General features: G+C 40.6%; 1 long non-coding RNA gene across 1 annotated transcript; it reads left to right on the top strand.

Annotated features, from left to right (window-relative positions):
• Positions 1–15765: 15765 nt before the first annotated feature.
• Positions 15766–67126, top strand: LOC132711079 (uncharacterized). The gene is made up of 3 exons (XR_009621861.2): positions 15766–15836; positions 66017–66201; positions 66984–67126. It is a non-coding gene; the product is annotated as an uncharacterized LOC132711079 (long non-coding RNA).
• The last annotated feature ends 4963 nt before the right edge of the window (positions 67127–72089 follow it).

Here is a 72089-nt window from a genome sequence, read left to right as displayed (position 1 = left end):
TTCTGTGTGCCTTTGGCGTTTAGTCATGCCGGCCACATGACCATGGAGATGTCTTTGGAAAGTGGTGGTTCTTCGGCTTAGAAACGGCGATGAGCACCGCCCCCTAGAGTCGGGAATGACTAGCACATATGTGCGAGGGGAACCTTTACCTTAAGAACAGGTATTCCAAATTGTAATATATTCATTAAATAAATAACTGGAAACAATTTTATGGATTAATTAATAAAAATGGCTAAATAATGGTTTGAGTGACAGAATAAGGGAATGGGCAAGGGAATTGGTTATAAAGATGAAAATCTGGGGACCAAATACACTTTTATCACAAATACTTCATCTTTGGAGCTATTTAAGTGGTGGAGATATGTAGATGAGTTTGTTATCACTTGAAGAGGTAGTTAAAGGTCATTTCTTTTTTAAAAATACAAGGATTGCTTAAGATCCTTCTATTTTGAGATGCATGTAAATGAGATATTAATATTTTAGAGCAGATATTAATATTTTAGAGCAGGTACATAGTAAAGGACATTCTTCACCAATAGAAGTTTATGGAAACATGATTGCAGTCTACAGGTAGAAATGCATATCTTTCCTATGAATAGATCTCACCATAAATATAAGAGACACAACTGCCAGATGGCCAGTTTTGAAGGATGAGGAGAAACTATTCATCTCTATATTTATTTAGGCAAAAGGATGTCTTGTTGCTAAACAAAAGGGATTTTACCCAAGCCTTTTACAAGATGGAGAGAGAGAGAGAGATAAAGATAGAGAGAGAGGGAGGGAGGGAGAGAGATAGATAGAAAGGGAGGGAGGGAGGGAGAAAGAAAGAGAGAGAAGAATCTAATAAAAAAGTTGCTATAAATTTGTTATAAAATATTAGAATAATATTTCTGAATAGCAGCAATTGGTAAAAATAATTTGGAGCCCCCAAACAGTCCTCATTTCCTATTTTTAAAAGAATGAGATTTTGAAGAGTCCTTGTACATTGAGGCAGTAATTTCTGAACCTTCTATAGTCTCTGCAATTAGTATGGAGCATTTATTTTATTACTTATGTATTAAATTTGTTTGTTGCCTGTTTCAATGCAAGGAGAATGTCATATGTCAATGCTAGAGATTGTAAACATGCATATAAATGATACGGATTTTCTTATCCAATAAACCGAAAGCTCTCCAATATTTTTCAATATGAAATAGAACATATGTGGTATGATTCACATATTGAATATCCAATTTATTTGTGAGCCAATCTTCAAAGCCATTAAATACATACATACATTAGTACCGATGCACTTTTTAAAAAAAAAATCAAGATCAGTCATAACAAATCACATTTGGTTTTGGCTCCACGCTAATGTTAGCATGACGCACGAAGAAGAATCATCACTGTTCAAGAAAAAAGCATTTTGGATTTAAGAGTTTAACAGTTCCAGCAAGTCTAAACAAAGAATTATGAATATCTAAGTTGCTACAGATTTCTGGAAGTCTGGAGACTCATGAAATCAACTCATTAGAGCGAGGAGTTACATCTCATTTGTTTATATAATGAGTGATCGGTAATATTTCCTGCTGGGAATTGTGGGGAATTTGAAGATCTACTATTTTCTCTATTATTGGGGGTGGGGGGGAGTTTAATTCAAATATAATGCAATTTGGAGTTCTCAGCAATTTTAACAGGCATTTTATTCTTCACTTTCTAAAAAAGTCAGCTAGTTATACAAATTCTTCATGGTAGGAGCCTGAGTGGCGTAGGAGGCTAATGCCTCCTACTAAGGCAGCATTTAATATCCAGCTGCCTGCAATTACTGCAAGTTCAATTCTCACCAGGCTCAAGGTCGATTCAGCCTTCCATCCTTTCTAAGGTGGGTAAAATGAGGACCCAGATTATGGGGGCAATAAGCTGACTTTGTATAAATATACAAAAGTATGAAGGCTATTGCTTAGCACATTGTAAGCCACCCTGAGTCTCCGGAGAAGGGCGGCATATAAAAAAAAAATAAATAAAATAAAATAAAAAAAATGGTGGTTCAGGTCTGTCCTGGATGATCTTAGAAGGACACAGTTTGTTGAGATTTTTATCACTTTATTGAATGGTTTCATTTTATATTTTGGCTTTCAAAAACATAATTACTGTTCTATGCATTTATTTATTCCTTTCCAATTTCCCTGAGAAGATTAGCTTTGGTCCTTTTTAAAATTTTATTTAGCTATGATAGTCCTCGATTTAGAACAGTTCATTTAGTGACTGCACTAAAAAAGTGACTTATGACCATTTTTCACACAACCGTTGCAGCATTCCCATGGTCACATGATCAAAATTCATATGCTTGGCAACTGACTCATATTTATGACGGTTGCAGTGTCCTGGAGTCTTGTGATCACTTTTTGAAACTTTCTGACCAGCAAAATCAACAGGGAAGCCAGATTCACTTAACAACCATGTTACTAACTTAACAACTGCATTGATTCACTTAACAAATGTGGCACGAAAAGTTGTAAAATGGGGCAAAATTCACTTAACAAATGTCTTGCTTAGCAATACAAATTTTGGGCTCAATTGTGGTTGCAAGTCAAGGACTACCTGTATAACAAAGGGAATGTAACAAAGTGAAAAAGGAATGGCTTGAAATATTATGTTACGTTTTCATTTCTGTGTTCTGGAATTCTCAGCAACAAGATGCATAGATAAACATACATTGGCTCCTTTTACCATCATTGGTATGGAAACATATTTATATTTATGTATCTTACTCTCTGGTTGATATGCTTCTCCAATACTGCCTGAATTGGGGTAGCTTAGAAACCTCCTCCAAAAGGATGCTGAAATCCATTCTATGAGGACAATAATATCATAAAATAACCGTGCAATAAATAACATCCCAAGTAAAAAGGAACAATTACAACACCACCCTCATCTGTAGAGACTAAATGGAATAAATGGATTTTATAATTAAACTTATCTCTAGCTTGTAACAGGGCTGTAGAACAAATCTGTTCTATTCCATTGGAAACAGATCTGTGTGACCAGAGGTGGGTTTCAGCCGGTTCTGACAAGTTCTGGAGAACCGGTAGTGGAAATTTTTAGTAGTTTGGAGAACTGGTAAATATCACCTCTGACTGGCCCCACCCCCACCTATTCTCTGCCTCCCAAGTCCCAGCTGATTGGGAGGAAATGGAGATTTTGCAGTATCCGTCCCCTGGAGTGGGGTGGGAATGGAGATTTCACAGTATCCTGCCACGCCCACCAAGCCGTGCCATGTCCAACAAGCCACACCCACAGAAACTGGTAGAAAAATTATTTGAAACCCACCACTGTGTGTGACTCACTGCAGGCTTCAAAGTAATCTGAAGACAAAACTAGAGACAAAAACAAAACACAAGTCCCACACCAATCTTTTTTGGTAAAAAAACAACCTTGAAGTCTGAAAGAAGAAAAGATGTTTTGGATAGTAGTGATCAAACAATAATAGCTATGTTTTTTTAAATAAAATGCTTCCATGAGATAAATTATTGGAACAAGAGGAAATTAAGGTAATCAAGAAGGGTATTAGGAAAACTAGTTGTAAATGTTTCTCAAGAAACAGCAATGGCAATAGCACTTACACTTATATACTGCTTCACAGTACTTTACAGCCCTCTCTAAGCAGTTTACAGAGTCAGCCTATTGCCCCCAACAATCTGGGTCCTCATATTACCAACCTCGGAAGGATGGAAGGCTAAAGTCAATCTTGAGCCGGCCAGGATCGAACTCCTGGCAGTGAGCAGAATCTGCCTGCAATAGATATTCAAATTAGAGAAAGACATGTACAAGGGCACAGTTTGAGGCTCCAGGGGAAGTTAAATAAGGGGGCAGAACATTATCCTATGAACGTGGACATAAAAAGAACACTTTCCTACTGATTCATCCATCAGCTTTATTTTTACAGTTATGTAAAATTGCTAAATTTAAGGAGCCATCACATCTATGGTAAATTTTCTTGACAGAAACCTATTGCCCAAACTATTTGGCATCACTGAATTAGTTTAAAGGCAATCCTCCAAGAGAGTTCTTGTAAGGGTATGTGAGAATGATCTTGGGAGGCAAGAGAGAGAGCCGCAGACTGGACAAACACCATATAAAATGTACTTTAGCCCACAAAAGGAGGGATACAATAGGAGATTTACAATAAAAATGGAGCTAGTATTCCTGGTTGTCATTCTTGTCTTGTTCTGTCCCCTCCCATGAGTGGCCTTGCAGAGGCTCAAATAGCCCGGCAGTAACAAACGCAGGCTAGAGAGACTGAAGCTGACCCTTTAATAAATAGTTCTCTTTCAAAGCGTATATCAGTCCAATAGTTACCGGGCAATGTTCCAAAGGTCTTGGCAGACAGCCAGCAGGCTAATGCAGGAATGCAGACTCTTGTCAAAAAACTCCAAACTAACAGTTGTAACTCCACTGCATCCAAAACGCCAACAAATTGTTCACCACGCCTTTCCAGCCCAGTCACACTCTTATACTTCGTAGGGTGTGGCCCTACGTCTCCTGACCACACCTCTTAGGACGTGGCAGTAGCTGTTCTCTACGATGTCTCCTATGTCTCTCTCTTGCATCCAATAGGGGCTCCCCCTTGTCGTTACCAGCCTCTGTTTCTTCCTCAATTTGGCTGGGGTCCATAGGCACGTCAGCAACTGTCAGTTCTTGCTGACTCACCAGTGAAGACGGCCCCTCTGGCACATAGCTCGTGACAGCTTCCTCCTCCTCCATATCATTCTCCAAATCAGCATGCGAAGATAAATCAGCCTCTGGGGCCGGGGTCACAACAGGACTACCTTGCAGGGTTAACATTGGTACATTAAAACTGCAGGACTGCCCAACACCCCGTGAACCTGAAAATTCATTCTGAGCAAATATGTATAAGACAGTGATGCCGAGATGTTCAAACTAAATAAATAATCAATATTGTCACTGAAAATAGAAAATACAAATAGGGAAAATAGTAGCATATATATTAACAGATAATAGAATTGATTATAATTAAAAATACGCTAAATTTAGTAGGTGGAAGTTTAGGATTAGATAATCTAATTATATTATTAATATTAACAGTGTGTTAAAGTATATTATGAACTTGAACTTTTAAGGATTAGAAATTGTGGGGATTTTGAGATATACTAACATAATCATCCCAGGATTGATTAAATTTTGTTAATATTTGGCTTTATTAGTAGTCCTAGACATTTGGGATATTGAAATTATGGTGGAATAATGAGTCATTTTTAAAATATTAAATATTAGTAACTTAGTAGGGGATAACAAATACATGGCACAAAGAAACGTTGTTTATGTTTAAATGAATTAATGGAAAAAATGTTAAAGAATTATAAAGACAGAATGGTACCTTTGAACTTGGAAGATCAGGATTATTTGTATTACTACTGTTAGCATTGTTTAAAAAAGATTTGACCCAGTCAATACATTGTCCACAAAATATGTGTGTATTATATTAAAAATAAAAAAACACACAAAAAAAGATGTTCAAACTAAATAAATAATCAGTATTGTCACTCAAAATCCTTAAATCCCTGCAACGTGTTAGGAGGATACATTTGCCTCTTAAGATAGTATTCATTTTCCTACTTGAGGGCTGGCATTTGGTACTTTAAAAATAAGAATGCATGCCCAATACTGATGGAAAGAAAAACAAGATTTGAATGCTGTATATTGTTGGGTTTCATTGTAAATAATACTTAAAATTCTATTAGCCTTATTCACAGACATGCACTGAGGCAACTTTTATTGTTTTTGTAATGATATCGCATTTCTTCTGTTTTTCTTTCTCTTAGTACTGTATTTGGCTTAAGAAAACTGAACGCTAGCTCCTTAAAGTTATCATTTGGTTAATTCCTTTCCTCCAAACTTTAAAAAAAAAAAAATCACTTCTGGGTCTATTGTTTCAAAAAGTCAAGGGTCTGAAATGAAATCTTATCAACATCAAGTATTCCCTTCTCACATGCATTTAACATACACTCAAAAAATTAAAATAATTTTTGAGAGGCTTTCCTCCACAGTCTGTTTAAGTAGTTTGGTATTAGTCTACTGTTTTGTATTTCTGTGTTATTTTTTTTAAGAGCCATACATCAAATTCAGTGCTGCTGGAATTTTTCCCAGGGGAAGTTGTGATACATATGAGAGAAAATATGGATTTAATTTTATTTTTCTTATTATGAGTTCATTTTGGGCCCTAGACATTTGCCTCTTGTTTCAAGCAGACTTATCTAGCATTTGGATTCCTGGAATTGTTTTTCTCAGAATTTTAATCTGGCCTTTTTGAACTCCGTAAGATTCTTTTTGATTGTGAGATTTGCCATCCATTACTGTTCTATATATATTTTAGTCTATTAAGTCAATGATGAAAATGATGGTGAAATTTATTTTCACATGGAGTTGGAACCATTCTGATTCCAGCAACTGCATGCAATTTCTTCAGTTCATATGGTTAATTTTTCTACAAATGTGACCTTTTATATGTGGCCATTTTTCACCGGGGGCTCCAAATGCTTCAAATCTTTCAAAGTACTTTGCAGACTTGATGGTTTTCGTGATGCTTCTGGGGTTGTTACGGATTATATGCAATGTTCCCTTTTATATGTGGAGAATGCTAAAGGGGTCATAGTAATGGGATGGACTCTCTGACCCTGAAATGAGTAGCCAGCAATGACTTTGATCACCTCATTAAACCCTCTGTCCATAGGAGCTTTCTTGGTGATATCAAGGTTAAACTAGCGTGGGGCCTCATCAGTCTTCTCAGCTCTCAATGTCTTGAATGTCATCCGCCAGAAGCATTAACTAGCTTGCTTCCTCTCTCTCTCTCTCTCTTGTGCTAATGAAATGTTGCATTTCTATGATGGCTCTACAACACAGCTGGGAGTCAACTTAGTTGTCCACACTCTGAATGAAAGCTCCAGGCTGGCCTGTCCAGTCTATACTCTTGAGTTAAACTCATCCTTAACTTTGACATAATAAAGTGGGTTTGTTAGTCTCAACAATGAATGAATAGGATCTAGAGTGACAATTTATACTTTGGCAATTATTGCTTTAAAGAATATGGGTTGGGAATGACAAAAATAGAAATAAAAACTGGTTTTGCAGTTATCAACCAGTTGTGGATGTTTCCTTTATCCAATATTTCATTAAGCTGTTTAGCTATATTGGATTTAAGCCAATAGTGGGTTTCAAATCCCAGCGCTACCAGTTCGCTATTGGTAGCGTGCACGGACACACGCACTTGCTTTGCAAGTGTGCGATGCTTCTGCGCATGCACTGAGCATTTTTGATGACATCTGGGTGGATGAGCGGAGCCTCCCGCCACTGCCGCTACCAGTTCACCCGAACTGAGGCGAACCGGGAGCAACCCACCGCTGATTTAAGCTAGTTAGATATTTAAGCCAAAACCCATATTGTCTTATTTTTCAGTCCAAACTGTTCAGTTCAGCTTGTGTCCACTTAATAATCCAGCAATGTATCATATCACAGGTATGGCCCAGCTAGTGATGGCTTTGAAGGTATTTCCACCATTCAATTTTGTCTGTAGCAGTTTTCTCACTCTTTTGATGTACTAATCACATTTTAACTTGTCTGTGCATGACGTTATCCAACTATAAAATGCCCAGATACTCAGTAGTGTCAATGTTCCCTGACCAACTTGGCACCTAAACCAAAATTAGTGATGAAGTCCTTCCCACAATGGGTCAAGTTTGTCCACCAACTATGGCAATTTTTCTGCAATCCCACCACACCTCAGAATCAAAGGTATCCAGTTTTCATCAACTGTAAGAGAAAAAAAATGGGCATTTTAAGTCTTCTTTTTCTTTTTTCTTTTGTGCCTTCGTGTCAGTGTTGACTCATGGCAACTGCCTGGACAAGACTTTGCAGTTTTATTGGTAAGGTTTTGGGAGTGGTTTGCCTTTGTCTGCTTATCAGGGCTGAGAGAAAATGATTGGCCCAAGGTCACCCAGCTGACTAAGGTAGGACGAGAACTCATGGACTCCCAGTCTCTAGTGTGGTGCTTTAATCATTACACCAAACTGGTTCTATATCTAAAGTCTGGTATCCACAAATATAATTTTTTTAAAAAATTCCTTTTCAAACAGTTTTTGAATTTTTTTAGGATTTCTGTAGGACAATTTCTCCAGGACCTCTTTTTGGGCAGGTTTGTGGCTGGAAAGACATTATTTGAGATTTGGCTATCTATGGTGTGACAAAATTAAGATCAATATAAATTTTCAAAATCATTTTGTTAGGGTTTGGAATATATACAAAGTATATGAGGGTTTAAAATATATACAAAGTAAGATGATTCCTAAATTTCCTTTATTGTAACCCCAAGAAGAGACATTTAAAAGAGAAATGATTGCTGCTCAGACTTGGTTGACCTATGCTGATTTATTGACTTTTTCTGAAGGAGAATATAAATTAAAAACCAGAAAAGAACTAGAAATGGAAGGTCAATGGCTTGCTTACACTCAGTTGACAGATTCAAGTTGGACAAGAAGAATTTTCTTTTTATAAATGAGAAAACTGACTTTGAATTAGATTTATGCATTAATGGTGACCATGTTATTGCTAAGATGTATAAACTTTTATTCAAAATGAATATGGAAGATGAATATGTTAAAGATCGTATGATTAAATGGGCAAAAACTTTGAAAATAATATAATGCTTGATCAATGGGAAAATATGTGGAGTGAAAGACTGAAATTTACATTGAATTATAACTTGAAAGAGAACTTTTATAAGCTGATGTATCATTGGTAACAGCTGATAAATTGTCAAATATAAATTGGAAATATAATCAATATGGAAGTCCTTTTTAACGTCTTCGGTGGACAAGTAAGAAAGCTAAGACATATTGGGATCATTTTAATTCAAATAATTCTTAATTTAAATGTACAATGGAAATGGGAGTTTTTCTTTTAGGTGTGATAGATACAAAAAAATAGGACTTTGTTTTTATATATGACCACAGCAGGAAGACTTTTGTATGCACCATGAACAAAGGACTTATAAATTCACACAATGGATGAATGGATGCTGAAGTTAGTGGAGATGGTGAAATTGATTGCTTTGGTTAAAGACAAGACTTTTTCTAGTGTTGTTTCCATTTGGAAACCCCTTTTGACTATTAGAATTGTTCATGATGATAGAAGCACTGTGTATTATGGTTAATTTTAAAGCAAAACATTAATGTATTTTATACTTGTATCTGTACCAAAGAAATTTGAAAGGTAACTCTATTTTTATTTCCTTTTCTTTGCCTGCATCCCCAATTTTGCTTTTCCCCTAACCCTAGAGATCAGCAGATCAACATCGATTTATAATATGAAATAAAGTATTCACAGAAGCAGAATTGGAAGAACTGCAAAGATCTACCTAGGACAAAGAAATCAAAGTCTTGTCAGAAGTATCTAAGACAGTAGAGGCAAACTAGGAGGAGTTAACAGTAGAAGAATCTGGCATAACTCTTGAATCATTTTCATTCCCAGATAGCACCCTCTCCTCTGCCTTCTTTTCAGAAAAACAAACAAACAAATCCCTTTAGCTGCAAAAGAAGAATTGAAACAAAGAATAACTGAGCATCTAGAACAGCACAGAAACAACAGAATAAGGTTGCCTGCATTGAAGCTTGTTACAAAAAACTGCTAGCACCAGTATTAAAAGATGCCAATAGTATAACATCAAATATAAGCACCAGGTCTCTGCAAGAATAAAAAAAAACAATTTATGTACAGTACAAAATCAGCAAGTGATAAAAAGAGCCAAACAGTGCATCACCAAAATGGAACACCTGCCCTAACTGATCAGATAGTTAAGAGTGGCAGCAGGAAGTTTGCATCTTCAGACTTGCAAGATTCTGTTGCTGTAGACTTACAGGAAAATAAATTTGGCTTGTCTAGTCATGTTTCCTGTCTGATTTACCCAGGAGGGCTGACATTAGTCTTGCGAGTACAGGTACAGATTTTCCATTGTGACTTTTAACTATCTGATCCAGTGGTGGGTTTCACATTTTTTTACTACCGGTTCTGTGGGTGTGGCTTGGTGGGCGTGGCATGGCTTGGTGGGTGTGGCAGGGGAAGGATACTGCAAAATCCCGATCAGCTGGGACTCGGGAGGCAGAGAATAGATGGGGGTGGGGACAGTCAGAATTTTTACTAACGGTTCTCTGAACTACTCAGAATTTCTGCTACTGGTTCTCCAGAACTGGTCAGAACCTGCTGAAACCCACCTCTGACCTGATCAATTAGAATAGGTCCCCCCTAAGTTTCTTTCTCTGATCATGGACTCCTTGGAGGGGGTCTATGACGATTCACCACATCCAACTTGCCACAGCCCACTTTTCGTAGCCAACTTGCTGCAGGACAATTTGCCATGGCCAACTCACTGCGAGACAATTCGCTGTGGGTCAAGAGTGACCCTATTATCAAAGAAATGGTGGAATAGAATAATTAAAGAAAGGATGCAAAAGGAGGAACAGAATTAGATGTGAATGGCAAAAATGATTTAAAAAAATATTTTGAATAATTAAATTGAATTGTTAAATTATCTTGTGGTGAGTTGTTCTGCAGTGAGTTGGTTGTGGCAAGTTGTCCCAGGGTGAGGTGGCCATGACAAGTTGGCCATGGCAAGTTGGCCTTGGTGAGTTAGTCACAACAAGTTGACTGTGGCACGTTGTTCCATTCCGCCTTGGCTGTTCTTTCCTCTATTTGCCTATGAAGATTCTCAGTCATCCAGGTCATGGTTGTCCCAAAGGTGCTTTTTCAAGAGGCAACTGGACTTTCTGGTTTTTCTTTGAATTCTTTGTTTCATTTCTCATCCAAGAAGCTTCTTCAGCTCTGTTTCAGCTTCAGCTCAGAGCTGAAGAAGCTTCTTGGATGAGAAGCGAAACGTCTTCAAAGAAAAACCAGAAAGTCCAGTTGCCTCTTGAAAAAAGCACCTTTGAGTCCTTCCTCTATTGACTGATTGTTTCCTAGGCAGCCAAGGTCCCCCAAGGTCATCCATACAGTCAATTACCACTATGATAGTCTGCTATCAGGAAGAGAAGATGAGAATTCCCTATAAACAACAAAGAGGAAAAAAGAGATTGGCTCCATTAATTATTGAGCAACTCAAAATGCCACTAACAGAACTAAAAGCAGCAATAAAGGGATCTTAAAGTACATTGATATTGCTGTGCCTGATTTAAGGTTCTGAAAGTAATCAGTGATACACTCATTTCCAATAGCTAGTGCCAATCAACAACTTGATTTATATATTTTAGACAGAAGATTTGAAACCAACCACCTCCTCCTTCCCTCTCCCTCTCCTTTCAGCTAGGGCAGTGTTTCTCAACCTTGGCAACTTTAAGATGTGCGCACTTCAACTCCCAGGATTTTCCAACTCATAAAATATTTCATAGTTTTCATAGGAGGGAGCCTGAGCTAAAATATCAAGTGAAACTTATGGGGCTTGCTTATAGTTCAAAATAGTAGCATTTTTCCAAGAACATCTGTTTGGGGGTAAGATCTGATCTGTATGCATGATTAACAATGCTCCTTGCCAAACCAATTTTTCTTAATGTTACTGCAGCCGTCTCTCATTTTTTAAAACAAAATATTGCATTTAGTTGATAGGTCTAAATAGTTAGGAAAAAGTACAATTCTTATAATCAGAGCCACCCGTTTTATGCTATTATTTGCAAAAGACAACAAATCATCATTACCCCATCTAGTTATCCTAGCAGTGACTGTGGAGCACTGACTGAAATTTCACTCAGTTTTTCTAGATAGTTTAAATATATACATATGCATATATACACAAATATATACAGAGAGGACAAATTTGTCATGGGTTTCCCATTTTTCAAAACTGTCAAGTCTGCTTTTCCTCTGTTTCTCATTTTTCATTCACTTAACTTGTGATATTTTTTTTAAAAAAATGCATCAAAGCGAAGAAACATTTTGGTGTATATTTTTTTTGGAAAATACTTTGTAATTTTGCCAAATGCAAATAAGTTTGTAAACAATTCCCTCCAGTGTAATGGTTTTTATTTTTACTCTGAATATATGCATTTTTGTACATGCTTTCCCACAAAGTAAGTTCCTTCATTCAATTTCGTAAACTACAAGGCTACAGCAAAGAAAGAACCCATTTTAGGATGTCAGGTCTACTCCCTAATTATGTAAGATTCCAGATTTAATAATCCCTGACAGATCACAGCCTAATCCCTTGAACGAACATCTAGTGAAGGGGAGCCCATGACCTCTCTGAATAATTGGTTCCATTGTTGAATGTCTCAGACTATTCAAAAAATTCTTCTAACACTCAGTCAGAATTTACCTTCTTGATATTTAAATCCATCATTCTGTGCCCTGCACTCTGGAACAATGAGATCTAATCTTGTGTTGTTGTGCAACATCCTTTCAGGTATTTGAAGCAGAGATGCATTTCAGCAGGTTCTGACCAGTTCTGGAGAACCAGTAGTGGAAATTTTGAGTAGTTCAGAGAACCAGTAAATACCACCTCTGACTGGCCCCACCCTATCTATTCTCTGCCTCCTGAGTCCCAGCTGATCAGGAGGAAATCGGGATTTTGCAGTAATCGTCCCCTGGATTGGGGAGGGAATGGAGATTTTACAGTATCCTTCTCCTGCCACGCCCACCAAGCCACGTCCACAGAACCGGTAGTAAAAAAATTTGAAACCCACCATTGATTTGAAGGCTGCTATCATATCAACCCCCATCCGAATCTTTAGTCTCTTTAGGGTTTAGCAGTAAATCCTGATCTCTGAATCTTTATCAGTTTGTCTGACTCCTTCAAATGCTATGACCAGAAGTTGATACATTATTCAAGATAGAGTGTGACTCTCAGAATAAAATGAAAGTATTTCCTTTTGGGATTTGGTTTTTATGCTTCTGCTGATGTAGCCTAAACATTAAAATTGTATACTTTTGAATGTATTGTTGTTTTATTAGGTTAGGAATGTTTATTCGGCATGATTTTAATGTTTTTATGTGTAAGCCACCCAAAGTCGCTTTGAAATGAAATGGAAGGCAAATAAATTTAATCAATAAAAATAATAATTGCTAGTTTGGGACTCAAATCATATTGCTGATTTGCATTAATTTTGCAACCAACTATTTCAAGATACTTTTCACAACTACAGTATTATTGCCAAGCCAGGTATCACCATTCCTATTCCCGTGCATTTGGGTTTTATTTCCTAAGTAAAGAATTTGGCATTTATTTCTTAAATTGCACATGGTTATTTTCAGATCAATTATGGAACCTATCCAGATAGTTTCATTTCCCCCTCTTTCTTCTAAGGTATTAGATATTCCATTCAACTTTCTCACTTGCAACTCACAATTTTCTTTTTTTTCTTTTTTACATTATTTTTTCTTTTTTATTCATAAAAATTCTTTCTCTGTGTTGTTAATGTTCAGAATATTAGTTACAGATTGCACTTTTTTCAGTATGATGTTCAATGAAGCTGCATATCCCCTTAATTGACAGGCCATCTAGTCTACATTTAACTAGCTTGTTAATCAGAATATTATGGAGGACTTTGGTCAAATATAACACTTAGGATTTGACAGTTGATCTATAAACACCCAAGGCATTATAGTCATGACTGAGCAGAAATGCTAAAAAGGTTAGATTTGTAAATAAAAGTTATAGAAGATACAAGAGTTGTTATTGTTATATATATTTGTTGTGTATAGAAGTGTTTAACTGAGGATCTCTAAATGTTGAATAATATTCAGTTTATTCAGTATGGATAGAAACTTCTCTCCCCCCCTCCATTTTCTTTCTTTTGAGCAAAGGTAATTGATGTGTTCTCTGGTAAATGGAATCTTTTCAACACACCCACAACTCTCAAAGTGGGGGAAAAAAACCCACACAGAATTGCTGGGAAAGCTTTAGCTGCTTCAGCATAAACTGAAGCCCGCCTAAATCCTGCAATAGCAAGGTTAATGCAATCAGCCACTGATAGTGCGTATCTATAAGCAAGGCCTCCATCAGGCAGCCATATCTTTTCTAGTTCCTTTCTGTCTTTTTTGCTCTTGACAGAGAGCCACCATTCCTCACCCACTAAGCAGGCTCTATCCTGATTCAACAGCTTGGAAAATTCATCCCTTAGGTTCCTTTCTGTCTTTCTAAAGAATAATATTTCTGGAAACTTTGATGCTCCAAAGTACCCTTTCCTGGTGAATGGCGCCATTTGAGCTACGTAAGGAGCCACAATGAGTAATCTGTATGGTACATGTATGCAACTTTGAAAAAAGTAAATATCCTGAATTGGTTTAAAATGAAAAACATATTTGTTCAGATGGGGGGAAAAAAGAAAAAGTGAGGGGAGAAAGGAGCCTACTACTGAGATTTATTTACTAGAAGACTGTGTATAAACTGTACTCAGTCCTGTGCCATCTATGAATTATACCACTTCATTAGCCATTGCTGAGAAAACCTCCATTTGATCTGAAACATTTTCTTCCTATTCATTCTGTATTTATCACTTCATGGATTGACTTGAAAGTGAGACTAGTTTTTCCTCCACTAATTTATTTTTAAAGTGTGTCCTAAATTGACTGACAGTACAATAAAGGAGGGAGATTAGTTCCTGACTATCTTCCTTCTTTTAGGATATCGCCTTACATTCACGATCATTTTCCTTTCCGGTAAATATTGTAAATTTTCTTATCTCTCTAAGAAACTGCTGCGAACAATTTGTTAGTGTGGGTGTTTGCTGTGTTACGATAGTATTGACGATGTTTATTTTTTACAACATTTATATTTAGTAAGTGTTACCTAAATTATATGTTTTAATATAAGATGGTTTTACATGTTTTTATCCCTTGTTTGTTGAAAAATGAAATACATACTGCTTTACAGTGGGCAACTTTTTGCTGTGCCTTAGAGACAGACTAAATGCTTATCTATTGGATTTTAAGCATGATAGATTTTAAAAAAACCTGGCTAGCTTACAATGTTAAAATAATATGCATTTTTAAAAAATCCCTCAGACAAAGCTTCACAAATAATATCCAAACAATGGCTCCACAAACCTAACTCCTGGTCTGGGAACGCCAGTAAGGTCTTGTGATAGCATAGGAGTCATACAGTATGTATCTTTGCAAAGATGTTCTTACAGATAGCAGGTATTATGACAGAGAAGGCATGGTGAAAGGACATGGAGTGACAAGTTCATCTGTGCAGTCCAAAGTTGAGGTGCACAATTGGGTATCGTTAACATTCTGATGATACCAAACCCTGAATAATGGTCAATCTTACCCAGTGATTTCATTTAGATGTTAAACAGGAAGGAGAAGGCTGTTAATCCTGAAGCATTCCACAGGTGAAGAGTAACCTTACCCCATTTTCAATACTGACTGGAATTAGTTATTTAGGATGGGGCAAATTACCGCAGCACAATGGCCCCCATCCTAGCCCTTGCAATTTGTCCAGAAGGATTCCATATTGGATAGTATTGAAGAGTTCTGAGGGATCAAGGATAACAAAAATGCATGCACCATGCCTATCCTGGTTTTACTAAAAGTCATCAAGAAGCTCAGTACTGAACTGTGTCTTGGACTGGAATGGATCCAGATTATTCACTTCCTCCAAACCCCTCTGCAACTGATTTCCGACCACCTTCTCAGCAACTTTTTTTTCACAGGAAGACTGAAGACTGAACAGTAACTGTCCAGGATGGAAGGGTTCAGTAATGGCCTCTTGAGATGGAAACATACCACTGCCTCCTTCAGGGTAGTGAGACCATTCCTTCCTCCAAAAAGGATTACATCATTACATGGACACAACTGTAAGTAACCTCTTGAACTGACTTGACAACACAGGAGGCACCTGGCTGAACCTATACTTCACAAGACCTTGTTCATCAGGAGTGTTGTGTTATGCCCAATGGTACCAATATGGAGACTTCCCTTGGCACATACCCAGATTATTGACATATCAAGATTCTTTTAACTTTAAAAACAAATCATGGTCATATGAAGAACAAAATGTCTACTTCTAATATCCTTTCATTTCCAAGAATATGTCTAGGCCCCAAGCAAGCCAAGACTCTTGAAAAATTAAAATTATTCGCTAAAACCTAGAATATTATTTGGAAATGTGCTTGCCTGCTGTGAAAAAAAAAACAGACCAAAAGAAGGTGGAAATATAGTATCATCCATGAAAAATCAGAATCATATTTCAGTTCTGGTTCAGATGGCTTATTGCTCAACCCTATACACAAGAATCTGGTCAACTAACTGTCAGCACTGAATTGGCACTAGATAGGATTTAATGGAATATGGGGGGGGGAGGGGGGCTGGTTTTGGAGCGTTTTTGACCATGTAACAATTCTAGTCTGAGTTCTCCCTTGAGTCTGCCTCCAGACTCCTGCCTGTTCTTCTCTACACATTTGTTGTTGTTCAGTCACTAAGTTATGCCTGGCTCTTCACAACCCTTTGGACCACTGCACACAAGGCCCTCCTGCCCTGCACTCTCTCTTGGAGTCTGCCCAAACTCTTGTACACTGCATCAATGGCATTATTTAACCATCTCATCTTCTGCCATTCCCTTCTCCTTTTGCCTTCAATCTTTCCCAACATCAGGGTCTTTTCCAATGAGCCTTCTCTTCTCATTTGTGACCAAAGTATTTGAGCTTAAGCTTCAGTATCTGTTGTCAGTGTTGGAAGCCATATTAGGCTTCATGCTTCCATACTGCCACCTTCTCATGTGTGGGAAAGTAGGAGAGGGGATTTAGTAGAGGGATTGTCTTTAGACATAATAGCATTCTTCCTGTCGGTCAAGGTCAGGGCGATCCTACATCTGGAGAAGGAGTGGTCGGAGTGAGGTCTCAAGATGGCACAGCGGTTGATTGGAGCATTTGATTGTCTGAGGAGTGAGGGAATGGTTTTGGGGGTTTTGATTTACTGAGGGAAAACCCGGACCTCTCAGATTTAGGTTTTCCCAGATGTGCCAGTTTATCTATTCTAGTAAATAGAACTTTGAAAAATGCTTGATTCAGAGTTTTTACTTGGAGTTGGGTTTTTTTCTGGAACGCTGACATCTGTCTTCCAAAGAATAGTCAAGGATGATTTCATTTAGGATTGATTAATTTGATCTCCTTGCAGTCCAAGAGTCTTCTCCAACATCATAATTCGAAAGCATCTCCCACACATAGGGAAGTGTAACAACAGGGCGGGGGAAGGAGGTACATAAGGAATGGAGATCAATCTCTCAGTTAGCCTTCTGATGAATGGGAGGTTTAATTGACCATTTCCACCATGAGAACATTCTTGTGTGTGGGCAGATCCTCTCAGGAAACATTCTATGAGACATGTTCTCAAACAATCATCTCTAATGCTAGTCTAAATGGGGAAACTCTGGGGAAATGTTAACTCATCTCTTTGTACCTTGATCCTCAACTGGATTGGGGCCCTTAGTCTAGAGTTCCTAGAATAGGAACATCTGCAACCTTTTTGAGGATGTAGTTAGAATTAAGACAAAGATTTTGATTTACATTAATTGCATACAGGAAATTGATTATTTCTTATACTTAGATGTCATCATCAGAAGTAAAATTTGATGGCAATTTTGGGGTAGGATTTTTGAAATCATACTGTATGTAGTTTGGAGAAACTACATAAAATCCTGAGAAGACTTTCATCACCATCACTACCGCCACTAAGAGCAACAGTAGTACCCATGAAATTTAATATGTAGTTTGTAGCTAGCCTTCCTTTTGCTTCCTCTCTGATATATATGTTACATATTTTGTGGAAGCAGGGGAATTCATAATTGTAAAATGCTGCTCATGAAAGCTTTGAAAATGGATGAATGCTGATTCTCCGTTTCAGAAGGTATACTTATCCTGTGTCATCTTCTTCTTTTCTTTAATAATTGAAAGCCTTTCTACCTGTCAAGCTCTTCACTGGATAAGGAGCCTAACAGGACTCAGAGAGTGATGAACTCAGATTAATTTAATGGATGGAAGACCTCCATAACCCTTTTTTATGTCTTTCCAGCCTAAGGATATAATTTTTCCATCATTTTAGGCTCTTCCCTAGTTTCCACAGTTTCCCAAATGTACAGGAATATCACGCTTCCAGAAATTGTCAGGGCCTCTTTCAGGTCAGAATCAGCAGCAAGGAGTGACAGAACTAAAGAATTACTCTTCCATTAATTTCAATTCAGCAGAAACAGGGATATGAACAACAGTTCTTATACAGAGAATTAATTAATTAATTAATGTATTTATTTATGTATTTATTTATTTAAATTTTTATACCAACCTTCTCCGGAAGAACTCAGGGCGGTGCACAGCCAACACTAAAACACACATATACAAAAATTTTTAAAACAGTTTAAAAATATATTAAATAATTTGGCCCCAGTCTTATTATAAAACTAAAACAACCATTAAAATTCATGTTTAGGCCAGCCCAGCTTGTTGGAACAATAAGGTCTTGAGGGCACGGCGTAGGTCAGGGATCATCTGTATCTCGGGGGCAATTCATTCCAGAGGGCAGGTGCCCCCACAGAGAAGGCTCTCCCCCTGGGGGTCACCAGTCGACATTGTTTGACCGATGGCACCCTGAGGAGTCCCTCTCTGTGGGAGTGTATTGGCCGGTGGGAGGCTATTGGTAGCAGAAGGCGGTCTCATAAGTACACAGGTCCTAAGCCATGGAGCGCTTTAAAGATGGTAACCAACATCTTGAATCGCACCTGGAAGACCACTGGGAGCCAGTGCAGCTTGCGCAGGAGAGGTGTTACATGGGTGCGCCGTGTTGGTACCATAATCACCTGCGCAGTCACATTCTGGACCAGTTGGAGCCTCCGAGTGCTCTTCAAGGGGAGCCCCATGTAGGGAGCATTACAGTAGTCCAGATGGGAGGTGATGAGGGCATGAGTGACCGTGCGCAAGGAGTCCCAGTCCAGAAAGGGACGCAACTGATAGATCAGGCAAACCTGATAAAAAGCCCCCCTGGCCACAGCCATCACATGATCTTCTAGAGACAGCCGTGCATCCAGGAGGACACCTAAGTTGCGAGCCCTCTCTGAGGGGGCCAAAATCTCATCCCCAATAGTCAGCGATGGAACCAGCTGGCTATACCGGGATGCCGGAAACCACAGCCACTCAGTCTTGGAGGGGTTGAGTCTGAGCTTGTTTCTCCCCATCCAGATCCGCACGGCCTCCAGGACATCATGTCAAGGGCATCACTGGGGTGATCCAGGGTGGAGATGTACAGCTGAGTATCATCAGCGTACTGATGGAACTTCACCCCAAAACCATGGATGATCTCGCCCAGCGGCTTCACATAAATGTTGAACAGGAGGGGCGAGAGGATCGACCCTTGCGGCACCCCACAAACAAGGCGCCTCGAGGTCGACCTCTGTCCCCTGCCAACACAAACTGCGTGTGGTCAGAGAGGAAGGAGGAGAACCACTGCAACATGGTGCCCCCCACTCCTAACCCCTCCAACCAGCGCAGCATGATACCATGGTCGATGGTATCAAAAGCCGCTGAGAGGTCTAATAGGACCAGGACAGAGGAACAACCCCTGTCCCGAGCCCTCCAGAGATCATCAACCAATGCGACCAATGCCGTTTCTGTGCTGTACCCCGGCCTGAAGCCCAACTGGTACGGGTCTAGATAGACAGCTTCATCCAGGTACTGGGGAAGTTGTTGCGTCACCACACTCTCAACAACTTTCACCACAAAGCGAAGATTGGAGACTGGATGATAGTTCTCTAATACTGCCGGGTCCAGGGAAGGCTTCTTGAGGAGGGGCCTCACCACTGCCTCTTTCAAGGCGGAGGGGAAGCAACCCTCACTCAAAGAAGAGTTAATAATCACCTGAAGCCAGCCTCGTGTGACCGCCCGGGAGGCCAGTACCAACCAGGAGGGACACAGGTCCAATAAACGTGGCAGTGCTAAGCCTACCCAGAATCCTGTCCACATCCTCGGGAGTCACAAGGTCAAACTCCTCCCAGATAATCATCTCAAGACCCACCTCCATCACCCCCCCTGAATCTACCCAGTCGGAGTCCAAGCCTTCCCGAATATGAGCGATTTTGTCATGGAGGTATTGCACAAAATCCTCAGCCCTACCCTGCAAGGGGTCTTCCCGCACTCCCAAATGAAGTAGGGAGCGGGTCATTCTAAACAGGGTGGCTGGGCAGTTATCTGCAGCTGCAATAAGAGCGGAAAAAAAATTAGATTTTGCCACTCTTATCGCCACTAGGTAGATCTTAATATGAGACCTCACCAGTGTTCGGTCAGATTCGGAATGACTGGCCCTCCAATCGCTCTCCCATCCGGTATTAACCCATCCGGTAGGTTCTTGCACTGAGCTCTCCAAGGTACCCACCATGTTTCGTTCTGCTAGAGCAGCTCATTATGAGTACAATCCTTAGCGGCTTCTTGAGGTCTCTAACAAGGCCAGGCCAGGTCAATTCCTTTGAAGCATCAGGCAAGATTTCCTTCTCATTTAGGTCTCGTTAGGTGTCATTTATTTAACAAGTTGATTAGAATTAAATGAATTCTGTGTAACCTGGGTTATGTTGTCCACTTCATCATCATCTCTTTATAAACATAAAATTGAGCAGAAGGTTGACTGAGATTTATTAATTACAAAGCAGGATAGGATTAGATTATTTGACAATGAACAGCAGCAAGAAAGCTCTCTTTGCTTAAATTTTAGTGCTAAAACTAAGGAAGTTGATTTAAGCTCAAGTACTTGTAAAATGACTATGATCTTCTTTCTGGTTTGATTCTCTATTTAAAATAATTGCCCAGGGCCATAGCTCTTTCTTTCTTTCTTTCTTTCTTTCTTTCTTTCTTTCTTTCTTTCTTTCTTTCTTTCTTTCTTTCTTTCTTTCTTTCTTTTTTCTCTCTCTCTTTCTCTCTCTCTCCAACAATCATTTAACTATAAATTTCCATTCAGACATACACATCAACAATTTAAATGGGGAAACTGTGGGGAGGATCATTTAAGTTGCCATTGCCTTTGTCCTGCCTCCATGCTTTTAAATGGAGATTTGAAAGACAGCTAATTATATTCAGGCTTTTTGAATACAGTTATAACTGACAATCTGACCCAGGACCTTATTTTATTTGGGTTCTGGGTCATATGCTGAGCTGCACTTGTGTTCAAGCCAAAGCTAGTACTGTGTAGCTGGAGAGAGGTGAGGATGGGTTAATTGCATTCCCATTCTCTCCCTACTCCCAACTTTTGAGTGTACTATGCATTCAGATGAACCTCTAAACAGGGTTTTGGATATGCCTTTCTTCTAGTTGGTGTTCTTAAGTTTCAAGTCACCATGAGCTTGAAATCATCATCATCACCATACCACCACAGTTGCTGTTGCTGCTGCTGCTGCTCTTTTTCTTCTTCTTCTTCTTCTTCTTCTTCTTCTTCTTCTTCTTCTTCTTCTTCTTCTTCTTCTTCTTCTTCTTCTTCTTCTTCTTCTTCTTCTTCTTCTTCTTCTTCTTCCTCCTCCTCCTCCTCCTCCTCCTCCTCCTCCTCCTCCTCCTCCTCCTCCTCCTCCTCCTCCTCCTCCTCCTCCTCCTCCCCCTCCTCCTGTTCTGAGCTCAACACAAAAAAGTCCTGCACAAAATGTTCAGTTGATGACTATTTGTATGTAGAACCAAGAAGCACTTACTGTTCTGGATGTTCTTCTGGAAAATTCCCATGTCTCACCTAAAATTCCCAAGTCAAAATATTTTGGAAGAAAACAGAATGTTCTGATATCCCACAGAGCATTATATCTTTTGAACCATCACTATTAGATGGTTTCAAGTATTCTCTGTTCTGGTAGAACTCAAAATGTTTCAAGTGTTCCACCCTAAAGAACAATGGAAGCTGAAAACCAGCCCTTGCGCTGCACTTTTCATTGACGTTGAGTGCCACCTATCATTTGAACTACAGAAAAATTGGCCAAAGGATTATTAGGAACAACAATAAAGAAAAAACAAAACAGCAAATAGTGGAAGTAATTCTGACTGCTTTTTGTATTTTCTGACTGCAAACACAGCCATAGAACAGAACCCAACAGTAATTCTATCTATAATATATATGCATGCTATACTCTAGTTGGCAGTCTGCCTGAAAAAAATCTTAACACAGAGAGAACAACTGACAGGAGCAACAACATTACATTACAACCTAATGGCTATAATTTCCTTATAACAAGGAGCAAGCAGCAATAACTTCCTGTGCGGTAGCATCTTTTTCTCAGGACCCAAACAATTATCCATCTCTGAACATGTGCTTAACTGATTCTGTTATCACTGTTTCTCCCAACCCATCTTTTTCTAACCAATGGCAGGTAAGATGGAACCTGTACCTATTAGTCTCCCACAGAGACAAAGATGAACACAACTGGGAGGTATATCATTACTGTAGCCCAGGAAAGAATATTAATAGAAGATATATGACAGTTTCTAAATGAACAAAATGACAATTCAGAATTATCCCAGGTCAAATCCCAGACTTTCCACGCTGTCTTATAGCACTGCCCTTTCAGATGGGAGGAACTGGAGATTTATTTATTTATTTATTTATTTATTTATTTATTTATTTATTTATTTATTTATTTATTTATTTATTTTTATATGCCGCCCTTCTCCGGAGACTCAGGGCGGCTTACAATGCGTTAAGCAATAGCCTTAATACTTTTGTATATTTTTATACAAAGTCAGCTTATTGCCCCCACAAACCGGGTCCTCATTTTACCCACCTTAGAAAGGATGGAAGGCTGAGTCGACCTTGAGCCTGGTGAGAATTGAACTTGCCGTAATTGCAGGCAGCTGGATGTTAAATGCTGCCTTAGTAGGAGGCATTAGCCTCCTATGCCACTCAGGCTCCTAATGAACTCCAAGAGAGTTCCTGTCTTCCCTAACCCTCACAATGTCCATTGCTTACTGTACATTTCTTTGCACTCCTGCTTCCCATTCAGATGAAGTCAACAAAATGAGACAGGAATCTTTTAATCCCTAACAGAACCACGATTACTCAGTGTTTTATTAGCTAATGTATTCTCCAAGTCCCCATGGGTGTTTGTTTATTTTTAATAATAAACTAGACAAACATGACTCCTTGGGGCATTGTTTCAGATATATTTCCTTACCTAACACTCACACAGCCCCTCGCACCTTCCCCAACTTTCACCACACCTCTCTTGTACCCTTGTTCACCCCTCTGCATATGCACACATACAGGCTCAACCAGTGGTGGGATTCAGCCAGTTTGCACCACTTCGGGAGAACCGGTTATTAACTTTCTGAACAGTTCGGAAGAATTCATTAGGGCAGAGAACCAGTTGTTAAATTACTTGAATCCCACCACTGGGCTCAACATTCCCAACCAATGCTGTACCCCCACGCAATCTCCCTGACCCCCCACAGTACTTCTTGTGCATCCCCATCCAATCCTGTGCATTCTCCCTGACTTGTGCAGCACTTCTTGCACTCCTTGGAGATGCCAGGTGGTGCCTGTCCTATACCCATTTCCACCCCTGAACTTATATGGTGTCTCTGCCATAACATGATGCATGGATTGGGTAGGGCAAAGAAGGGTATGATGTGGGTCAGGAAGGATGTGTGTGGGGGAGTATGAGAAGTGCTAAAATGGGTGTGCGTGTGTTCAAGAGGGTATTGTGTAAGAGCTATTGTGTGAGTTGGGAAGAGTGCATGGGTGGGCGTAGAGGTGCTGCATGGGTCAGGGAGAGCATGCATGGGTACAATGCAAGTTGAGAAGGGTGCATGGGGGTTCTGTGCAGGTCAGAAGGGGTGTGTGGGGATGTGCAAGAAGTGCTGCACAGGAAAGGAAGGGTACGCAGGTGTGCAGCACAGGTCAGGAAGGCTGAGTGGGGGTTGCACAAGTGGCTAGTGCCGCATGAGCACAGAAGTTCTGGGAAGGTTGCACAGGTGAGGGAGACTTATCTGAGCAACTACCTGTGTTCCCTGCTGGCTTCCCCATCACCAGTGCTCTCTGCCAGTTCCCCACAAGCAAAGACTTAGTTTGTGGAAAGCTAGCAGTGTTGCAGCAATCAGATCAAACTTCCACTTCCAGCCGACTCCGCACTGACTTGTGGGAAGCTGGCAGGGAGCAATGGAAATTATGATCACCTGGCCACAGCAATGCTGAAGTGGCTACAACTTTCCCAAATCCATTCCTTTGGGAATAATGGGTCCAGCATTCTATAAATTTGAGATACCTTGGTTCAAAAACTGACACACTGTCCACCTAGCTGACCTAGTCTGTTTATACCTAGTCTGTTTACAAACAGACAGACACGGGAGTTCTAGTTTTATATAGACAGCGGGATGTTGAAGAAGTTTAGCCATTGTGGAATGAAATGCTCATGGAATATAGATTTCTCATGCATTTGGAATACTGTAAATATTTCAAGGAACCTTTTGGAAATTCTTAGGTTTTTAGCACAAAAGAAAGAGTATTGTTTAATACTCATCTTTATGTGCTCATCTTTATAACCGTCATTCACATGATTTTTTTTTCATAGGACATGTTATTTATTCATCATCTATATTTTCATATCAATTTGAAGAGTTAATAACTGGAATATAAAGAGGAGAACCCGGCCATAACTATTCCCTCTGATATTGTACTATGGAGCCTAGTGCAGACAGTTTTGAAACCAAAGGAAAAAGACTTATACACAAGAAAGGAACTGGGGCATTTGCATACTTGAGATTCGCTTCAAGACTTGGTTAAATTTTCAGGCAAGTTAAGAATAATGTGATGCTACCAGTGTTATCAGGTCTTTAATGACATGCTATGTATATGCATAGTTAAAAAAAAAAAACTTTGCTTTGTAAGAGGGAGCATTGTGAATTTTCTGCTATATCTGTCACTTTTCCAGCTTTATTTAGCTCCTATCTTTTGCCTGTTGTCTAATCTGAAAAGCATTTAATAAGCCACACTTTTTTTCCCCCAGAGGCTGCTACTGACTTTAGCAAATAGTTTAGCTTTATTACTGTGATAGATGTCTTTTTCAGAATGATTATATATGGACGACTGCTCCTAAAAGAGATTTGGAAAGCAATGGAGGCTCCTTTCACAATGGCATTTTTTACAACTGCTTTGTAAATGGCTGGTGCATTGCTTGTTGTCATCTATAAACTGTCACAGCAGCCTTACAGTAACACTGATCCCTGCCCCACCTTTCCAAGTTTTGTGATAAACGTCCTCATTATATTAGCATTTTGTCAGCCAGCTCCACTGATGCCTTTGTAATTAGAAACAGAGGCTTTCATGCAAATTTCTTGATAATTTCATTCCAGAGGGGTAGCTGTGTTAGTTTCTTACTGCAATACACAAACTGTTCTTTTGACACTTTAAAGCTAGTAGATATGGTGGGATAGAAGGCTTGGCAGACAAGAAACCACTGCATCATATTGGGTTGAGTAGGGGGCTCAAAATAAACCCCCAAAGCTTATTCTACAATAACGTTGTTGCTTTTAAAGATGCCACAAGAATGCCTTCAACAGTGCTATAAGAAACACTAATATTGATACTTTAAAAATATGCACACACATACATGCACACTGTATTAACAAGGTTTTTCTTTAGATTCTTCAAATCGGTGACTTCAAAATATTTGATTTCCCCAGGAGAAGTGGTTAATGTTTCCTGGATTACTGCCATGGACGATTGCAGGTAATCTGTAATCACTCAGCAAACATTAACAATCTCAGTCCCGGCCAGGATTCTTGCATATGAATGATTGCCAATCAGCTTCTGGAACATTTGATAAAATGGGTTTTCTTGATCCATTTCAATATCGTTTCAGTCCTGAATTTGGAGCAAAAGCTGCTTTGGTTCCCCAATGGGAAGACTCATTTCAGGAAAGGAGTGGCAAAAAAACATCCCAGATCTCTCAAAGTCCTTTGATCCCATTTGCAAGAACACTTTTGTACAGTTTAGAGAATAATGGCTATTGACATAAATTGGAATAGGGTGGGTCGGTTTTTTATTTTTATTTGCTTCATGGAATAGGGCTCTTCTGAATTCCATGCTCCTTGTTTTTAAGCATTTTTTATGTATTTATTTAAATATAAATGTCAGTGACAAATTACATGTACATCTATGCACTTCAGAATTGTGCCAATTCATATTACCAAAAAAGACCAGGCAGGGAGGCAGGCAGGCAGGCAGGCAGGCACCCTAAATCGGACTCAGTGATGAATCCTATGTAAACCCAACTGGGAAAAGTGTCATTACCTGGGCCCAGCTTCTCTAGATAGCTGGAGGCACAAACAAACAATACACATCCTGAAGACCTTCCATTGCAAGGCATTATACATATAGGTGGCTTTAAAAATGGTCTGGAGGCTAATTTGGTGTGAAATTGGTTAACTAGAGTGCTGATTGGGACTGGCTTCAATTAGGCCCATGTTTTGCAATGTATCCTGATTTACACTATGTATAATCCATTTGTGTGTGTATATATATATGTTCATGTATATATGTATAGGTATAGGTATATATGCAATTTAATAGGTCTTGATAAAATTTCCATAAAACACTGAGAATAGCATCTATGTGCACAGCTGCCTCTTTATGTTTTTATTCCAAAAATGATTTCTCTCCTCCCTTCAACTCTGTTCCTGAAATTGTAGGAACTAAACTATAAAAGACTGAATTTTGAGCTCCATTAGGCAACCTGGAATTTTGTCATTTCAATACTTTCAGAATCTCACCACCAGTATTCATCATCTCCGCTTTGAATTTATCTTTCACTTCCCACACACAGGCATTTTTATCTGGAATAATCATTATTGGGTAACAGAGGTCATGCTAATTAGCAAAACACTTTTTCTCCATGCACGGAAGATAATGGAGTTTTAATCAAGGAACTGAAAAACATATTATTGCAAGGATTTTCTAGAAGAGTATGCCTCTTCATGCCCGTACATGTAATAGGGGCATTGAGTTCAATCGACTTTATTCCTAGATAAATGGAAAGATGAAGCTATCTCAGAGTGTTTCTACATGTAGTTTCCACTGAATTCAACAGGACTTTACCCTGAGTGGTAAATTTTAAGCTGTATAAATCTGGTCTCTTCTGTTCTTCTTAAGTAAGGCAGTATTCTAGTTTATTGATTGCTTTTAATATTTTTTGAAAGAGTTCCTTTTTTTAAAAAAAATCTGCATCTGTATGCAACTTTCCTTAAAATGAGCATCTTGTGTATGCATGTTGTTAAAATATACAACTTTAATCTGTATTCATTACATAATCATATTATCTCCCCTATGTATATAGCTTCTAATATAAATTCCCCAAATTCCTTTTATAAACATTTCCCTTTCACACATTATCTTAATATAAGCCCTTTTTTATAAATACTTTTATTTTTCTCCTTTTAAAAAATGTATCCATCCGTTATATATTTTTTGCAGTTACTATTTTTTTTTATAAAAAAAAGTAACCAGGCTTAGGACCTGGCTATCTACAAGACCGCATTCTGCCACCGATTGCCTCCCACCGACTGGTACGCTCACAGAGAGGGCCTCCTCAGGGTGCCGTCAGCTAAACAATGTAGACTGGCGACCCCCAGGGGGAGAGCCTTCTCTGTGGGGGCCCCTGCCCTCTGGAATAAATTGCCCCCAGACATACAAAGGATCCCCGACCTCCGCGCCTTCCATCGTGCAGTGTTATTCTGTTATCTCTTTTATTCCAGCAAGCCACTCTGATGGGATAAATGATTTTAATTTGGTTTTAATGGGGTTTTAAAATTGGTTTTAAATGAGAGTTTTAAATTCGGCCTATGATTTAATTATTTTAATCTGCTTTTAAATTCTATTTTGTACACTGTTTTATTATGGCTGTTCACCACCCTGAGTCCTTCGGGAGAAGGGCGGTATATAAATAAAATAAAATAAAATAAAATAAAATAAAATAAAATAAAAAAATAAAAAATAAAAAATAAAAAATAAAAAATAATAAATAAATAAATAAATAAATAAATAAATAAATAAATAAATAAATAAATAAAACTATTTTGGTGGCATAGTAGTGAAGTATATTTTGATAGGGAAATTCAAATGGTAGCCTTCCAATGCTATCATCTATATCATGTCAAGATGTCTTCTGTCCCTAATTTTTAAGGAATTGTATGTCAGGGTTCCAAGTAACACCCCACAATCAAGTAAGACTCCGTGGCAGGCCGTTCTTCAAAGATCCATTTGATTAGAGATGTCATATTGGCACATTTGGGAAAACCCAAATCTGAAAGCTTCCAGGTTTTCCCCACCCAAAAGAAAGTCAAAGTCCCGTCCCCTGCACCCACATGTCCATCACATGGTTCAATCAATCCACTGTCCCAACTGGAGATGCCTCCCAGTCACGTCTCTCCAGGTGCAGGCTGAACGTCCTTGACTCTCAGAGAAAAGAATGTTGTTATGGCTAAATAACTCTACCAACTCCATGCAACCCCCCTCCCACTTTCCCACAGCACTAAGTATGGCAGCCCTGAAGATCCAAAGAAAAAGATGGCCTCCAGGGCTGACATTGCACAGCATAGCATCAGAATAGTTGCTAAGCCAAGAGAAGGCAATATGTCATCTATGCCCACTGTGATACCAAAAATATCATCCTTAGAACTTTCAGTATCAGCAAATCTGTGAAACTTTAGTATATTTATGAGACTTTGACAGAACCCTTGCAAGAGGGTTGCATTTTTTCCTGTTGGCGTTGGGGTTTTTCAAAGGAGTTTTTTTTTTTTAAAAATTGTTTTTAAGAACTCAAAAATCTCCAATTATTTAGGCAAGGTTAAATTGCTAAAAATCTTACATGATTTGGGAATTTTGTGAGATTTCTGATAACATTCAGTTTAAAAAAGGCTGCTAAAAATATGACATCAAGGAAGCTTATGCAATTATATTGTTATACCATGAGTATATTTGGAATGTGTATGTGTGTGTGTGTGTGTATGACATAAGATTAGAAAATGGAGGGCATTTTACTCCTTTCTCTCCCTGCTCCTCTGTATTTGCTTTTTATTTTCCAATTAATACTCAACATTCTCTGGAAACAGTGCAGGTACAGCTCTCACTGGCCTGTTTTTAGTTTGTATTTTAGTTTGGTTTTGCCCACTCAATTTTAAAAAAAATTCTGATACATTCTGAGAGTCCCTAGAACTGTGATGGCGAATCTATGGCAAGCGTGTCGCAGGTGGCACGCATAGCCATATCAGTGGGCACACAAGCTCAGTTCTGGCGTGCATGCACATACTGGCCAGCTGATTTTCGGGCCTTCTAGGCCCACCAGAAGTAGGGAAACAGGCTGTTTCTTGCCTCTGGAAGGCCTCAGGGAGTGGTGGGGAAGGTCTGTTTTTCTCTCTCACCTGGCTTTAGAGCCTTTCTAGGAGTCTGGGGAGGGCAAAAACGGCCTCCCCCCTAAGGCCCTCCGGAGGCCAAAAAAGGCCTGTTTGCCAACTTCCAGTAGGACCAGAAGGCCCATTTTTTTGCTGTTCCAGCCTCCAGAGCCTCTCTAGGAGTCTGGGGAGGGTGAAAATGGCCTTCCCCACCCCCCGGAGGGCATCTGGAGGCTGAAAATGGGCCATTTGCCAACTTCCGGTCCCACTGGAAGTTGGCAAATGGGCCATTTCTGGGGGCCACCGGGGGGGGGGAGGCTAGAAAGGCTCTGGAGGCAGGTGAGAGAGAAAAACAGGCCTACAGGGCCATCGGGTGGCAGGAGCGGGGGGGAGTGGGGGTGCACGCACATGCACAGGGCAGGGCGCATAGAATTATGAGTGTGGGCACATGTGCATGCGACCCCTCTGCCCCCCCCTCCTGGCACGTGATGGCAAAAAGGTTAGCCATCACTGCCCCTAGAACATACTAAGATAACTTTTCAAACTGTCACTTGTTTGGCTTCATTTCGGTTCATGACCAGCATCCTGACTTTCTCAGAAAGTAATAAAGTGAGGATTATCATCTGTTTAGGAAATCTGCCTATATCAACCCTCCCCATATAATCTGACTTTAAGAATGATAATAATCACCCAGACTTCTTAGCTAACACAATATAGGGCCCTGTAGGTATAGAATATTGGGAACTGCTCTATGTCACTTAGATATCATGGAACAACAATTTCTTCAGTAAGGAAAATTATTTGACACTAAAATAATTGCTCATTGCTCATGTGCAATCCCGAAACCCCATTTTTAAGGAATAAAGCAACAAGACACAGACAAAACCACTATACTTGGGGACAGTTCTTTCCCTCACACCATCTATCTGCTGAACACCTCATTCTCACAGTGCTGTCTAATATCTATGTATGTTTACCCAAGTAGTATGGCTGTAGTATTATCATTTATCCTTCTTATTATCTTCTTTATTCCCCCCTCTTCTTGGTATGATGACGGTGATGATGATTAGTGATGATGATGATGATGATGATTCTGTTGCTCTGCATGTACTTCTGCTTTGGAGACAAATTCCTTGTGTGGCCAATCACACTTGGCCAAATGAAGTCTATTCTATTCTATCTATTTAGTTCTGCTCCGTTCTGTTATGTTCCGTTCCGTTCCATTCCATTCCTAGATCCAACTGATTCTAGAGGGGCTTTATTTGATAAATTTGCACAGCATCTCTCTCAGAGAAGTAACACAAGCAAACTGGAAGAAAGGTAAGCGTGTGTGTTATTTGGGATTACTGAGATGCACCTTTACTGATGTTGGACTGGGATTTAGATATATTGGCAAGAAGGTGCTTTATTATGAATTCTGACAGTTATGCTTGTGGCAATGCTTTTCCATAGATGGCTGGCAGATTTAGAAATATGGCTTCCTTCCTGACAAATGCCATTTCCTAGGTGTTTAATGCAGTGATAAAATTTTAAACCTTTAATCCTTCTTTGGTTTTGGCATTCACAACACAGAGTTCACATCTGGTGATCTGACTGTAGAAAATCAGGCATTCACATAGACTGATTGTAGTAAATGAATATCTTAGCATTGCTGCTTGATTCAGTTTTCTCCATGCATTGGTAAAACAAGTTTTTAGGATAAAAGCAACCCATGGGAAGCTTGTTTTATAATAGAGCTTCAAAAATACTACCATGCAGGAATAGATTTTACAGCCACCTTTGCTCAAGAACTTTTAATTTTGAGGGCATCTGATTTCACTGAAAAAAAAAATTGCTGGCCGTGGTGTCTTTAATCAAATGAAGAGAGGAATCTAAATTACTGAGCAAGAAGCAGAGATAAGGACAAGCATGAGGCTACATATTAGGCATAAAATTCCATCTTCCCCTCACGTGTTTTTCAAATATTTATCTTGCTTACTCTACTGACTAGCATGTTAATTAGGTTTAGCCAGCATATTTAACAGAAGAACAAAACCCAAAGAAAATGTTTTCTTTGACATTACGTTTTACAATTATAACAAAACAAAATGTCCTTTTGATCTATTGGGTAGTGTTGCCAATTCCACAACCTATTTCTAAGAGTTGCCTACATAATACATATATTATGCTGGTCGATAATATTTTTGTCCCTTCTACCAGCATAATACATCCCTTTCCTTAAATATAAATCTCACCATCTTCATCATCAGGCAATATGTCCATCAGGCATTGATGGACATAGCCAGTTTTTCTCTTTTCTTCACCTCCTTGGCATGAATATCGACAAGAGGGAGCAGGAGAGGCAGATGACTGTAATTTTTACATTTATTTTTATTTATTTATTTGAATGAATTGGTCACCCAATATATCTGAGTTTATTGGGTGATCAATAAAGTTCCAGTGGACTCACGTTACATGATTAGTATCATTTGTGCAAAATGACATTTTAAAACCACCATGGCTTTTAGTCTATGCCTATGCATTCCACTGATTTTCAAATCATCCCTGTTCTCTCCCCCACTCCCACCCCCAAGATAACAAAACACTCCATCTCTCCTGTGATTGAAAATTGGCAGCTGTTTATATCTTTTTCCCCTATAGTAATCAGTAAGAAACAAAGCCTCGTTTTAACAAGCTAAATACAGTCAGGAGGTCAAATCTGATTCCCTGTTGAAGTGATTCGGGACAAGATTGAGCTGTTCCTGAAGCTCTAGTCTAGCATGTTAACATGAGCCAAAGGGCGTTTTTGTTTTCTGAAATTCTTGTGTTCTGGCTGATTTAGAACTTGCAAGATGGGTACCAAACCGGGAGGCATCAGAACTGAAATAAACAAGACAGTGTTTACGAGAATTGTCCCCATTAATGATTTACAACACCAGGGGGCCTTTCCCAACCTGCTGTGATGAGCCCAAGCAGCTGGGACTGTCTCCAGAGTCCAGGTACAAAGGTGTTTCTTTCATTGAACCATTAATTAGGAAAAGCTAGCTTGTCTAAACAAGAGTTAGTCACAGGAGTTCATTCAAAATGCTAATCAGTCACAGGATTGACCCAGAAATCCTGGTTTTTGCTGATGCAATCCCTGAATTAGATCATACACGTGGCTGTTCCTTCCCAATCTCGCTCAACCTTCAGATTCCATCAGCTCTAACCAGCAGGACCAAAGATGATAAATGCTGGTCGCAGTAACAGCAATAGCACTTAGACTTATATACCGCCCCACAGTGCTTTACAGCACTCTCTGGGCAGTTTACAATGTCAGCATATTGCCCTCGACGATCTTGCTCCTCATTTTGCTGACCTCGGAAGGATGGAAAGCTGAGGCAACCCTGATCCCATCAAGATCGAACGACAGGCTGTGGGCAGAGTTTGCTTGCAGTACTGCACTTTAACCACTGCGTCAACCAGGGCTTATTTGTAAGCAACATTTGGAATCCCACCAATTTGGAATGCATGTGGTGACATGGGCCTCAAAACAAATTTAATCAGTAAGTAAAAACAAACAAACAAACAAACAAATGGAGATCTCACCAATAGTATAGTCGGAACTGTATTCTTTTGGATGTTTCAGTTACCTGGGCTAAAATCAGATTGGAAGGTCCATTTTTTATTATTATTAATGTCAGTGCTTCCATCTCAGTGAACAATAGTGGGGGGAAGAAGCAGGAACTCCCCTGACGGCAATGGATCAATAACATACTTTTGTGTTAGTGGTGTTCTAAATGACATCTTAAAAGGCTTATCTGGACAGCTCTTTCAGAGACCAACCCCTCCCTCCTTCCTCTGCTGGAAGTGACAAACCTGCTTTGAAAGAAGAGTAAACTCTGATTGAGAGTTGGAGCACCAGGATTAACTCAAAAAAAAGGGGGGGGGGAGGGGGGAATGCACCTGTGTGCAGAAAGGAAATTAACCAAGGCTTATGAAGCGAGCAGATTAAAAAGAAAGGATAAGAAGTGGTGAGTGGCTGCTGCAAATCGATACTGCATCTTTTCCTTTGCAGAAAAATTAATACAGTATTTCTTGTTTTGGATTTGAATATATTCAAAGGCAGTGCCTTCAATATCCCTTTGCTTCCCTCTTTCTAGTACCTTTCACACTTTTGGGATCGCAATAGCTCAATGGTTAAAGACATTCAGCTGTTCAGCTGGAAAGCTGACAGCCCTGGTTTGAGACCCAAGCGTCACGCAATGGGGTGAGCTCCCGTACTTGCCCCAGCTCCTGCCCATCTAGCAGTTCAAAAGCATGCAAATGCAAGTACATTAATAGATACCCCTTCAGTGGGAAGATAACAGCTTTCTATGCACTTTGGCTTACAGTCATGCTGGCCATATGACCACAGAAGTGTCTTTAGACAATGCTCCCTCAGCTAAGAAATGGAGATGAGCACCACCCCCTAGAATCAGACATGACTGGACAGCTGGGGAAAACTTTACCTTTACTTTTAGTACCTTTTGCATTACTGTTGGCAAGGAGCTCTTTTGACTCCCTCCTCCCTGCTGAAATCACAATGAGAGGAAGGGAGAGGGACCATTGCCCTGTGACCTCCTCCCACTGATCCCTCACTCCTGTGTCATGTCACATCACCCACTTTAGCCACAGAGACTGCACCCGGCATCTCTTAAAGACACTGATGGAGGACTAAATTGTTTCCATATGGAAAGTCAACGAGGAACTTCCATCGATTTCTCAAGAGAAAGCTTGGCATTTCTCCCCAAAACTCACTTTCTTCTTCTTCTCAGCTTTTTAGTTTCGGCTGCCACATCCTGCCTCTCTTTTTGTTATTAGCATTTCTCTTTCGCTCTCTTTCAATGCACCCGCTTCATGAGGCAAACAGCTGTTCATTTGTTTTGTCAGTAATGGGAAAAAGACTTGAACAGCTGATGACAGGTAATTTGGGCTGATGTCGAAATTCTTATAATAGAAACAGCGTTGAAAGCTATTACTTCATCTTATGCTGACTCTGTATGTGTGATGAGGCTTTCTGAGTAGGAGGAAACAATATCAAATTTGCACTTTGTGAGGTATAGATCAAACAAATGGAACATCTCAAAAGTCAGAAACTTCAAATAGTCAGAGTTGCTCTCGCTGGACACATCGGTTCTTTAACCAGAAGTGTGAGTTTAGGCAGTTTATTTAAGAAGTCAGCCACCTGTCCTGCCTTCCTTATGAACTCCAACAGTGCAATCCCATCTAAAGTCCATAAGAATATCATCAATTGGCATAACATAGCCCAGGAAACAGAAGGAAAGAGCATGCTATGGTTCTGGATTATATATCTGTTAAATTATGGGCGCAAAGAAGGACTGGACACACAAGTTAGCAAATACTTCTTTATTAGCTCCGTAAACTGCAATGCCTAAATCTAGCCCCAGCAGCTCCTTTTATACTAGGAGCTGTCCGCGGTTTCAGCCACTGACATTGCTGTGAATTTCCCGCTTCAATTATCGCCTATTGATTGGCCCGTTCAAATCTGCCACTCAATACTCAACAATATCTACTCAGGATTGGATTATCCCTCTGTCTGTCACCTCATCACATGCCTGATTTTAGTTATTTTTAACATACTCATCCCCAAATCATGCTTCTTTTTTCCCTAATGGTTCATGAACTATTTTGTATGGGCTATAAAAAAAGTAGTTCAGGGGCTACATATGGCCCAAAGGGATTAGGCTGTCCAACCTAATCTATGGTATATAGTTTATTATATTATTTATTTATTAAGCATACCTAATCTATGGTATATAGTTTATTATATTATTTATTTATTAAGCATACACATATTAAACACACCATACTCACATATAGGTGACTCTAGGCAGTTTACAAAATTAAAAAAAAAAACAACACTACCATATAATAAAGACCCACAACCCAAACCACTCCCATGGCAGTAACAACAAAATACAATCAGGCACTTGATTCTTTGTCTCCGTTTGTGGTCCCCAGGCCTGTTGTCAAAATCACGTTTTTAGGGCCTTTAGGAAAAGCACAGAATGGGGGCCAACCATACATGGGGGGGGGAGAAAGTTCTCGTGGGTTCTTTCTATCAACAACCTTTTTAATGTTTGCTGTTAATTATACAGCACATTTACATACACCAATATTCTAAAGTGTCTCAGCAAACTGAGCGAATGATTAGACAAGCTCATTTGGAAGGACTGAAGCCAAGATAACCCGTAACTCGAGAGATCTGAAAGTCTATGAGGGCCGTATTTACCTAGGAAATATCTCAACTGTCAAGTTCATTTGTTTCTTAAAATCAGTGTGCACATATACCCACTTCAGTACATGTCCAGGGCTTCGGTAATAACCCAGCTACAAGATTATCTCAAGCTGTCTTTGACTCTGCAAATAGAACTAATCAGTCCAGCATGCAAATATGAGTCAGCCCGGTTCTGTTCAGATTAATGAAAATCATTTAGATAAATTAATCTCATCCAATTATTTTAAACTGACCCCTTGTTCCCAAGCCAAGGAGTGGAATATAATTAAAACTGCTGAACATACAGAATTTTTCCCAAATGTGTTAAGACTCAGAGAAGGAGCAGAGTGCAGCATAAAATGGAGAGGCTGAAGCAAGGTTATTTGTTGAACATTACCATCTATCTTGGTTTTTCACATACTGGGCAGGCAGATAAAGGAGAAAAAGAAAAAAGCTCTGCTGTTTTTTTAAAAAATGGATCAAAAGAGTAGAGCTATTTCCTTGATGTGAGGAGAAAAGAAATGACGGAACAGGGAAGGTACTCACAAAGTCAGATTAGCCAGCAGAAGCTAAGAAATTTAAGCAGAATGTAAAATACAAAAAAAAAGAAAAAGAAAAAGAAAAAAAAGGGTTGGTACATTTGCAGATGGTTAGAATGTGGCTCTGTATTTTTCAGACTGCATTAGTTTCCTTTCCAATCATTTAGGCCCCAGTTAGGATGATCAGATATCTCCATTTCTCCCTGAGGAAGAGTCAGTAGGCCTGCAATTTGCTAATCATACAGTGGGCAATTTATATTTTTTCAAAGGAGAAAAACCAGCCAAAGTGGGAAAAGTAGATATATTTTTATTTCCTTAATTGGAAGAGTTAAAATGCTTCAGAGTGAATTTCTAAACACTCCAGTCTGTTGGAATGAAGATGATCATCAGACAGATTTCCTGAATGAGGTAGAAAATAGGTGTATTTTGTGGGAAGACCCCCCCCCCTCGAAGAATGAAGTATTTTGAGGAATATTAAAAAGATCTTAAGGGAGGTAGAATACAGCCCCAGTTTCCCTGCCCCAAGCAGAAACTGAGGAGGGCAGCTTTTAGAAATGCAGATTTTGTAATCCATTCAGAAAGAGTGGGTCAAGACAGAAACTCAGATAAGCAACAAACAAATGTTGACAAAATTAGCTCAGACAAACACCTAGGATTTGTATTTCCTCTTTTGCCTATAGAGCCAGCTATGACATAACCCCTACATGACCCCATAGCAGTGATGGGTTGCTACCGGTTCACCCCGGTTCAGGCAAACCAGTAGCAGAGGTGATGGGAGGCTCTGCCTACCGACCCGGACGTCATCAAATATGCTCTGCGCATGCGAGCAAACCGGTAGCAAAGATAAGTGAAATCCACCATTGCCCCATAGGAATCTGACAACAGCTAATAGAATATTAAAGGATATGTTCTTGCACAGGAACAGGAGGCTCAAATACAAAGGTTAAAGAAGGTATAAAAACCCACTTACTCTCAACCTCATTTTGTCAGCTGCCCAGAATTACATGTGATTCTGCTTCATCAATAAACCATCTTTCCAATCAGCCTCCATGTTTCCAGTGTCTTTCTCCCAGATTGGAACTGAACTAGATGGATATTTCTTCCCACAATATATTACATTTGTCCACATTCTAAGCTGCCCAGAGTCATTAAACTGAGTTGGACAACTACAGAAATTTAATGAATGAATAAATGAATGCATTCTGAAGCTCACACAGAACCATCAAGAAGTCTAGCAATTGTATGGCCATTCTGAGGACTGCAGGAAGGCAAAGACCAAAACTGTCAACAAACTAGAATTGTCAGACAACTAGAATTTTCAGATCGCTTTTTTCAATTTGGGGGAAACACAATCATATATTTAAATATTTTGCTGTTCTCTAATAACTGAGGGTGCAGGGCAACCACATGAAGGTGTGCAAGTTGTACACTGCACAAAGGTGCTATGAACAGAATGCCAAATGAACAGAATGCTAATAGACCAGGGCCAAATTGCAGGCTGCCAGGTTGTATTCTGGTTCTTGGCAAAAATCTCAAGAATGTTTATACAACACTGAAAAACAGTTTGGTGTAGTGGTTAAGGTACCAGACTAGAAACTGGGAGAATGTGAGTTCTAGTCCCACCCACTTTCCTGAGGCACAAAGTCACTTGGGTGATCTTGGGCTAGCCTCTCTCTCACAACCCTGGATAACAGGCAAAAGCACACTCCTTCTGAAATTCTGCCAAGGAACTGCAGAGACCAGTCCAGCAATCATCATGAATCAGCAATGACTAGAAGGCACCAACAATAACAAAAAGTCACACTAGACCTGATGGTTAGTGTTGTAGCGTGGGAATAACGAGAGGCACAAGCAAGCTGGTAACAACAGCTCTTTAATTCAGGGTGAGACTTCAGCAAAGGAACACAGGCAACAGCCCTCTTTATATACTTTCCAGGGCAACCGTTAACCAATCACAATTCACAGAGCATTTGAATTTCCCGCACAAAATAGATACATACATAACACCCCTCCACTCCCAGAAGGCACTTATCCTATCTATTTACATATTTACATACAAAATCGCGCAGGTGACCAGGGTGTGTCTTTATTCTGGTTGACCTGCGCAGTTCAGTTGCTGGCGAGGCGTTGAGCCGGTCAGAGGGACCTCCCTCTGGACCTCCTGGCTCCGCCAATGGAACCTCCTGGATTTCTCCAGAGGCGTGGTTATCTCTGGCTGGGAGTGTCAACTCGCTGGGGCGGTGCTGGAACTCTGGCTTGCCAGATAAGTATTCCGGCTTACTCGGGCTTGAGGTAGCTGTGTCAGGAAAACTTTGGAAGTTAGGATTTACTGTGTTGGGGTTTTCGTGCTGTAAACGTCTACGCAATTGGTCTATGTGTCTTCTCCAAATTTTACCATACCCTACATCTACCGTGTATGATTTTGGACCGGTGATTCCTACGATAGTTCCCTCAACCCACAGTGGCCCGTTGGTATAGTTTCTGGCGAATACCGGGGTTCCGATTTGGAATTGTCTTAATCCTCCCCCTTCCCCCTTGTAATTATCAGAGGAGTAATTGGGGTGCAAGCGATCGAGAATGCACCTGAGCTTTCGGCCCATTAATAGCTCGGCTGGGCTGTGCCCTGAGGTAGGGCACGGGGTTGCATGTTGTATCGCTAAGAATTGGTCTATCCTAGCTTGCCAATCACCTGCATTGAGCCGGGATAGTGCTTCCTTGGCCGTTCTTACAAATCTCTCTGCAAGGCCATTCGAAGCCGGATGAAAAGGAGCAGATAATGCGTGTCGTATGCCTAACTCGGCCAGGTAGCCCTCGAATTGGGTCGCAGTGAATTGGGGCCCATTATCCGATACCAGGGTGTCTGGCAACCCGTGAGTTGCAAAAAGTTTCCTGAGGACTTTAATTACGGCCTCAGAAGTTGTTGAGGGCATCAAGGCAATCTCTAGCCATTTAGAAAAGGCATCTACAATAATAAGGAAGTTCTGGCCGTGGAACGGGCCTGCAAAATCAATATGAATCCTCCTCCATGGTCCTTTTGGTTTTTCCCATTCCCTAATGGGAGCAATAGGGGGATCTGGGCGGGACTCCTGGCAGGGCCTGCACTTCCCCACCCACTCAGTGACGTCTTGGTCGAGATGTGGCCACCACACATAGCTTCGAGCTAGGCCTTTCATGCGAACAATACCAGGGTGTCCCTCGTGCAGCATTTCCAAAACTCTATGCCTTAACCGGGAAGGAATGACAACCCTGTCTCCCCACAACAAACAACCCCCCAACATAGACAGTTCATTTTTTTTTGTTGAAAAACAGTTGAAAATCCCCACTGTCCACCTTGGTAGGCCAACCCCACATTACCCAGCCCGTTACAGTGCGCAACACAGAGTCCCTGGCAGAAGCCTTTGCCACCTTGCTAGAAGAAATGGGGCCCAGGGACACAATGTCAATGAGTAAAACAGGGGCTTCCGGAGTCGGGTTCTCTAACAACTCAGGCAAGGGGCATCAGCTGATGGCGTCAGCATGGCCCAGAGTTCAGCCCAGTCGGTGAAGCAGTCTGTATGAATAGGCAGCCAGGAAAATGGACCATCTGGTCATCTGTGGGGAGAGAGCAGCCGGGGTCGGCTTGTCGCCAGCCAAAAGTCCCAAAAGAGGCTGGTGGTCCGTGATAAGTTCAAAGGTCCAGCCAAACAAATACTCGTGAAATTTTTTGACCCCAGCTACAGCCGCTAATACCTCCCTGTCCAGCTGGCTGTAATTTCTTTCGGCACTAGATAAAGTGTGAGAGTAATAGGCAATGGGCGCCTCCAACCCATTTGGTAGTCTATGGCTCAACACAGCGCCCACGCCAAAGGGGGACGCGTCGCAAACAAGTACTAGAGGCAGTTCTGAGTTGTATTGAATGAGGAAGCTGTCCTTGGACAGAAGTTTTTTAACTGCTCTAAACGCAGCCACTTCTGATTTGCCCCACACCCAGGGAACATTTTTTCCTAGGAGCCTGTGCAGTGGCTCCGCAATGGTGGCTTTGTCTTTTAAAAACATAGTGTAGAAATTAAGAAGTCCCAAGAAAGCCTGCAGTTCGGACTTCGATTTGGGGGTGGGCGCATTCTGAATGGCCCTGACTTTGCTTTCCGTGGGGTGAATGCCTGTGCCATCGATTCGGTAGCCCAAAAATTCCACGGTGGGAACCGCTATTTTGCATTTGGACTTTTTAAGTTTAAGTCCCGCCTCTCTGAATCTGGTTAGGACTTGTCTAACCCTATCCCCAAGCTGTGTTTCATCCTGGCCACTAATGAGGACGTTGTCGAAATAAGGGACGACTCCTGGGAGGCCTTGTAGAAGGCGCTCCATGGTGCTCTGGAAGAGCCCTGGGGCGATGATAACCCCAAACTGTAGTCTAGTGCATTTAAACGCACCTCTGTGAGTTACTATGGTCTGCGATTCTGCCGTAGCGTCATCTACTGGCAGCTGTTGGTACTCCTGCGCAAGGTCTAATTTGGTGAACAGCTTGCCAGGCCGCAGGGAGTGTAGTAGATGGTGGACGATCGGAACGGGATAGGCACTCTGCTGCAACGCCTTATTGATCGTTCATTTATAGTCAGCGCAGACTCTAATTGATCCATCCGATTTAACTGGCGTGACTATTGGGGTTTCCCACTTAGCGTGATCTACGGGAACTAACACCCTTTGTTTGATTAGCTTGTCGAGCTCTGCATCAATTTTTGGCTTTAAAGGAAATGGAACCCGTCTTGCTTTTAGTCTGATTTGGGCCATGTTGGGGTCTAAATTAAAAGATATAGGGGTCCCCACATACTTGCTTAGTGTCTCCTCAAAAACGTCCCGAAATTCGTGAAGGAGGGTTTCTTTGAGCGATGGCCCGCTGATGCTGTGGATGCCCGTGAAGCCCATGCCGAGGGCTCGGAACCACGCCATGCCCAGGAGACTTGGTAGCAGCTTGCTGACGATGGTCAGGGGAAGCTCTCTCTGGAACTTGCCATAGGTGATCCGAAACGTACCTACGCCCTCCACAGGAACTCGGTTTCCTTGGTAGTCGAGGAGGCGAACTCTTTGTCATGACAGCTGGGTTTTCTGGATCTTTGGCAGGAGCTCTTTGAGTGTAGTCCAGGACATGATGGACAGGGTAGACCCGGTGTTGATTTCCATTTCGCATGGTCTCCCTTCGATTTCTACTTTCGTGTAGACTTTCTCATCGTCGGTTGAGCTGGCTTGGCCGATTCTCATGCTGTAGGTCTCCTGCTTTTGAATCTTGCGCCATTTTCTCGCGCCGTCACCTTTGGTTGGCTGTTTTGAATGTGCCGGTTCTAGTTGGTCGCGGTAGTCACGTGGCTTGCGACTACGCGGAAATTGAACTCTACAAACTTGTGCTAGGTGGCCTTTCTTCTCACAACGCCTGCAAATGGCGTCTCGGTATTTGCAGGATTGTCTTTCATGATCCCCGCCACAGCTAGGACAGTTCTCGTGGTGGCGGCTTTGCTCACTCTTTTTCTTTTCCGTGTGGAAGACGTCCTCGTCCGACTCTTCCTCCGTGCTGGTATGCGCCTCCTCTCTGTGAACGGGGGCTCTTTTAAGGCCATCTTTACTTGGTAGTGGCCGTTGTAGTGCTTCAGAAGCCTTCGTGTGCTCTGGCTTCGTCGAGCGCGCCAGCTAATGTTAGATCTGGCTTCGCCAGAAGGCGCCTCTGTAAACGAGTGTCTCTAACGCCACAAATCAATTGCTCGAGTAGCGCATCGTCAAGATCTCGGTAGTCTCAATGCGTTGCGGCTTTTCGAAGTGTGGCCACATATGAGCTGACCGGTTCTCCTTCTCTTTGTACATGTTGCCGGAGCTCGTAGCGCTGTACAAATTTCGAAGGAACTGGAGCGTAGTGGGCTCTCAGGTTTGCTTGAAGGATGTCCCAGGGGACCATCTGGACTGGGGTCGGCTCGCAGAGGGACTCGGCCATCTCGAAGACGTCTGGCCCGCAGTGGCTTAAAAATAGGGCTCTTTTCCAGTTCGCGGAGAGCCCTTGCATCTCGTTTGCTTCCAGGGAACACTCAAACCTGGTTAGATACGATCCCCACTTCTCTTGGGTCGGGTCAAAGGGTTTTGGCGGAACGTAGGCAGACATTGCCGTGTCTCTGTGTTCGCTCGTCACCCTGGCTGAAACTCAGAGCTCCTTTTGATTTGCCTCTTGTAACCTCAATCCCACCTTCGTCGCCAATGTTGTAGTGTGGGAATAATGAGAGGCACAAGCAAGCTAGTGACAACAGCTCTTTAATTCAGGGTGAGACTTCAGCAAAGGAACACAGGCAACAGCCCTCTTTATATACTTTTCAGGGGCAACCGTTAACCAATCACAATTCACAGAACATTTGAATTTCCTGCACAAAATAGATACATACATAACAGTTAGGAATTTTGGAGTAAAATCTGATATATCTGCAGGGTTCCATGTAGTGGTGGGATTCAGCGGGTTCGGGCCAGTTTGGGTGAGCCGGTAGATAAATTGCTGGCTGGCTCTGCCCCTTCCCGCCTCTTCCAAGAGTCCCCACGCACCCCATTTTGTCTCCCAGGTAAGTGCAGGTAGGCCTACTAGGCCCAAAATGGGGCACAGGGGGTGCTGCACCCTCCCGCAGTCCGTTTTCACTCCCAGGAGGCTGCAGGTAGGCCTACTAGGCCCAAAATGGGGCACGGGGGGTGATGTGCCCTCCCATGGCCCGTTTTTGCTCTCAGGAGGCTTTGGGGATGCCTTCTAGGCCCAAAATAGGGCACGGAGGGGGTTATGTTTCCCCCCCACAGCCCATTTTTGCTCCCAGGGGGTGCAGGAGGCCGAGTTTTTCCCAGTATTAGGCTCTTCTCCACTGAGTCCTTCCTTCTCATTAGGTGGCCAAAGTATTTGAGTTTAATCCCAGCATTAATATTACTTTATTTTAAGTCCAGCCTTCTTCTCCTTCTCCTTTTCTGTAAAGATTTTAGTTGTCTGTTTTTTCCACAATTTTTCATTTCTCCCATCAAGCATTTCTGGTCTCAGTTTATCAGTTTATCTAATTATTTTGAGACTCCTTTGTCTCGATCCTTTAAAAAAAGGAAAGAACGAAGCCCAAATTATACATTTGCTGATAATGGTGTCTTTATGCATTTTAGCAAATGACTCACAGATTCTTCCAGTAAAAATAATTGTTGTCTCCAAATAATTTTTGTTTATTTCATAAAAAAACCCAAAAAAAACAGCTCTCTGCTGTACAAGAGTGTTGTATAAGTGGCTTGGTGCAAATGAGCATTTTTAGTCTCCTTCTGTCTCTTTAATTTAGAGCTAAAATTACATTTCTGTGGCTCTCTGCTTCTCCAGTTTAGCAATCCTTGACATTTGTGTCTGCCTTCTGTGCTACTACCCGCCCTTCTCTCTTGTGCACAACCATGTAAAGCCTTCATGCCTAAATGAATATAATTAGAAAATAAATTAGCAGAAATATGGTGGGAAGGAGATGGCAGCTTTTGGAATGGTGCATGCAGCCTGGTAACTTGGTGAAGATGTCTTTGTGGGGAAACATTTAGCATTACCATGGCAAAATTGGCATTTATATCCCAAGGAAAAAATAGTCACATTTCATAAAAAAAGCGGTTGGGGTGTTATATACTGAATATACAAAAGAGGAGACCTTAATACATAAAAAAGATTCAAATGAGATTATTTGTATTGATCAGTTTTTCCTAATCTGGATATGTGGACTTGAACTCCCAAATATTCAAATATGTGGACTTTAATTCCCCAAATCCTCCAACCAGCAAGACAACTGTATTTATTCATCACATTTTTATACCACTATTTTCACCTAAGTGACTCTAGGTTTATGCTGGTATACGCAGATGGTAGCCAGTTTGGAGAATGCCAGTATAAATATGTAGAATTCAAAAGGAAGGAAGGAATATACATATACATAACACACACACACACACACACACACATTCATTCTGTAACTTTTTAAATATCCATCCATCTATCTATCTATCTATCCATCCATCCATCCATCCATCCATCCATCCATCCATCCATCCACCCATCTATAATCTAATTACCATGTATATCATCTATCTGTCATCTATTATTTATCATCTATCTATCTAATCTAGTCTACCTGCTAATCTAGTCTACCTATCTACCTGTCTACCTGCTTATCCAACTCCGATGTTAATTCTTTTTTATTTTAATGGAAATGATTGCAATATTGTGTTATCGCCTTATATAAAACAACTTGCATTGTCAGCTTTGAAACCTGACACCAAGGCAGCTCAACAAAGCCCCACCTTACCCCATTTTTCTTTTTTACTTGAATGATTTTGGATGTTTGATATCAATTATGAAATTGCTAGCTTTGAGCGAGAAAAGCTGTTCTGTTGATCAGCTGGATTTAGACGTGACATTTGAGACAACCTTTAATCCCCTGATGTACTAAACACTGTCACAAGTGACACATTAACAGGAGGGCATCCAATTGCTTAACAGGCAAATGACTAAGTAATAGCCAGATGGCTTCTTTGAATTTTTAATTGTCCCGGGGGGGGGGGGGGAATCAGAACAGAGATTTATTTATTACATGAAGAATTATTTGTATTAAATGTTCTGTCATTGGGTAATGGCTTTGATATGTATGTGCAATCTCTTTGGGATGATAGCTTGACTATAGTGATCCTCTACAGAAGGATTGTTGCCATTGTACTGAGGCATGAAGTTGATGTTTTGCTATCTCTTTGGGGTTGCTTAATAATGCGATTTTAATAAACTGTTGGATACAACCATTCATCGATGCAGGAACTTTGGTCCAATTAAAATGGGATATGGCTATTCTCTCTCTCTCTCACACACACACACACATAAACACACAAACACACACACCTCTCTCTTACTGCCATCAATATGGATTATAGTTAAGCCAGATGCATCAATAGTTTATTTCCTTGCTTATTTATTTATGGTCAATTTTATCCCCATATACGCCTGACAAAGCCAACAGGAGTTCACCATGCAACAATAAATGCTACATACACTACATCAAGTAACAGTTAAAACAGTATCAATAAAATAATAAAATAAAGGCCACACATAGCTTGTGCAACTGAGGAAAACACAGTTCCTGTGCTCCCAGTGAGGAACACCAGACAGGAACCTCTTGGATACATTCTAGACCTAGAATGTAGATCTGTACTTCCTATGTTTCCTTCAGAAGTATCCCCATGTCAAGCACATTATAGTAACTTTTTTGGGAGGTAACTAATTCATGGATCAATGAGGCTAGATCAGGGGTGAAATGTTCCCGGATCGGATCGGATCGCCCTATCCGGTAGCGATCTTGGCCGGTGGTTCAGTGATTCAGTAGCGACGGTGGAGCATAGCTCCGCCCACCCAGCCAGATGTCATTAAGTAGCTTCATATTTCCTTTATATACCATGAGCTAGTATATAAAGAGAATGCCAATGTTTAAATCCTATTACTACAGAAGTGGGTCAACTCTGCTGAAAAAGCAAATTTCCCTTGAATCAAGTTTAACGTCTAGTGGCTTCAATGACAACAGCTTCTTGTGAACATCAACTTCACTTTTGGTGACTTTATTGACACCATGGTACTGGTAGGAAAGAAAATGATTTGCCATTGTTGTCTTCCTGGGGTGTTTTTTCAACTTTTTCCAGTCTAGCTCACAACCTGAAATTCATTGGTGGTTCCTAATAAAATTACTAACCAGACCTGTTTCTGCTTACCATCTAAGGTCACAAAGATCAGCTGGACCTTGCATGTACTAAGAAAGATTGATGAACTTCAAACTGAATGCTGGCAGTTTCTTAACCTGCCTATACTTCATAGTAGAGTTCATGCTATTTTGTTGGAAATGATGCTCATTTAATACATAGTAATGTTAGTAGGAATGGTCCAAATAGGGATGATTCAGAGTCATTCTAAGTTGATGTGGACATTTTTGATATTTTGATCTGTTAATTGGACTCTTAGACAAATCTTATGGTGCACATTATACCTAAACACAAAGGAGATTTTTGCTTTTCTGTTCAGTGTACGTACATAGATGCTCCCTTATTATAAATGATAACAAATGCATTAATTCCACATAATGTAAGAACTGACATGGAAATAGAAGTGGGAGAGAAAAGAAAGAGAAAGAAACATCAAGATAATTTTATATTCTGGAAGAATATTTTGGGCGGAATAGAACAACTCGCCACAGTCAACTCGCCACAGCTAACTCGCTGCGGAACAACTCACTATGGCCAACCAATTTGCCACAGGACAACTTGCTGCAGGACAATTCAACAATTCAATTTAATTGTTTTAAAATAATTAAAACTTTATTTTAATTTTTGTCAACCACATTTCATTTGGTCCCTTCTTTGGCATCCTTTATTTCATGATTCTATTCCACTGTTTCTTTGATATTAGTGTAACTCTTGTCCCATGGCGAGTTGTCCCACACTGAGTTGGCCATGGCAAGTTGGCCACAGTGAGTTGGCTGTGGCATGCTGGCTGTGGCGAGTTGTCGCATAAAGCATGTGAATCTGGCAGGTCTAACCCTAATGGTAAATTAGTCTTCCTTCTCTTGAATATTTGCAGAAGAACAAGAAAACATGTCACTCTTGGCAATACCGACAATGCACATCATTGTAAATCATAAGCTGGTAGATTGGACTGGGCTTAAAAAATAAATAGTTCCCAGGGCCAACAGTGGGGCATTTGATTAATGCAGGGACTATCTATATCTATATCTATATCTATATCTATATCTATATCTATATCTATATCTATATCTATATCTATATCTATATCTATATCTATATCTATATCTATATCTATCTATCTATCTATCTATCTATCTATCTATCTATCTATCTATCTATCTATCTATCTATCTATATGCACACACAAATATAGTTTATATATATATAACCCCCCCTACTTTTATCTAATAAAGAATTGCTTTAGAGATTAGTCACTCTTTGCAAATGGCCTTGAAATTACCTGAGATTACTCAGACTGATGTGCTTGAAGATATCAATCAGAAACCCACATAAAGAGCTTTTTGAAACACAGTCAAACAGTTTGGTTGGGTAAGTTTCTAAGAAGCCAAATTAAAGAGACTGTGCAGCTCACCCAATATACTGAGTATTGATAAAGTTGGATATAGAAGCTTAAAGGATAAACAGCTTTCTTTTCTTTTCTTTTTTAAAAAAGCCAGAGCTTATTTTTTTTTTCTTTATGTTCTGATATTTTCCATCTCAAAAGCAAACTTAAGGCTGCTATTCAGAGGTATAAACTTTAGAAATCATCATCATCATCATCATCATCATCATCATCATCATCATCATCATCATCCTTGGGAAGGACTCAGTAGGAAGGACAAAAATGCCAACTTCTATCTAAACACTCAGCTCACCGTGCGATGAACCCTAATAATATTATCAGTGATGAAGTTTGCACAAAGATTACTGCTTTGAATGAAAAAGTAGGTTCAATACATTTCCAACAAACGTTAATATCAACAGAAATGAGTACGCTATTTTGGGAATGTGACCCTTTTTCATGAATAAATGAAACATTGACATTTGCAGATAAAAAAAAAAGACTTAACTGCTGTGAAAGACAGTGACAAATGTCAGGGTGTCAATAATGATCAGTGAATAGAATAGTTTCTCATCAGAGCTCTGAACAGATAACTAATGGAACTTCTGCTTGCTAATATTGTGAGTGGGATACACACACACACACACACACACACACACACACACACACACACACACACACACAATGCATCCCTGAATGGCAGGAGAGAAAGATGATAAAATGCTTCAGACTTCTTCCGCTCTTGGTAGATGTAAATAGAGTGGTTTTTCAAACATAGAGTCAATAAATAATAGATTGTATATATTTGGTTGGCACTAGGATATGAAGGTTTTATCTTTTTTCCAATATATAATGTATCTGTCCAAATGTTTGATTCCTGATATAGTTGGATGATAATGATGATAATGTAAAGCTCTGTGCTTCTTTTCCCAATCAGTTTTCACATTCATGAGCAGACCTTCTCTGCTATCTCAATCAGTGTGGTGGTTTAATTTCTCTTTGCCCAGTCAGTCGTAGCTGCGACTGTATTTTGTAGGAACTTGGGATCAGAATAAAAGAATAACAAAGTTGGAAGGGACTTTGGAGGTCTTCTAGTCTAGCCCCCTGCTCAGGCAGGAAACCCTATACCATTTCAGACAAATGGTTGTCCAATTTCCTCTTAAAAACCTCCAGTGTTGAAGCACCCACAACTTCTGGAAGCAAGTGATTCCACTAATTGTTCTCACTATTAGGAACTTTCTCCTTAGTCCTAAATTGGTTCTCTCCTTGATTAATTTTCATCCATTGCTTCTTGTCCTGACTTCAGGTGCTTTGGGGAATAGGTTGGTCCCCTCTTCTTTGAGGCAGATGGGAACACTTGTCAATGGGGAGAACATTTCTTCTCTTGAAGACATGATATTGAAGTCTACACACATAACAGGTGAAAAAGAAAAGAAAAATCAATTATGTTACACTGCACAGCCTGATTAATATGTCAAAGAGATGGTACCATTGGGTATATTCATACAGTGGTTTAATAGAACCCCATGCACATGTTTTTCATAGCACATGGTCTGCCAATCACTAATTCATAGAAAACTTTCCAAATTTGCAAGTGGAATGGGATTGCATGATTGGCTGTAGCTACTGGTCCTTTCCCAGTGCTAAGCAGAATGCCAATGTAATGGAGAACATTTGGGTGGAATAAGTGGGTGGGGAAAAACAGTGCTGCTTTTAGTGTCAAGCAATGAAGTGTCAACAATGCTTTCCAAAATTAAAATGTAGATCTTTCAAAGAGGCATGCAGTAATAGTGATAGGTAACGTTAATTCGCCTGCTATCAGATGGGAGCCAGAATTGAAAATTCCTGACTTGACAACTTGATAACTTTTTCTTTAAAAAGTCCAGAAAGGCACAAGGGAATCGGATTTCCCTGAACTGATACTAAACATCTGGGAAAAGTTATGTGAAGAAGTGGAAATAACAGAATAACGGAAAAGTGGAATGCTGAACTTCTTCATTTTAAGAAGGACTAAGGCTGAATATAGATAAAGGTGTCTTGAACTTCAATAATCCAGATGTTAAAACTTAGAACATAGAAATGTAGAAATCCTTGCTGAGAAAATTAACTGGGAAAAGATAACCAAATGAGTGGAAATTCCTATGAAAGGACAACTCCAAGCAACTCCGGTGATAAAAGAAAATGGAAGATACCGAAAAACTCAAAGTGTCTGCACTGAAAGTTTAGTGAAGATCGTTTTAGCTCAAAAAAACAACATTAACAAGGAATTTGGAGGGCTTTTAATCTCTTTTTCTAAGATATCATAATCCAGATCTTGGAACCTGAGACAATAACTGTGGAGAATAAGGAAGATGACCAAAGATAGGCCAAATATGTTATCAAACCAATGAGGAAGAAACATGAATTAAGTCCCAAACAAAAAGAAATTATGTGCAGAAGATTCGGGAAGAAACCTTTCTAATTCATATGGGTATAGGTGGTGGTGGTAGTAGGGATAAAGGACAGTCAAGCTTGTTAGATTCTGTTAAAATAGTCATTATCAATAGTTTTAGCCTTCATGTAGAGTTTGATTTCTCAGTTTGGTCTACAATGGGGCTCAAATGGCGTTGCCTCCAAGTCTAAGGAAGCAATTGCTTCCAGAACATGGCAAAAACACTAGAATTTGAGACCAGGTTCCTTGAGACCAGCAACCTTTGAAAGTTTTAAACCTGTTTAAAGATGAACAGACTCATCAGCTCATAGAGTTGGAGGAAGCCACTTGGAGCATTAAATCTACCTCCTTGTTCAAAACAGGAATTTTCTTCTGCTACTGAGGTCTGCCTAGAAACATTGTAATAATTGAGTTGCATTATTAAGTGTCTTTCATCACTACTGTTCTTGCTATCACAGCTTTGTGGTGTGAGAAAAGAGCTGTGTGTTTTGCTTCTTGTAAAAGAAGTGAAGTTTCAGAGGAGTTAATCTAGTTGGTGCTGATGCTGAATTTCTCTGATGCCGACTGAGACAGTTAGTCTCTATAATCATTTCACTCTGTCACAACCCTGGAGTAGAAGGCCAGCAGTTACAGCTAAACAGCAACATGTTTTTATTTACAGTGGTAATATACTTTATTTTGTTGAATTGGACAAATATGATCTTTCTGTGTTTGCCTTTCTGTATTGAAAGATATACCTTCCACAGCTCTGGCAGTGCAGGTTTCTCATGAATTACTAAATAGGCTAAGTTGTTTTGTAAAAGCAAGGCGAGATTTCCTTTGATTTGGAAGGGGCCTTGGACATTTCTGGCTAATTTTCCTGGCTCATATTGACAAGAGATGTAGACACATAGGCATCCTCCATATCAGCAGTGAGCTTCGGATTATCTTACTATTGGTTTGCTGCATGCATGCTTGCTTCGTGTGTGCGTGCCCCCTGTTCGCATCTGCGCTTGCCTTCCATGCATGTACTTTGCTCGTGCATGCACCTTCCACGTATGCGCCTGGCCTCAAAAACATGCCTAAATAGGATGGGCGGGTGGGCAAGCCCACCTGCAATTTCTGCTACCAGTTCGGGAGAACCGGTCCAAACTGGCAGAATACCACCTCTGCTCCATATCATCTAGTTCTGGTTGGGGGCAAGCTGATCTGGCTGATTTTGTTGGATTGGAAGCTAACAGAAGGTGGAAGAAGAAGACTCTCCAAAGGAGCAATAACAAGATACTTCCAGGCCGATACCAAGAAAACTGCAGGGATGTATCCTTGAAAAGAGCCTTGGTGGCGCAGCAGACTAAAGTGCTGTTAAGTAACACCAGCTGCCTGCAATTACTGCAAGTTCAAATCTCACCAGGCTCAAGGTTGACTCAGCCTTCCATCCTTTCAAGGTAGGTAAAATGAGGACCTGGTTTGTGGGGGCAATAAGCTGACTTTGTATAAAAAAAGAACACCGCTTTTCGGGGGGGAGGGGCGAAAGCCCTACTAAGCAGGTATATACAAAAGTATGAAGGCTATTGCTTAACGCATTGTAAGCTGCCCCGAGTCTCTGGAGAAGGGCAGCATATAAATTGAACCAATAAATAAATAAATAAATAAAACACCAGGAGTCAGGTTTAAAGCAGAGGGAGGCTTTGTTCTAGCATCCATCTTTAAGGTGAAGAATATCAGGAAGAAAGGTATTGGGTATATTCAGATGCCACCTTTGATTCATTTCAAATCTCTGGTTACTGGTATGATTCTCTTGGCATCAAATGAGGGCTGTGCGGTGAACTGGATTCGAAGGGGGAAAGGTGATCCAGCATATGCCAGCACGCACATCTCATCTGACAGCGCTGCCTTCAGGCAGCTAGATGTCTTTCCTGGGCTGTCAGCATATCTTTAATTCAACTTCCTTGGTTCCTGGATTGTGCACAAACCTGGAAAAGTTGCAGCTTCGTGAGGAATTGCCAACAGGTGTGATCTGTGTTCTCCCCCACCACCTTTTGAATCTGGATCACCGCACTGGAGTTTTTATACATCAGGCTGAGCAGGCAGCATGCAACTGCAACTGTTTTTCTTTTAAATATTTTCCAAACAGGATTATTTTAATTAAGATCCAAACACAGAAGAGAGGAAAGCCTATCTCTTCATTCTCCATCTGTCTCCTGGATAAAGATCACTTCCTCTAACTGGTCCTGGAAACTGAAGTCATTGCTTCATGCTATGTATTCTGTGCAGAGCAGAAGTCTGAATTCTGTGGAAGTTTGAACTTGAATAGAGTCAAGAGAGCTACTATATAATCAAAGCCACCTCTTAACATTTATTAATTGTATTTATATCCTGATTTTTCTTTTCCTTCTGGAGCTTAAGGCAGTATATAGCATTCCTTCCTCTAACTTGCCCCCACAGCAACCCCAAGTAGTTTAAGCTAAGAGGGTAGGCCTGGCTTAAAGTCATCCAGTAAGCTTGCGTGGTTGAGGGTGGACTTGAACCCAAGTTTCCCCAGTTCTACTCTGATCCCTTAACAGCTATACCACACTGGTTCTCCATTTAGTCCTGGAGGAGAGGTTGCTGAGGTAATCATGTACACCAGCTAGTCTCCATACAGGAAGTACCAATAGTTAGACCTCATAGACAATTTATTACATAAATCAAATTGGTTGCCATTTACTTCTAAGCACTTCCTTACTTGTTTGACATGTGACCTTGGCTAAGTGTGGTAACATTTTCTCTTGAAAAAATAAAATTAATTAATAAAACATATTGTGATTGTCCTATGAGGCAATTGATTCTATCACACTTGGTGGTAAAGGTTCCCCTCGCACATATGTGCTAGTCATTCCCAACTCCAGGGGGCGGTGCTCATCTCTGTTTCTAAGTCGAAGAGCCAGCACTGTCCGAAGACGTCTCCATGGTCATGTGACTGACATGACTAAACAGCAAAGGCGCATGGAATGCTGTTACCTTTCCACCAAAGGTGTTCCCTATTTTTCTACTTGCATTTTTATGTGCTTTCAAACTGCTAGGTTGGCAGAAGCTGGGACAAGTAACAGGAGCTCACCCTGTTACATGGCACTAGGGACACTTGGTGGACATGTCCCTATTAATTCTTTGATAAGTATGAAGAAAGGCTCTAACTCAACAGTTGTCCATGTATACACCTTTGCCAAGCAAGGTGTGGGATCATGGTTGGCCTATGGTTTTCTTTGTGAAGGAGCCCATGCATATAAGATGCTATGCATAACAGGTGTCTTCTAATGTAATGACCCATAGAAGGGGGAGGCTATGTTGAAGGGAATGAGCTGTGGTTCCTCTTCATCATGTCAAGGTTACTTGGCTGAATATCCTTACAATTCACCTTCCACCCTATCCCTGGCTTCCGTTTTCTTGGTTCACTTTTATTGTTTATTGTATTAAAATGAGGACTAGCCAGGCCATCCCATGATCTTTGGTTGAGGTTCATGGCAGAACTTCACAGCAGCATCCAACTGGGCTATATATTGAACCCATCTTCTGGTAACACAAGCAGAGACAGAACTGGAAGGCAACAGATAAATGAGGCCTTAATTTCTGAGGCTTTTTTTTTTTTTTTTTGCATAATTCCAATTTAGACAGGCAGGAGCGAAAACGTTTAAAATAAATTAATGCGGGGAAGTGACATGATGACTATATTCTGCATTCCAACAACAACAGCATCCATCTTAGATATTAAGCAGATGGTATACTGATGCAGTTCTGTGACAAGGCTACTAAGCAAATTTAGCCTAAATGCAAAAATCCCGATTCTGTTGATGGGATGTTTAATTAATCAAAATGGATGCACATCAGGTATTCCATTTGGAGACCGAATAATGGAGAAGCAAGTATATTATGCAGTGCAGGTACACAAAGCAGAGGGCCGTGTGAGAGTATGGAGAATCCATTTCTTAAAGCTCTTCAGTACAAGCTCCAGAGAGGACTGATCAAAGAGTGGATTTGGAGAGTAATATGTCAAGATGTATTTTGAAAAGCTATAGAAAAGCACACCAGGCATTCCCTGGACATTCAACACAGCTTGTGATTTGGTCTATCAGCTGCTTTCCCCCCCAAGCCTGCATTGAATCCTTCCCCCCTCCCTCTTCCCTGCCACTCAGACCTAACTTTAAGACATTCTGATTGTCATGTGTCATTTTTTTTTAAAGGTGGGAAGTGAATTGGGGCATCTTCAGTCTTTCACAGACTGGAATAACAATAGACGCTTAGAAGCTTTCTTGTTATTGTCTGGGAATTCTTGAGTGCTGAACTGTTTATCCAGCTTACTTAATTTCGGGAGCTGGCTAACATTTCCTGTGAATTTATTAGCACGCTGCAGGATTTTTACGCTCTTTTATTGTTCCGAGGGAGCATGCTTAGCTTAGATGTGTTAAAGTGCAGCATCTTAGAAAATATATATACATGCAAACATACATACACACACACACACACACATATACACATACATACATACATATGTTTGTATGTATTTTACCAGTAACATTGGGGAAAGATGCTGTAGTGAAAAAGAAGGAAGGAGGAAGAGGAATCTCGGGTCCAATCCATTAAGATGAGACATTATAATGAGACCATTTTTTGTTGTTTGTGGTTAGGGAGAGAGTGACCCTGGTAGTTCTTCTAGATTCTTTTTGGGTTTTCACACCATTAACTGATGACATCCTTCTAGAAGTGCTGACCCTTGGTCATACCAGTTTGTATTGGTTCTTCTCCTTTTTCTCACACTATACCCAGAAGTGGACACATCCTAAAACCCATATAGACTTACCTTTTCAATGTCTACATGAAAGAATGGAGGAATATAGTATGACTGGTATACTGACAATACCCAGCTCTGTTGCTCTTAAAAATGAACATCCAATGAAGCAACCACTAACTTCAATTTTGTTTAAATTCAGTGATGAACTGTATGAGGGAAAACTGGTTGAAACTGAATAGACATGTAATGAAGGTGCTACTGATAAATAGGAAATTGGACTCAGAGATGGAAGTTCTATCTGGATGGAGTTGTCCTCTCCCTACAAGAGGTGATTTGCATGTTAGGAGTGCACTTCAGTGGTGGGTTTCAAATTTTTTTACTACTGGTTCTGTGGGCGTGGCTTGGTGGGTGTGACATGGCTTGGTGGGCATGGCAGGGGAAGGATACTGCAAAATCCCCATTCCCACCCCACTCCAGGGGAAGGATACTGCAAAATCCCCATTTCCTCCTGATCAGCTGGGACTCAGGAGGCAGAGAATAGGTGGGGGCGGGGCCAGTCAGAATTTTTACTACTGGTTCTCCGATCTACTCAAAATTTCCACTACCGGTTCTCCAGAACTGGTCAGAACCTACTGAAACCCGCCTCTGGTGCACTTTGATCCACAATTACTACTGGATTGGCATGTTACTGTGACCCAGAAGTGTTTTTGTACAATTAGGATGAATGCATCACTTCAACTGTTTCTGAACCAGTTAGAGTTGAGGACAGTCAATCATGCCTCGATTATATTTTACTTTACAATTACACTGAGTTCTCCAGGTGGCTGCTCTTGAAAAATATCCAGAAGTTGCAAATGTGGGGCTAGTTTGCCATCTGCAGAAGGTACAAGGAACATTTGGTGCATGTCCTGAAATATCTGCACTGGTTGAGAATTATTTATTCAATCTGAAGTGCCGCTATTGATATTTAAAGCCTGAAGCAGCTTAGATCCTGATTAAGTAAAGACCACTTTTCTTACTGTGAACCTGCTCAAACCTTAAGAAGTACAAGAAAGATCCTTCTGAAGATACCCCATAGTCATATTGGTATCTGGCATGAAGAAGAGTCATCTTCCAGATTGGGACATGAAGTCCTTTGAAACGCCCACTCTCTCTTCCTGTCGACTGTCCAACTAATGAACCCCAAACAAGGAAACACTCTTAGGAGATCTGAATTCCCAAAAGTAAAACTTTATTGGATATGCCATATTGGTACTGAAGAAACAAACCCAGTTCTCGTTTTCCCCTACAAATGCTGGCCAAGTTAAGCAATAGCTTCCCTTTCTCCTCACCTCTGGATGATCACATTGTCCAATTATGAGACTTCTTTTTTCTTATGGGAAGAGTCCATCTCTTTCTCAAGCACCTGCAGTGGTGATCCATACTCTCATGATCTCCGCATACATTCTCAGCATTTCATTTTCCTCTTCCCTCCCCCTTAGCTCATTGGCAAGTTGAAAAGCATTAAGATTTGAAAGAAGCAAAGCGATTCAATCTTGACACTTCCTTTAGAAGAGCAGCTAAGTCAATCTTTTCACCAGACTTTAATTCTTAATTCATTTTAAATTAGTTTAATTCATGCATTGATCTTACTGGTGTGAGGTGAGCTCTCATTACATGCTCCAGCTCCTGCCAACCCAATAATTTGAAAGTGGATGACCATGAGTAGATTAACGGATATCACTTCGGTGGGCAACTTCATGGGGAAACAAAAGGAGCCTTCAACCGGGCATCCCCATTTGAAGGCAGCAATGATATCTCCAGCAAATCCTTTTGCCATGGAAGCTTCTCTCCCTCTCCCTCTCCCCCCCCTCTCTCTCTCTCTCTCACACACACACACCTTCAACAGAACTAACAGAGTTGCTGAGAGACAGGTGGCATACTGTACAAGTTTATTATATTGGTATTATACTGATATTGCCACATCAATTATCTATACTTTCTTCTGTTCAACACCAGTTAAACCTGGTGTGGTATGTGCCAAGTTTTCATCAGTTTGTATTTGGAAACCTCTCAATATTTTAACCTGCTCACTTTTGACTACATTTTCAACTATATAGAACATATATCAATAAAGGAGAATATTTGTAGCTCAGGGTTGAAATGAGGGCTCCTTGGGACTCTCTGAGTTTACTTGTTTTCATGCAGATGTTTCATTACTCAAACTAGGTAACATCATCAGTGCTAGATGGCTAGCACTGGTGATGTTACCTAGTTAGGGTAATGAAACATCTGCAAGAAAACAAACAACCTCAGAGACCCCCAAGGACCCCTCATTTCAACCCTGAACTACTCTACTTTATTGGTATATAGAACATAGGATAACAGGGTTGAAAGGGACGTTGGAGGTCTTTTAGTCCAATGCCCTGCTTGAGCAGGAGATCCTATACCAGAGGTGTCAAACTGGTGGCCTGCGGGCTGGATGTGTCACACACAGGCCACGCCCACCCCAGCTCCATGAAGGGGAAAACGTCACAAAACTTCACATGACGGCAATGTGACACCACGAGATTGACACCTATTTGACCATTCCAGTCAAATAGTTGTCCAACTTCTTCTTGCAAACCTCCAGTGATGGAGCATCTACAACTTCTGAAAGTAAGAACTTCTGTTCCACTGATTAATTGCACTCATTGTTAATAATCTTCTTTCTATGTATTCTTACCCTGTGTCCCCCAAAATAAGACATCCCCGGATAATAAGCCCAATCGGGCTTTTGAGCGCATGGCAATAAGGCTAAGCACTTATTTCAGGATTCAAAAAAATATAAGACAGGGTCTTATTTTCGGGGAAACATGGTAATTACTGGCACATTGTAATTTTTATAGATGTTCCAGTGAATCATGCAGGTGTTCAGCTTTCCCAATTAATTTTGCTTAATGGAAGCCGCCCAGGAAGGTAATAAATGGTGATCACATGACTGCAGCCTTAGTAAATGCAAGTCAGTAGCCATGTGCCCATATTTTGACCACAGGAGTGGAGCAATGGTCATAACTTCAAGGATGGGTTGCAAGTCATTTTTTCCCCAAACGTTGTAAGTTTGAACTGTCATTAAACAGTCAGAAGCCAAGGACTACCTGTATTGAAATTGCCAGCTTCTATATATGGAACAGAAGCTGGGCAGCAATTTGTCCCTTGCTATAAGCAGCCAAATGTCTTCACCCCATTGAGGTAGGAGCACAAGATCATCTTGCTCAAATCATATCTTGCAAGGTTGATCTTGTTAAGTTCAAACTATTCTGCCCATTGACTGAGCTGAATTTTTGATGCCAGAGCCCTTGCTGTCATTAGGACTGCATACCTGACATTTATTTGCCTCTCCTCCCCCCCCACCCGCCATTTTGCCTTTTACTATTTTTGACCGTAATTTGACTTTTCTCTCCTAGCCCTAAAAGCTCCCTGCTGACTCGATAAACCCTAATCCCATAATTTGAAACTGTTACAATAGCTTCCATTCTGCACAATGATGCTGCAGTAAGCTTTGCACGTCAAAAATGATTTCAGCTTAAATTGACGGTTAAAGATCCTCTCCGGGTTTACTGTCTGAGACTTGCTGTCAGTCTGTTTTGGTGGAAGTGAATTACTTGGTTGCAAAAAAAAAAAAAAAAAAAAATCCCAACCCTTCACCCATCCTTAATTTAGAAGAACGGCACAACTGGATTGTCCACTTCACGTCTTCCTTTTGTGCTTCTATTATCTGACCGGCTTTGTTTCTTTCATCATGCTGATATTTTACAAAATTGGCTGACATTTACACCAAGCAATCTGAACTTTAGCAAATGATGAGACACAAGTGTCTTTTTTTTTTCGGGGGGGGAGGGGGGGAGATGCCCTCTGCTGCAATCTCCACTCAGAAGATACATAGAGACAAAACCCTTCTCAAACAACAAAAATCCACTTGTGTCTCATGTGCTGCGGTCTGTCTATTAGCAACCTCAGTAAGGGTGAACAGAGGGGAGGCAGGCACTTATGTGTGAATATGTCTGTTTGATAATAAGTACAAGAATCAACGTCTCGGTAAGGAAATACTTCCTAGAAAAAAAACCAAAACCCTCCTTATATGAATTGTTCCCAGTTCAGGAACAGCTCTTCAAAACTTTGATTTGCAGAGCTTGGCTCCAAATTTGAAGGATTTAATCTCAATCTCATCCTCCTTTGGTTGTAGATAATTCTAAAATGTAAATAAGCTACTAAAGTGGGCTTGAAGGGCAGGGTGTAATTGGAATAGAAATAAGCTCTTATGTAATGGGTTTGAGAAAATATTTCCATATGAATGGGGGGAAAAAACCCCTGAGTAAAAATTCATATTTTATTTAGCAATCGTGATGCACATCTATATTGGAAAACTCCAAATAAGGAACAGCTACCATGTTGCAAAGTAGAGAGCGGGTATCCAAGTTCTTGGGACTCTTCTTTAGGGCTGATGCTGCATCAAAGAACATCCATTGGGGGGGCAGAACACAGCCAACCTTGGTTGTCCCCAGAAATTAAACAAAATAATGAATTTTTATAGCTAAGACTATCAGGACTCTCCCAAGGTTGTAGGGTAGACTGGGAGAAAATCATCTGGGAGGAGACAACAGCAAATCTCTTCTGTCTGATTTTCCAAGAAAATGACATGAGTATTATACAAAGGGACGTTGAATTCCTATATATGGACTTTAAAGAAGCAGGAAATGAAGAGTATTGGCACCTTTGGACTTTGGTGTTGGAGAAGACTCTTGAGAGTACTGCTGCAGACAGTTCCTTGAGTTCATTTTTGTTGTTGTTGATTTCCTTTTCTTACTTTATAATCTTACTTTACAGCCATGGTGGCGCAGTGGTTAGAATGCAGTACTGCAGGTTTAACTCACTATTCACTGCCAGAGGTTCGATTCTGACCGACTCAAGGTTGACTCAGCCTTCCATCCTTCTGAAGTCAATAAAATGAGGACCCAGATTGTTGGGGCCAATATGCTGACTCTCCTCAGAGAGGGCTGTAAAGCACTATGGAGCGGTATATAAGTCTAAGTGCTATTGCTATATTAGTTTGTATAAGTTTTATCTTACAAAACTTATACAAAAACCCTCTTTAATAAAAATTATAAAAGAGAGAGAGGGAGGGAGGGAGGGAGAGGGGGAGGGAGGGGGGAAAGAGGGGGGGAGAGAGGGAGGGAGGGGGGGGGAGAGAAAGAATACTGTGGACAACCAAGGAAACACATGGATGGATCTTCAAACAAATCAACCCAGAATTCTCATTTGAGGCACAAATGATTCAACTTTATGCAATCACCTAATTTTGTGGAGAAGGCTGCAAGACTGGAAAAGATGGAAGGAAAGAGAAAAAGAGAATAACCAGTGGGAAGGTGGATGGACTCAGTTATAATGATGATTGGTGCACCATCGAAAAACTTGAAAGATCAGATTAGGAACAGATCACCGTGGAGGAAATCTACTTATAGGGTCGCTAGCACCTTGATGGCATATAATCAATCAACCAACCAACCAATCAATTTCTATACATCAGAGATGGCAAACCTTGGGAAGAATATTCAGTGGCCCATAATCTTTCTTTTAAAATTATCATTGTCTGAAATTCTCTCACTCTTTTCACATGTTTAGAGCCACAATACTCAATTTTTCACATGTATGTACTTGCACACACATTTCTACATTCGCTCTCTAGACACACACACACACACACACACACACACACACACACACACACACACACACATCAAAATGGGCTCCTCAATCACCCTGTCCTAGATCATCTTATTCCATGAGGTCTGATATGATCTGAAAAGCTGAGATTTGAATTATCAACTCAGTTTAATTTTTAAAAAAGTCTGCAAATCTGAGGACACAGAGCACACTACAGTCGCTTCATCTGCACATAAGCATGGTGAGAATTGGGAGCGGTTTCCACAGATGTTTGGAAAAAGAGGCAGCTGCTGCAGCAATTTTATTTTTAAAAGGTGGCTTGTATAGGTTCCTGCACATGTCAAAGCAAGGATTTGCCCGGCTATACTGTTCTCATGCACGAAAGTCCATTACCTGCCAAATCAATTCAAAAGCACCAATTCCAACTGACGCTTCAGATTAGTTTGGTGATTCAGCTTGAAGGAATAATTCAAACTGAAGGTTCACTCAGCCTGTCTAGTCACCAGTTTCTAGAGAGACCTCTGTTTGTCTGGCTTTTACACCTGGGGTGTCAGAAGTGTGTGCATGTGGGGATCCCTAGCGCAGACCCAAGGCCCAAACAGAGACCTCCAGGTCTCAGCCAATCTATATTTATTTCTTGCTGTGCCTACGGTGAGCAGCTCTGCTCTTTCCCCTTTCAAAGCATTTCATTTACTTAAACCTTGTATCCCTTGTTTTGTAACGGTGGCAAAATGTGAAAGCCTCTAAGCCGAGAGATATACACAGATGACTTTTTTTGGGGGGGGGGGGGGTTAGGATTCAGAATGATTGAATTTAGAAAGCCATCCTCAATTCTGTCAGATTCATGCTGTTCACCATGCAGCTCTCTTTATGTTAACGTCAATATCTTTTAATGTGATCCAGTGGTTTCCTAGGAGATGCCCTCAATGGCTGAGCTTCTCTACTTTAGTATTGCTGGTGGATAATATCTATCTGCGCCATTTGTTTGGTTCATTCAGGGTTGCTTTGCCCTTTTTCCACTGGTCATTATATTCCCTCAGGGGGTTGTTAATGGGCACTAATGAGCTGGGGAGAGCGGGAAAAATAAGTACAGGCACATTTTATCTTCACAGCTTTGACCTGCTCTGCTGCCAGGAGATGCACACCTGGCTAGAAAGAAGGGTTCAGAAATCAGGATTAGTATATCTTTGTTCCATGGTCAGCCTGCCAACGCCATCCTTAAGGATGAAAGTGTGCTTGAATAATCAGCAGTTAAAGAAGGGGAGGAACTCTGAATTAGAGTTACAATTTTCTTTGGGGGAAGGCAAACCCTCAAGCCTTTCCGATGGCATCATCCAGGTTGCATCCTTAATCGAAGATTAAGATGCCAAACAGGAAGATTTTGCCTCCTGTTTCTTAGGTTTTCCTGTCAGAAATCCATCAGCGTTACAGGCTGGTGTGACAGAACACAACAAACCGAGAGAAAGATCTTTAAGTTTCACTGAGCCTGCTGTTACTGCCGGAAGAGAGGCTGACAACTTGGGTGGGATCCCATCCCAAGCTATAATTTCTAATCTGTCAAAATCACTTCCTTTCAGAGCCCCTGATTACATTAGCATGTGCTCTTCCTGATATGATTGTCTCTCTCTTAGCTGCCACTTTCTCCTTTCAGCTGCCACAAAAGCCAATCAGATTATATGGAGGGCAGGGAAATAAATAAATCTTCTCTTCTCTTCTCTTCTCTTCTCTTCTCTTCTCTTCTCTTCTCTTCTCTTCTCTTCTCTTCTCTTCTCTTCTCTTCTCTTCTCTTCTCTTCTCTCTTCTCTTTCTTGCTTTTTCTTTCTTCCTTTCTCTCTCTCTCTCCCTCCCTCCCTCCCTCTCCCCCTCTGTCTCTCTCTCCCTCTGTCTCTCTCTGTCTCTTACCCTCCCTCCCTCCACTCTCTTTCTCTTTCTGTAAATGAGTTTAGGCAGGAATAAATCAGTCAGTGCTAGATTTAGCCGCTACTTGATGAAGTGCAAAATTTTAGGGAGGCAGCAGAGGAGGACTCAAAGACAGTAAAGAATGATCACAGTTAAGGTCACAGGGATTCTGCCAGAAAAGACCACTTTCCATAAATCTATTAGTCACCCTTGACTTACAATCAAAGTTGGTAGGGGAAGCTGAATTTGCTTAAAAACTGCATGATTTACTTAACAACCACAGTGATTCACTTGACAGCTCTGGCAAAAATGTTGGGTGTGACTCCCTCAACAACTGCCTTGCTTAGTAATGGAAATTTTTCTCCCATTGTGCTCTTAAATTGTGGACTATCTGTATTGTTAACACAATCCCAAGGGTTCTTCCAGGTGAACTGCAGTTGCTTGGAAGGCATTCAGGGCAGGGATGAAATCGAGCAGGTTCTGACAGGGTCTGGAGAACCGGTAGCAGAAATTTTGAATGGTTTGGAGAACTGGTAGTGGAAATTTTGAGTAGTTCAGAGAACCTGCAAACACCACCTCTGGCTGGCCCCAGAGTGGGGTGGGAATGGAGATTTTGCAATATCCTTCCCCCAGGAGTGGGGTGGGAATGGAGATTTTGCAGTATCCTTCCCCTGCCATGCCCACCAAGCCATACCTATCAAGCCACATCACGCCCACGAAACCATGCCCACAGGACTGGTAGTAAAAAAAAATTGGATTTCACCACTGATTCACGGCTATGATTCTGGCACCGTCTACCTTTGCAAGACATGTAAAGCAGTGGTGGGTTGTCCCCAGTTCGGACCGGTTCACAAGAACCAGTAGTAAAACCGGTGAGAGGCCCTGCCCACCGCCCCGGATGTTATCATCAGCGATCTGCGCATGCACAGAAGCAAGGCGTGCTCGCTTCACTCACGTACGCCTGCGATCCCATTGCGAACCAGTAGTAAAGGTAAGTAGAACCCACCCCTGATGTAAACCCATAGTTAAATATGATAGATCAGAGCTATAGTGCATCCTTAGGTGGTTGGTAACCTGAAAAATTACCTCCTATCCTATGGCAGAGACACTGCCACTTGGTGTTAACAACTGCAGACTAGGTGAAGAAATATTGCATGGCAACTTCATGTATCCATATGCCAGAGGAGACTGCCATGGATTTTCCTTCCCATTTATGGTCTTCCTTCTGGCTGTAGCAACTGCTGTTGGGAGCATATGCAAATATGTCCCACTTGTTCTAAAATGTTGGAGACACCCTGGCTAAAATGTTGGACTGAGCCTGGGAGACCTAGATTCAAGCCCACCTTCTGACACAAAATTTCCATAGGTGTCTTAGGATCAGACAGTGTTACTCAGCTAAATCTAAATTCACACATTTGTCACTGTGGGGAAAAAAAATTGGAGGAAATATATATGCTGCCTGGGTTCTTGGAGGAAAGATAGGATAGAAAAGTCTTAAGTCTTAAGTAAACAAATCATGAAGGATTCAGCAAATTTGTCAATCAATCAATCAATCAATCAATCAATCAGAATAGAGTTGGAAGGATCCTTGGAGATCTTCTAGTCCATACAATCATACAATGAATCATACAATGTTTTACATATTCATTTTCCAAATTCAATTTCAATAACATTTTATAAATTTTAGCAATAATATGTTCATCGTTGCCACATAATGAAATTTCCAGTTCATTTTTAACGAAGTCAGATCCATAAAACTTTTTATCCAGTTTAAACCTTTCTTTCAGTTGTTAATAAGTAAACCAATGGCAAGCATAACCGTCTGATTCAAGTTCTTCCCTCGGCTTTAATATTGGGTCACCAGAGTTGAGATATTTTACTGTACATCAACCAGTCTGGTTTTGCCACCATTTCTTTTTTTAAAAAAGCTTCTTGTGGTAACACCCAAAGGGGTAGCTTTGTAGAGAGCCTTGTTTTATATTTATTCCAAATTCTTAGTATGTCACGTCTAACAAAATGGTTATTAAAATCAACATTAACTTTACTTTTATCATACCATAAGTAGACGTTCTCCCACACTTGGAAGATTGGTAAGAGTACCAGCACTAGCAAGACTCCTTTTAATGGCTGTGTCATTATTAGCAATTAATATTAATTAATCCAAATGCATGGGAGAACCAAAAGGATTCATGTTAACACTCATGTAAAGAAGAAGCACAATAATGAACAGAAACCAGTGTTAAAATGGTCTAGTTGGCAGTTAAGTCAGGGTCTATAAATAAGCATTTTGAAGGCATTCCAGCTTGTTATGGACACCTGCCAAGCATGTCAAATGTTAACCACACTGTAGATCAGAAAATAATTGGATTAAGAAAAAAAAAAAAAACGAGACTCTGCCTTTCTGTGTTCTAGATTAGGGAATTCTCCAACAGTTGGAATGTTGTTTTTCATTCAAACGGAATGAAATATTTGAATTGCTGAAAAGTTGCAGGCATGATGCATGACAGCTTTCTGAGAAATAGAAGGCAAGAGTTTGGTGCTCTCTATTTTTGAAATGCGGATGATGATGGTGATGATAGATGTGATGAAATATGTAGCAAAGTCAGCTCATAAGGCAAATTTTAGAGACTGGAGATAGATTGAGGGGAATATAAGTGCAGTGGAGCTGATTGAATGAAAAGAAAGATTTCTCAATTGGTGTGATAACCAATTGTGCCCAAACCAGAAGGGTCATTTTGATTTCACCACAATATCCGGGCAATGTTTTATATAAACAAACTGAAGCACTGTTGTTTGGGAGCAGCTGTTGCAAGTCCTGCCACTTGCACTGTGCCAGACAAACAGATTAGGAACTGTACTTTTTGATTTAGAATAGAAGGGATTAGACTTTGCCTTGGGCAAATAAAAATCTGCTTCCAGGTTGTTCTGGAAGTGGGCTTCAGCTCGATCAGGTTCACGATCCCAGTTTTGATAGCTATATTTTATGGAAAAGCAGTTAATACAATGAATGGATGGATGAATGAATATGAAAACACAAAACCAATATTTTCCGTATCTTCTTTCTTTCCCTTATTGCGAATGACAAGGGAAATGTCAACGAAAAGTGGAGTATTATAATACTCTCTTTACAATTATAGTCTTCAGACAATAGGGACTGTTTGTTTCTTGCCCAAGCACTTCTCCAGTGTCTTAAAGACCTTTTCCATTTTGTATCTCTTACGGAGAAGCCCTTGGCTGCTTTCCTCTTGCATGACAAATCTTCTTCTTGGAGAAAACCCAGATTCTTTTCTTTTTTTTTCTTTTTAACTGCAGATAATTGCTTAAAGAACCATTGATCCAGTTCACTCAAATCTCTTCAGGGTGTAATTCTATAAATTTTCAGTATACACATTCAAACACTGCATTTAATGTTTGTTCGATGTGATTTGATCCATTTTAAGGTGAGGCTGCAAATGTGACCGAATGCTCCTTTTCAGTAAAGAGGAGAATTTGTCCCCTTTGATGCCAGCTGCTTCTCCTCTCTTTGGGGAAGCTCCTTTGATTGCCATTAATTTCATTTGGACCACGCAATCATCCCAGATTCCAAGCAGCATCTTCATTAGCTGCCAACAAAGATTACTCTGTCTATTAGAAGTGCATATCTTTTATCAGGCCAAATTTCCCTAGACAACAGGGACATTAATCATCATAATTTCAAACCAGTCAGGGAAAATATAAGTGAGAAGATGTTTTCAGAATTTGTAAGTTGGTAACAGCTGGTGACCCCATTCCAGAAAGTTTCCATGGGATTATTGGTGCATTCATGACCATGGAAATTAGTTGTCCTAATTTTTTGATGCCTCCTTCACTCCCTATAACTTGCCATCTTGCTCCTTAAACATACAGAATTGCTTAATGTTGTCAGATAACAAACTTATCCAAGTTGGCATGCTTTCTTCTACTTTTCTAAGATCTTAGTTTGAAATTTGTTTCAGCTTTGCTTCACTGTTGCTTTTTTTCAGCCCTAACCAGACGCTAGCTGAGTGCAGCGATCTCACCCGGTGCTTTGCCTGCTTTTCTCATTGCTGCTTCCTCTCAGCTGTGCCTTAGAAGCTGTTTTTTTTTATCTACAAGCAGGGGATAAAAACCCAGCAAACTAATATGCTGAAGCTGACCAGACTAAGGATGCTAGCCAGATGAATACCTGGTAGGCAGATTTTTTTTCCTATTTTCCTTCCCAAAAATTAAGCTGCGTCTTATACTCTGAAAAATATGGTATATATATTTTAAATATAAAAAACAATATAAAAACAATAAAAATAATAAAAGAGAGAATCAATAATAAATTAATAAAATAATATAATAAACTGACACCCCATCCCTCGCCCCGGTGATAACATATCACATGAGCCATTCAATAGGCTCCATTCCGCTCTGCATTCCCCAGGTCCGCTGGCAGAAACAGGTCTTCAGCGCCTTCCGGAAGAGTGTTAGAGTGAAGGCCATTTTAATTTCTGAGGGAATGATGTTCCAGAGAGAGGGAGTCATCATGGAGAAGGCCCTTCTTCTGGGTCCCACCAGGTGTATCTCCCTCAGGGATGGGACCCACAACATTCCCTGCCTCCCCTAATGGGTTGGGTAGGTGTGACGGGCAAGAGATGGTCCTCAGATAACCTAGTAACCTATTAATCTGCACTGATGGGGGCAATTGGTTGCTGTAATTGAAGACCATTCAAGGGGCTATAATTTCTCATTTGCATGAAGAAGGCCAGCATCTACGAAGCTTGTTGCTTAGGATGGCTGAGAAGATGTAGCTGGCTTCATCCACAATCTCAAAGCCCGAATGAATATTGTTGTTGAGAAACAGATGGGGAGATAATAGAAGGAGGAATCAAAAGTTCCTCTTTGGGAGAAACAACCAGGAAGCTGGTATTTGCAAACAGAGAGCAGAACTAAATCCTTCTGATTGATGTCTTTATTTCTATTCAGAGTATACTCGAATAAATCGGTTGAATAAATGGTGAAAAAGTGTTTGAAGATCTGAATGCTTCCAAGGATTTTTTTTTTTTTAAAAAAACACCACCACATTTTTTTTCTTGTGAAATTTAACACAATAAACAGGCTGCCCACACTGATAGTTACCGCTGTTTCTGCAGTTGCTATTCTTTTGCTTTCTACTTAAAGGGATGCCACCCCCCCCTTTTTTTCAACTTTTCACAAAATTCCATTGTTTCACATTGAAATGTGATGACGGCAGCTACAATTTATCCACAAGGTAGTGCAAGCTCTGTCTGCCCCCGGACGGTGTCTGAATAGATCAAAAGATCCTTCTGTAGTTTTACAGGGTTCTTCTTTTCAGGCATTCTTAATGGGTTGAGGACTGATCAGGATCATAAGATTGTAAAAAAAAAACAAAAAAACACCCCAAAGTATTCACATTTGCAAAACCTGTACAATATGCCACTATTTTGCAAGCAAGGGGGAAAGATGCCATTTTACATACAAAACCATTGCTGAAAAGAACAAACCTAAACATGAATTGTACCCAACTGGAGATGCTACAAAGAAGACTGGCTATTCATATTCAGTGTGGGCAGGGCCGGATTTAGATGAAAAGAGGCCCTAGGCTATTCCACTTATGAGGCCCTTTCACCTATAGTGAAAGTGTAATTTTAATTTTGCTAACAATCTGAATGTAGGGAACGTAGGCCCCTCTTGATCTTGAGGCCCTAGGCTGAAGCCTAGTTAGCCTATAGGAAAATCCGGCCCTGAGTGTGGGTTCAGGAGGGAAGGGAAAAGATGGTAGAATGATGCAAGTAGAAACTTCTCCGAAAATTGCCATTCTGCCTACACACAGGGAAAGTTGGAAAACTCACAGAAAAGAGAACCTAATCCCTGTGTTCATTCCTACACAAGATACTGCAAGACACAAGCATTGGAAGAGCACTTCTACTTTGTGACTCTGCAAATCCTCGTCTCAAACATGCCATAAAAGGAGTTTCAATCTCCCTAGCGGAGATGGTTTAATTTGAAGGGTTGCCTCAATTCAGATTATCAGTTCATTTCAAAGGTCAGGTTCATTCTGAAGTCTCCACTCAAACAGGAGCCTGAGTGGCGCAGCAGACTAATGCTACTGTTAAAGGTAGTATTTAGCTTCCAGCTGCCTGCAATTACTGCGAGTTCAATTCTCACCAGGCTCAGGGTTGACTCAGCCTTCCATCCTTTCTAAGGTAGGTAAAATGAGGACCCGGGTTTGTGGGGGCAATAAGCTGACTTTGTATAAAATATACAAAAGTATGAAGGCTATTGCTTAACGCATTGTAAGCCGCCCTGAGTCTCCGGAGAAGGGCGGCATATAAATAAATAAATAAATAAATAAATAAATAAATAAAAAGTCATGAATGAAATCATCATGGTGTATCCAAAAAAGGCACCCAACTCCTGAACTTTTCTGCTGATGTCACCTGGCTGAGAAATAGGAGATTGGAATCCAAGCCAAAGAACTGGAAGGAGGGAATTGGAACAAAGAGAGATTGTTACAGGGATACTTCAGTACTCATCCTTAGCTGGTTCCGGGAGGTGCAATGAGTACCTAAAATGATGAATACCGAACAAATTTTTCCCATAAGGAATAATGTAGTGAATCACAAGGCAACCGACACTGACATGTTCTAGCTTGGGCATTGAGTACCAAACAAACGATGAGTACCGGGATGAAATGTTCATGTCAAAATGCATTGAGTATCAAATTCGATGAGTTTCAAAGCAGTTGAGTACCAAGGTACTACGGTAGAATAAAAGAAAGTTTGCTCTGGGATGAAAACCCCCCCCCCACCCGAGCAGTTTCGTATATATTCAACCATACATGTGGGGCAGTGGTGAAATCCAATTTTTTTTACTACCGGTTCTGTGGCCGTGGCTTGGTGGGTGTGGTGTGGCTTGATGGGCATGGCTTGATGGGCGTGGCAGGGGAAGGATACTGCAAAATCCCCATTCCCTCCCCACTCCTGGGGAAAGGATATTGCAAAATCTCCATTCCCACCCCACTCTGGGGCCAGCCAGAGGTGGTATTTGCCGGTTCTCCGAACTGCTCAAAATTTCCACTACTGGTTCTCCAGAACCTGTCAGAACCTGCTGGGTTTCACCTCTGATGTGGGGGTTACCAAATAATTGTTCTGGCACAGCTTCTGTATCCTCAACTCTATTAATCATCAGGTAACTCTCCTGATGCTAATCCCATTTTAGAAATTGCCTTCTCCTCTTGTGTATGTTTTTTTTCATAAAGCTGGCCAAGGAAACAGGAATTTAGCAAGCAAGCTTTCAGCTTCATAGAGGATCGCTTGAGAGCGCCCTGGTTGCTGATCATGGACTGTGCATGACCTCCCATGACCTGTAAGGAACAACACAAAGATGGAGGCTGCATGTATAGGATTGGTATCATAGCTATTGGAAGGCATGCAACAATATGCACAAATAAATGTTGCCGATGCTTTGCCTCTTTTTTTTTTTTACTGTCTCCTGAAAACAAGTAAGTCTTTCAACACTGATGTATCACTACTGTCCTTATCTTAATCATAGCTTTCCTGATTTACTGCTTTAGAGGTGTGAATACAACCAAGGAATATATATATATATATGTAAAAAATAAAGTCAGTGCAATTATTTTGCCCTTCGTTTTATGTGGCCATGTATATGGGACATTTCATCTCCTTTTTTTTAAAAGAAAGAATGATATGAAAAGAAAATGGAATACATTCATTTCAGAATGATTACTTTGAAAACATTTCAGAAGTCACTCTTGAGTGCCTTCAGGAGACCTCCCTGTTCATACAGTTGCTGAAATTATCTCACCAAGGAAAGAAGGAAGGGAGGGAGGGAAGGAGGGAGGGAGGGTGATGGACATTGTTTATTGTTATTAGAGGGGTCCAGAGCAGGGGTGGGTTCTAAATTCTTTTACCACCAGTTCTGTGGGCATGCCTTATTTTGTGGGCATGGCTTGGTGGGGGTAATGTAACTGGGTGGGCGTGGGCAACTTTTTTTTTTTTTACTTTTAAAAGCATTTTTTCTACAACCTTAAGAGGTTGCAGAAAACAATGCTTTGAAAAGCCCTCTGCCGAACAGGCAACTCAGCTGGGATCATCAGAGGCTTTTCAAAGCATTTTTTTTTTTTTACCACTGAAGAGGTTGTAGAAAAAATGCTTTGAAAAGCCTCTGACGTTCCCAGCTGTGCTGCGGGATCATCAGAGGCTTTTTTTTTTTAACTTTTAAAAGCATTTTTTTTGGCTGTAGAGGTTGTAGAAAAAATGCTTTAAAAATAAAAGTAAAAAAAAAAAAAGCCTCTGATGAGGTGGGCGGGGTAAGCGAGCGGCGACCGGGCCAGGGACCGGTTCAGGGGCGTGCCCAGCCAATGTTATTACCGGTTCTCAGAACTACTACAAATTTTTACTACCAGTTCTTGTGAACTGGTGTGAACCGAGAGCAATCCACCACTGGTCCAGAGTAATCTAATTGCAATATGAATCCATATGACATGCATTTGAAAGCCAATTTGTTCTATTTGTCCACAAATTAAGCTTTTAAGGAGAAAGTTCATTATAGCCTCATAGTTCTCACCCTCATTGCAACTTCCTCTGAATGATTGATTGAAAGATTTATGATGTGTCATCAAGTTAACATTAGGTCTTAGCAACCCCCACAGAAACATCTTCTCAATTTACATTGCAGAATAATATTTGCATACTTGTGCATAATTTTCAAGAGATAACTTGTAATCTCTCTCTCTCTCTCTTTTTTTGTATCCTTACATGGGCTTTGTTCTATACAACTTCCTCAAATATATGCTTTATTTGTGGCACCTCTATCCCAAATGGATTCTTTTTTTGTATGCAATTTCATTAAACAGTTAAAAAAAGTTATAAAATATTTTGGGATGACCCCTTCGCCGACTTTAAATCTCACATGCTTATTCATGCCGAGATAGCTTTGGATTCTGTTTTATCAGATCATGTCATTTTGCTTAAGAGACAATTTGCAATGGATCTGTTACATCCCTAGTCATTACTAGTTTGAGGACTAAAAACCCCTAGAATATCTCTCACTTGGAATTGTTTAATTGAGAATTTGGTTAAAACACTTCTTTCTTTCCTTCCCAGTCATCTCAAATAATCATCCTCACCCTCATCATCTCCCTCTCTCTCTTTTTCATTTTTACTAGTGGGTCTGTTTTAGGAGCATGGAATGGATTGATTGGCAGATTACAACATGCCCCCATTGTTGCCTTCTTACAAAAAGCACCATGGAAAGGGGAGGACCAGACTGGCCCAGCCATTAGCCACAAACTAAGCAGCTGCAGGAACCTAACTTTGCCCTCCATACAGACGTTATGCAGTTGAACAATTGGTTTCTCAGTAGCAGTAAACATAAAGGGAAGGTCACCGATGCTCTAACAAGAGGAGCAAAGACTGGTGGGTAATTGCATTGCCACCATTTGAGCAGGAATATCAGCAAACGAAAATCAGCTGGCAAGAACTGGTTATAAATGCCTGTTAGCAAGACAACATACCTCTTTGTTATGACCCGACAAATTGATCTCTCTTTTCTTCCTCTACCCTCCAAACTCCCTTTGTCTGTGTTGTATGTTGATCTCTATACAATGCCTAGTTAATGAAAGTGCTCTACAAATAGTCATAGGGAGATAAGGAGAGGTTTGGTGACTGGAGTTTCATCTTTTCATCTTCTAAGAATAACAGGAACTGATGGGTTGAACATTCACAACTGACAAAGTAATAATGCGATGCATCAAATGCTAATCTGGGGTTTGAACCTACTGCCACTCACTCTCTGCAGCTAACGATGGGCAGATTTTCTTCAGCTTGATTCACAAATCCACAACTAATTTCAAACGCTGTTAGTGAATATTCATCCATTCTGAAAATTTTCTCATTCATGCTACTGGCATATACATATGCCTGATTATTAGCTCTTGGAAATTTTGGACATTGATTCATGAACCAAGCCTAGGTAGTCTTTTGCAGTCCTTCAAACTGCTTTGACAATTCACTATGTGTTTATCTGGCACTTACAAGCATGCAAACA

Source organism: Pantherophis guttatus, chromosome 1 (genome assembly GCF_059756535.1).
Source record: "Pantherophis guttatus breed Tessera chromosome 1, ASM5975653v1, whole genome shotgun sequence".
Lineage (NCBI taxonomy): Eukaryota > Metazoa > Chordata > Lepidosauria > Squamata > Colubridae > Pantherophis > Pantherophis guttatus.
Note: the sequence above shows the minus strand (reverse complement) of the source record. Positions and strands in the feature narration are given on the sequence as shown.